At 44.7% G+C, this 71,122-nt stretch overlaps 1 protein-coding gene and 1 long non-coding RNA gene across 7 annotated transcripts; one reads left to right on the forward strand and one right to left on the reverse strand.

The window, feature by feature from the left end:
- Positions 1-16,804: 16,804 nt before the first annotated feature.
- On the reverse strand, positions 16,805-20,402 carry IRX5 (iroquois homeobox 5). Its single transcript, XM_064459371.1, has 3 exons — positions 20,020-20,402; positions 18,472-18,877; positions 16,805-18,231 (listed from the first exon to the last, which is right to left on the reverse strand). The coding sequence occupies exons 1-3, from the start codon at positions 20,269-20,271 to the stop codon at positions 17,468-17,470; spliced, it is 1,422 nt and encodes a 473-aa protein (XP_064315441.1). The 5' UTR covers positions 20,272-20,402; the 3' UTR covers positions 16,805-17,467.
- A 2,780-nt stretch (positions 20,403-23,182) lies between these two features.
- LOC135314767 (uncharacterized) lies at positions 23,183-44,315 on the forward strand. Of its 6 annotated transcripts, none has more exons than XR_010374241.1 (6): positions 23,183-25,518; positions 27,406-27,511; positions 28,216-28,414; positions 28,633-28,761; positions 36,043-43,204; positions 44,218-44,315. It is a non-coding gene; the product is annotated as an uncharacterized LOC135314767 (long non-coding RNA). The 6 variants fall into 6 exon arrangements; XR_010374243.1 differs by having other exon boundaries at positions 23,184-25,133; positions 25,414-25,518; positions 36,043-44,315; XR_010374239.1 differs by having other exon boundaries at positions 23,187-25,518; positions 36,043-44,315.
- Positions 44,316-71,122: the final 26,807 nt, after the last annotated feature.

Genomic DNA, 71,122 nt, shown 5'->3' on the forward strand with positions numbered 1-71,122 from the left:
CAACAGATCATCTGTCTAGCTGGCCATATGACTTACAGCATCATATAGCTGTTGCTCATCTTCACAGCTTCCTGCAAAGTAGAACATGAGAATGATATTATCAGTAGTTGGCATATGGGTAACGGATGCACAGAAGACTCTGGGATTTGTTTCAAGGTCATGCTGTCTGTGGCTCAGAGCTGAACCCCTTAAATGCAAGACCTTTCTACCTCATCCTTGTATCTATTGTCTATGAATATATTTTTCCCTTATGGTTTAAGCTGTTCAGTTGGTTCCCAACTTTGAAGCAGTTTCCTGCTCTTCCATGGCATGAATTTTTAACTCATCCATTGAAAGCATATGGGCTTTTGCTAGCAGGCAAGTGAATCAACAGGCTTGGAAATGCATGTGAAGCAGAGTCTGAGTCTCAGCCAAACAATTTGTTCTGGCTTTAATCAAGATGTCTTCTTTTAACTTCAAATATCATTTTTTAAAATCCCCTATCAAAACTTCTAGTGTCACACTATGAAATCAATAAATGCTACCAGTCATTCAACTCAGAAATACTTCAAAGCAGCCTGAGTGATAGCCTTTATTTTATTTTAAAAAATATTCATCAAAGCGATGCAGTTAATACAAAGGCAACAAAATTAACAACAACAAAGAAATGTGTCAGTTATATTTTGAACTTGCAAAATCCTATGAATCCTGCTACTAGTTTTGCATTCAAAGTTTCTCTTTTTGCATTCCTATATTGACACCTGTCATGGTTTAACCCCAGCCAGCAAGTAAGCCCCACACAGCTGCTCACTCCCCACCCCAGTGGGACGGGGGAGAGAATCAGAAGAGTAAAAGTAAGAAGGCTCATGGTTTAAAATAAAGACAGTTTAATAGGTAAAGTAAAAGCCATGCCACAAACAAAACAAAGCAAGGAATTAATTTGCTCCTTCCCATGGGCAGGCAGGTGTTCAGCCATCTCCAGAAGAGCAGGGCTCTAGCACGCATAACGGTGACTTGGAAAGACAAACGCCATCACTCTGAACATCCCCCCCTTCCTTCTTCCCCCAGCTTTATATGCTGAGCATGATGTCATATGGTGTGGGATATCCCTTGGGTCAGTTTTTAATATTTCCCTTTTTTTTTGTTCTCATCATAACTAGTATCTTAGTTATGCAAATACTAGTTTTAATATAGTCATTTGATTCATCAAATATTTGATATTATTTCACACCTTAAGGAAACAGTTACATTTTTGGCGCAGATTCTCCTACATACAGTTCTGTGTGAGGAACCTGTCCTGACCCAACAACGCACTTCAGTTGTGTGTTGAAGTCTCATCAACTTCAGTTGCTCTACATTTAAAGCTACGTATGTAGTTACAGACATTCCTGAGCAAGGGTCATGGAGTTTTATCTTATTCCATAAATATTTCAATGGAAAACCAATGGAAGTGTTCATGAGTAAAGTTCCAATGCAAATAAGAGTTTTGAGGTCTTGTCCATTTATTATAGCAACTTCTATCCAATTTTATTGTGTAAATAATAGTACTTAAATTTAAGTAGTAGAGATACTTGGACTGTAAAGATTTTCACAAGTGATTATTTTTTAATACTTATTAACACGATTTCTAGAATCAGTAAAAAGACTTCATGCTATATCTATCTATTCTATTTGTTAGATTCAGATCACTGAAGTTAGTTTTATAATTCCGAACACAGGCAACTAGTGGGGAGGGGCCCATCTGTATGTAGCTTTGGGTGAAGTCATCTCACCTAGCTCTAGATGCCTCCAACACAGACACCTGATTTAATGCCCCTGGGTACTCCTCACAGTTAGTAGAGCAAGATCAGCAATTTCAGTGTGTCAATCCTCTGATTAGTTTTAGACATTGATTTTAGGAGGAAATGAATCATGTTCTAAAGTGCCTTTTCTTTCTATTGACTATAAAAGTGTTTAGGACTGAGATTCACTCACACCTTTTTCTTTTATTTGTGGTGCCCTATGGTACCTCCCTGGCCACCAGCTGCTGCCCCAGTGGAGATCTCAAAGACCCTGTGTCCCATGGGCATAGCTTAGCTGCCCCACGGTGTCTAAGATGCCATTGAGGCTTCTTTTTAGGTGACTGAATCTGTGCCAGATGACAACTCAGATACAGGTGCTACCTCCAGGTCAGGTGGAGCCTATGTAGTGGGCCATGAGAAAATGGAGCATATTCAGAGCCTGGAAGGTTTATTCTGAACAAAATTTGGGAACATGTTCTCCGGGAAAAAGATTCAAAGAAAACTATGGTAGCAGCTATTATCTTTTGAATTGAAAAGCTCGACATCCTCAGCATATGGAGAGTTTAAGCAACGAATATACAATGGCTTGATTCCCAGTCCCAGTTCAGGACTTCCACCACACAGTAAGTTAAAAAAAAAAATGTTTTTTTAAAATTGGAGAAAACTGTTACTGAGGTGGCTGAGGCCCTGATGTTCAGTTTTGCCTATACAGGAGAAAGGAAAAAAGGCGAAGTGAGACTAATTAGTCTTTTTTCTCCTCCTGTGTCCCCACGCAATGCAATACCTCAATATGGACATATCTTGCTGTCCTCTGCACTGCTGAGTCTTCCCAGCTTCTCCACTGGCAGGGATTCAGTGGCAGAGAGTGAGGCCTTCCTTGGTGAACCACCAAAGACTGCACTTTTTCTGTTTCTTGTGTGCACTAATATGCCAGCAGCCAGCCAGCAGGTTGGTACAATTTGTGCAATTATTCACGATTCATCTATTATACAATGGTGGTGTAGGCTGCTTTGTGGGTTGTGGTTCCTCCTGCAACCCATGGCCTGTCCAGTGCTGGCCTTGTACTGGTGGCTGAAGTCCCTCCGTAAGTTTCCTTGGCCACTGCTTTTCATACCCAGTTACCAGTTCCCAGAGTGCTGGGTTCTGCCCTAGCTTTGGCACCACCCTTGGGCCTTCTGCAGCCCCAGTGCCAATCTACAGCTTAATTTCAAATTTTACTTGTCCAAGATGAACTTCTATCCCTCTCCACCTTCTTCTCCTCATAGATTTATATTGGTGCATTGGAGACATGTAGGGGTGCTTACTGACACAGTTCCTATGTCTTGGTCTGCAGATAGCAGCTTTCATCTCTTGTGTTGGTTCCTTGACGTGTCTCTCATGTGATGATGGATATCTCAGCCTCTGCACATTCTTAGAATAAGAATGATAACACACAATTCAAATGCAGAGTAAATCCAGTTCTCTGATGTAAAAAAAAAAAATAAATAAAAAGGAGATAGCCAAAGAAGAATTAGTTTAAATGAGAAGTAATGAAAACATATCTATCTGAATACATTGTTCTGGGAAAATTTTCAAAATGGAGCATAAACAGCTTTCTTGGCACCGAAGTACCCTGCCTGGGACTTTGTCTTCTCATGTTTAACAGTAGTGCAGCCACCAGTTCCCCATCTTGTCTTGATGCAACCAACAGTGATAAGCATCAGCTCTAGTTCAACTGAAGTCATCCAGAAATGGGACCCAAATGCTTGTACACTAGTTGCATGCGAACCTGCTGAGAATGGATTACTGCCAAGGGAATGATACCAGCAATAAGAAAATGGCAACTTGGGTGTGGAATTATTTCTCTACTATTTATCCGTGTCTCTGTTTTGTTTTTTTTTTAGTTGCAGTGATGAGTCACTATAGTTAGTATACTGTGTAGTGTTATAACTTCGTTCTGTAAGGTTTCTCAGGATTGAAACATCTGGTGAACCTTAGCAATCATTAAGCCCCTGGAAGAAAACTAAAAGCGATGTTCAAAATCCAGATACAAGCTGATTATGATATAGAGCTGGACATTTCAGTCGTGGTGCTCAGGCATAGGATTGGGATAGGGTTAGAGGTGGGGAAGCGAGGCCTTTCAGAGCTGAGTTTCCAGAGTTGTCCTGTTCATCACAGAAAGTCTGTCTATAATTGTTGTCCCAGCATCATCTCTGGCTAGGAAAAAAGATAAAAGCTCCCCCAAGGGATGCTTCAGCAGTGGCTGGTGAGCTCCAGGACCAGCTGTCCTCTCAGGTCTGGCAAGCAGATTTACCTTCAGTTTCTCAACAAGTGTCAGCCCTTTGTTTGACTGAACTTTTTTCTAACCGTGAATTCTAACTGCTTTGTAGTTTTAATTTATTGTCCAATACTGCTGTTTTGGGGAATTTATGAACTCTTTGATGCTCTCTTCTTCTTACAAAAAGAATTTAAGAGTGGGACATTGTGTAATGGTATGTGCACTTGGCACAGCAATGAGTAAATAGGATGGGTTTTGGTAGCTACATGATTTGTGGTATGTTTCATCTTCTGTCTTCCATATTGTAATTATTTCAGCATCTCTGTCCTTTTTGTCCATTATGCTACCTTCACCAGCAGCATGGAAGCAAGCACCTTGTACTCAGGGACCATGTCTGTCCCACTGCTTTCCCCACCTGAGTCCGGGGTGTGGGGCACTGGGAGCGCAGAAGCTGGGGAGAAGAAGGGGGAGGCTGAGCACAACGTGGGAGGTTGGGGGATGCCTCAGGTTTGGGTAAGGAGGAAAAGTACAGACTGATCCACACATGCAAGCTTAACTCTGCACTAGCCACTGGAGTGTTTTGGCTGCAGTGAGGACAGTGTGTCTTTGCCAGTGGGTGGAGTAGGGCGGACTCTCAGGGAGAGCGTGAGAGTCTACAGGCAGGGTTTTGCTGATGCTGGAGTATTACTGCAGGAGGAGTGGCTTACTTTGTGAAGGCTTATCTACAAGATGTAGCACAGAGAGTAAGACAGCAGTTTAATGTGAATCTGGGTAGCTTTTAGGTAGGTTTTGAACAGTTCGTAGGTACTTGTTAGCGGCAGCATGGGGAAAAGTTGAATTTGTCTGTGCATTTTAGTTGGATTGCTGTGGAAAGCTAATCAGAAGTGGGCCAGTGACCTTGAGGCTCCAGATCCAGCTGGCTGCTTTTGTCCGGGGCGAACCAGGGTGGGAGAGGGGCCTCTGCAGCCCCTGGTGTGTGCCAGGTGCTGTGGGCTGGGGCAGGAAGCACAAGATCGGCTTTGAAGGACAGGGGCCCCGGACTAGCTGTTGGGCAGGCAGGGCTCGGGGGATGGCGGTGGGGCTGAGGGTGCCGCCGGGGCAGAGGAGCGAATGGGGTCTGAGGGCACAGTGCCGGCTACGGTGGGGAGCACCGAGGGGCCGCGGAGCGAGGGCAGCGATGTCATCCGGGCACAGGAGCGGCAGGTGCCCTACCTGAGGGCAGGGGCTAGCACTGGGGGCTTCGGCGGGAAATGCTGAGGTGACTCAGGGCAGGGGGAGTTCCAGGGGAAACACCGAGGTGCTGCAGAGATAGGACGGCACCAGGGAGGTTTCAAAGGGAAACATTGAGGTACCTCAGGGAGGGGATGGTGGGTAGGAACCTTGAAGCACATCAGATGGGCCAACAGTGTGTTTTGGGCGGAAAATTCATGCTGGTGAAGTGGGGGAGGAGAGTGGCCTTCCAGCATGTCCGCAGGCTTGAGTTAACTGTGCTTGGGGACAGGGACACTGAGGTTGTTAATCCTGTCCTAAATATTTCTCTCTCTTTCCTGCAGCACCTGACTGGGCAAGGGAGGAAATGAACAAGAAAATCCTACACCACAACACAGGTACTACTTAATGCTTTTGGTGTCAAAGATCTGAAAAACGGTTTCTACCTTGTCCTTAACCAGCTTCTGCTTGTACAGTTCTCCCAAGAAGAGCACACATTCCCCAATAAAATGCCATATTAAAAGCCATAGGGTATGCACTTTGCAACTTCCAAACTCATCTCTGAATTAGCTCACACCTACAGTATCGTACTGCACATGGGATTTTAACTTTCAATCCGTTGTTACTGTGTTTGGCTTTGGTGAGGATAGTGTATATTTGTCAGCTGTTACTGTAGGGTGGACTTTTATGGAGAACAGGAAATTTTTGATGCAGGGCCTGGTTGATGTTGGAATATTATTGTGGAAGCCTTCCTGCGGGTGTTTGTTGATGATGGAGTATTACGGCAGGAAGGGGGGCTAACTTTCTGAAGGCTTGTCACTGAGATGCAGTAGAGAGTGAACAGTTCAATGTGAAAGGATGAAATCTGGGGAAGTTTGTACATAAGTTGCAGTTCAGTTTGGAAAGATGAACTCTGAATAGTTTGAAGGTACATTTTGGATAGTTGTTAGTTGGCCAACTGAACGGTTGACTGCCTGAGTGGTGCAACTGTATTGGTGATCAAAACTAGTCAAAAGAGGACTTTTGCAGGTGACCCCAAGACTCAAGACCCAGCTGGCTAAATTAGGCCTTTTCACTTTACCTAGCTGGGCTGAGGAGGGCCATGCATGGCTGCGCTGCTGCAAGCTTAAAGCCCAGAAAATTCAAAACCAAAAGGTAAGGACAGTGGAAATTTCTGGTATTGAATAGGACATCCATAACACTAAATTAGGTCAAGCACACATATATACTTGGTGGAGGGCATGCCAGGAAGCACTGCTGTAGTGTGAAAACATGCTGGTGAAGTGGCTGGTGAAGGTAGAGGGGGGTCTGTATGGGTCTTCCCAACCCCTTCTGGGATAACAGAATCCCTTAGGTAATACAGATCTTCAGTGTGGTAGCTCTGCCCTGTACATGTGGTTTGCTGGGGTCAGGGAGAATCACCGTTCCCCTGGGCAGCACAGAAAAGCCCCTGGAGCAGGGCACATCTCAGTGCATTGGTACCTATTAATTTTGATCTAATTTGTTACTGTGTATGTTTGGGATGGCAACTGTAGTGTGGAGGAGGTGCCTCAGCCATAGCTAAGTTACTGTTCATTGGCTAAGATGTTTTCATAAACACTTTGTTGTTTTTCTTCTCCTACCTGCTAATGTGATGTAGTGAAGGCTATTCGGCACTGTGCATGCGAAGCAAAATTAACTCTGGCAGGCAGCCCAGGAAGCTCTGCCACGTGTCCCAGCTGCTCAGAGCACTCTGTGAGTGCTCCGTTTCCCCAACTTTACTGCTGCACATTTTTTTCCAGCCACATGCAAACAACAGAGGTCTTGTGGTCGAGATCTTCCTGATGATTTGCATGGAGGTGTAAACAGATAAAGTTCATGAAGAGGGTTTCTTGTAGAGATGGAGTGAATTTGCAATTCAGGTTTTTTTCCCTCTGTTAATTTCAAAGACAAATGTGCCAGATGACTCCTTCTACAGGTGAAGTCAGAAAATTGGCAGGGACATTACAGAGACTTACTTTCAGGAAAAGGGGGAGAAATGATTTTTTTTTCCCTAATTCTGAGCACCATTACCCCTCACCTCTGAACCAAGAAAGACTTTACGTGGTGTCATAATTTAGCAAATTACTTCCTCAAAGGAAGGTCAAACATTTTACCATTCGATCAATAGGAAGCAACTTACAAATCATGTGTATTGATCATTGTAATCATTCAGAGGAATGTAGGGCAGACACTAAAATCACATGCACTTAGTCTTAATTGCCCACATTAAAGCAATTATGCACCAAAACTGTCATTGTCTAATGCTATGCACACTACCCAGCGTGGTAACTTTTAGCCATACATATTTAATCATAAATCAGCCATTTAGGTCTGTTGCACTAAAGACCTACAATATTGCTGTAATTATGCAAATATAACTATGTCTTTTTTCATCAACATGTAAGATCATGTCACTTTTGGGAGACAAGTGGAGGAAAATAAGCCACTATATTAATGCAGCTGGTATTTAATACATGTATTTTAAAGCTATGCTACGTGATCATGACACAAGTGCTTAAAGTGACCTGAAATTGCTAATGAACAGAGAGCCTTTGTAAAAGCAGTCACAGGTCAAGGGCTTGCAGATAAAACTTGTTGAGCGGTACGTTGATGGTAGGCTTGTGTCAGGAGAGTGCTATTTGTTCGAGGATGTTTATAAACATTTTTTTTCCAGAGGTTCGTTTCAGCTAGAAGTGTCTCAGACAAATACCAGTTTGGTAGCATTAAAATAAATGTTTTCTGATCTTGTAAACATAAGGTGGGTGCCTTTTTCCTTTTGTCAAGGAAGCTGATGGGTACTCTCAGGAAAGTTTCGTTTTGATTTGTTCCCACAGCCTCCACTGTGAGAACTGAAAGGTTTGTCAGGAGTTTCTTCCTTCTACTATTCCAGAAACCATTTCTAAACAGATCTGGAAAATGAACCAATCTTGGTATGTTATATACCTTGTACTTTGCAAAGAAGAATGTTTGAAATTACAATTATTACTTAGCATGGGACAGCCACATTTGCCCTTCACAGAGCATATGAGCTTAAGTCCCTTAGAGTTAATGAGAGCTTTTCTCCTGCCTTCTGGGGCTGAGATCTAGAACATAAAATAGGTGCAGTGGCCCGTTGGTGTGGTGGGCTCAGTTCTGGCCTGCCTCAGACAGTTCCCGCACAGCTCACGGCGGTCTTCGGAAACAGAGATCTTCTAATGCAGCCTAGAATAGAACAGGTCATGGAAAGGGAGAAATACACGAGACTGAATTGTAACACAAAGAGGCAGCAAAACGAAGGAGTGTCCCACTGCTTCACCTAGATCCTGCCCTTAATTCTTGAATCCCCTCTGAAGGAAGATGAAGCGGGCCACCCTCCGTGGTGGCTTTGCATGCAGAGGCACAAAGGGAAGGTGCAGAGAGGGAAGACAGGCTGCTGCGATTGTCAGGCACCTCTGTGCTACCATTTCCTGCTCCTCTGAGCTTTATTGGAGTCTGAAATATCACATCATTTCAGCGAGTGTTGATCGCTACATCAGTAGTTCTGCAAAATGTTCTTGTTGCACCTTCTCAGTCTTCGGCACAGTGGGCTGCTGACATGCAGGCCTGAGGGTACTTCTGCAAAGCCCCAAAAGGTAATGAGAGAAGCTGCCTTTTTGGCAGCGGGTTCCAGCTAAGGCATGTGTACCTTTGCTGGGAGATGTGCAAGTTGCAGATCCCTCAACAAGCTTCAGAACTGCAGAAACAGGGACCGGAGCGTGGAAGCTAAATTGATTCAATTCTGGGAAGATCTCTGACTTCAAATCTCAGGCAAAGTTATTTTAACAAGTTTTTGAGAATACCAACAATGTTTCTGATTTTCCAGGGGTCTTAACCTGTTCAAAGTGGCAATGTGTAGAGCATAAGATACCTTGTCAGTCACATGTGTATGCAGGTGGGCAGTGAATCACAAGTAATAAAGTATGGGCTTTTACAAGGGGGAAAGTATGTCGTTTCTCTCAGAAGCCCTTAGCCCCAAAATAGTGATTCAAGCATTAAACACTGACCAGAGGAGAAAGCCCCAAGCTATTTCAGTGAAGGAAAAAGAACATAAAATTTATGGGCTCAAAATGATTGCCTCAGATCTGATCAGTGCACAGATTAGTTACAGGCTAGCCCTGGATACAGCCAGTTTGGGGGCATGGTGCCTGTCTCTCCCTGCGCAGCCAGGTGGTGAGGGGCTGCAGCGTGCCTGATCGCTCGGGAATCCCGGCGCTTCCCGCACTTGTTCATTCTTTCAAGTAGCAATGAAGTTGTTTGGCTGGAACCTTTATGAAAGGTAAAATTGGTTTGTCATTTTCTTTTCGCTTCTCACACCTTATCTAGTTTCTACATTCTTCCCACTTCAGTAGTCAAAGTGATTGAAAGCCAAAAACGGAGCAGATCTGTCCCTGCAGCAACTTTCCTTGTGTTTCTCATTTACCATTTTATCAAACAGGCTCTTTGTCTTGGAAGTCCCCTGATGTTGCCTCTGTTACATGGAGATATTCTTCAGGTCATGGGGGTTAAAAGGGGGCTAAAAAGGAGATCATATTGGACTTGCTTTACACAGACATGTAGCATTAGACCCAACGCCCAATAGAGGAAAGATATACTACTCCTATTTGATGAGCAGCAGGCCAATAAATTCATTAATCATCATTTTATGCCTCATCAAACACTTCCCAAGTTCCTCCATGGGAGTTATACAAATTAGCCACTGAAAAGGCAGTAATTTTAGTTTAGCTAGGTAAGTGCTTTTTGATTGCCTTCCTGAACAATGCTTCCCTTGACAAGCTAATAAATCAGCCCTTTCTGAATCAGAAGTGCAGCAAGTGCGAACAATAACTCCACATAGTTTCTCCACTGATTTCAGCTGGAAGGCCTGAGAGGATGATCTGGGATCAAAGTCTCTTACTTTATTGCAGAGCAAAAGCTTTCTTTATGAAGAAGAGCTAAGGAGAAATGAGGGAAGGGAGGATTTTTTTAATGAGAGAAAAAGTTGTGAAACAAAAAGTAGGCCTAAGTCTCTGCTGGCAGGGGTGCCTGGAGGCCGGCAGGGTGACAGGGCAGCCTGGGCAGGAGCGGGTGCTGCCGCAGGTGAGGCTGAAGGCATAAATCGAGGGGCTGCTCCTGTGGAGGTCTGGGGATTACCGGGGCAAGTCGGAAGAGAGACTGTATTTAATCTGCAACCAATTTATTCTTTGGCTGTTTCAGGTATTTGTAGCGTAGGTTTAGATTTGTTGGGTGGCTCTACAGTGGGAAGCCTTGAGGCTGTGCTGTCTTATCTTTTTTTCAAATTGCTGCTTTTGACAGTATCATTTTTTTTAACTTGGCCGTAAATCATTTCACTAATCAGCTGTCACCAGCCAACACGCATACATTGGCATTCAGCCGGAGAATTTGTTTCAGAAGGCCTTTAGCAACAAAAACTATGTTTGTATCAATAACGGTCTGTGAATGTCTCATGCATACGGATGTAGAACACGGGGAGGAACAAGGGGAGACATCGGTAACGGAGAACAATTTGGCGGAGGGAAGGGGGGAAGAGCATTAATTGCCTCGCTCGAAGCAGCCCCCCGCCCGCCGCGGCTCAGGTGAGGCGGTGACTGGCGGTGACCTGCGGCTCCGCCGACCCGGGCTGCGCGGGGCTGCCCGCGGGGCTGCGGGCCCCCCTGGGGCCGGGGCGCGGAGTCCAGCGCCGCCCGCCGCGGCGGAGTCCGAGGCTTCCCCCGCACCGAGTCCAGACCCGAGGTATTTTAAGTGCACCGTGTCTCTTCATTAACTTTCCCTCCACACATCACTGCATGCCTCTGAAAATAACTTGGCAAACCGGGAGCCGTTTATCTCTTTTATCTTGGGACCTGATCCAATTAAATAAGTGCACATTTACATTTGCATCCATCAGGCGTGAGCGCGGATAGGTCTGTGGTTTGCTTTAAGCAAATAAAAGCCGATTTCGCTGGAAAAAAGAGGTGTCTGGACCAAGTCCGCCCGTCCGGGCCGGGCAGGATGCGGCCCCGAGCCGGGCCCCCGAGCCGGGCCGGGCCGGACGCGCAGCACCGCCGCGGCGGAGAGAGGTGGTTGTTGGACGAGTGCCGGCATCAGCCCGAGCCGGGCTCCCGGCACGCTGCGAGTTCGCACATGCTCTAATTATAACAGATGAGTAACGCCGTGCGGAGGATATTTATTTTCTGGTAGTTGGGGGTGAAGAGATTTCTGGCGGGCGAGGCTGGCAGCGCCCAGCGGCGGAGCACCGGCCAGGCAGCAGCCGCTCCGGCCCGGCCCGGCGGGGCGGGACCCCGGGGAGAGGCTAGGCGCCCCCTCCCTTCGGCCTCCCGCCGCGTTTGGCCCCGCCGGGCTCAGCCGGCAAAGATTTTCCTGCCCGCAAACGTGCGAGGGTAGGCGAGAGGGGCCCGGGCACCCCCCGCCGCCTCCCCGCCGCGGGCGCCCCCGCGAATCAGCCGTGAAAATAACGCGGGCCGCTCCCGTTTTGTTAAGCAAACACAGCCGCCCCCGAGAGAGAGGGGCCGGGCGGGGAGGTGGCCGGGCCGGGCCGTGAAGCCGCACCTCCTGCGCGGCCCTCCGCGCCCTTCCGACAGCCGCTGCCTCCAGCGCCTTGAGGGAAGCAGCCCCGGAGACCGCCGCAGCCCTCCCGGGGCAACCCGCGCCTCCGCCTTTGAGGACTAAGCAGAAGCGCCCACTGTGAGGGGACCCGTGTCCCTTCGAGTCAGCGTTAGGTGCTCCTGTGGCGGTAGCGGCGGGTGATCCGAGTGGGAATGAGGCCCGGGGGCTCCGGCCGCAGCCTGGGAGCGGGGCCGGGCGCTGGAACCCGCGCCTTGGGGCTGCCGGCGGGGAAGGAGGCGCCCCGCGGAGCGCCGTCGAGCAAGGGAACGCACCACCCGCGCAGGAACCGGCTCCCGCGACCGCCCCGTCGGGCACGGCCGGCACCTCGGCCCAGCCGGGCCCCCGCTGGCCCCGGGCGAGCCCTTTCCCTGGCAGAGAAAGGTCTTTGGGCCGGGCCGGCGGGCGGCCGCTTCCGCGCCTGCGGAGCCGCGGTGGAGGAATGCAGGGACAATGCGCCATCTGTCACCGCCGGGCCGCGCCGCGGCCGGGAGCGCCGCCGAGGGCGCTGATTTATGCTGAATGCGCCTTAGAAGATCTCGATGTAGACTTTGTCTGTCTCTGTCAGAGCCAAGTAAAAAGAAACAGCTGGCCTGAATTTTTAGCACCCATAATTAATTAAGAGCTTCATTCCTGGGATTTGATGATTCAATAAAGCAAGACCCTTATTCCCCTATGTGATTCCAGTGAATATCTACTCCACTCCAATCCTTTTGGGTCCCAAGATAGGGCAGATTAACACTCTTTTTCTGTGGGAGAGAGGGAAAAAAATGCCTCAAGATTGCATCTGAGGCACACACAAAAGGTAAATTCAAAACTGCCACTTGTTCTCTGCAAAGGCCCCTTATTCTCCGCTATTGATGTATTTGTGCCAGGTTTTAAAGAAACCAGAGGGGGGATGAGGAATTAACATACTGTTCATTTGGAAAAACAGCCGGTTCTGGTTTTGGTAACACTTGTTCCCTTGCCAGCCACAGATGTCCTTACCAATAATCTAGGCAGGTCACAGAAAGAGGGGAGCGGGAGGGGTGGGCGGGCAAGCGGGGGGGCTCCCCTGGCGCTGCCGGGCCGCTCCCGGGCTGCCCTGAGCCCCGGGCACCGCGGCGGCTGGGGCGGGCGGTGGCCGCGGAGCCGGGCGCGCCCCTCCGCCGGCTGCGGAACATCCGCGGCTGAGGACCGGCGCTGCGCGCGGGGCCAAGTTGTCCTTTTTTCCCCTTTCCTTTTCCTTTTTTTTTTTTTTTTTTTTAATACAGATACGTGTCCCCCTGTGGAGTTTGGCAAAAGAAGGGGTTTGGGTTGAAGTTCCCGTACTTTTTCCAAATGCAAAACCCCTGTGATATTTTTCGGTAGCCTCCTTTAAACTTGCTGACCATGAGATTTCCCGTGTTCTCTCGGCGGAGGGGCTCTCAAGTAGTTCCCCGCACGGCAGACGAAGATGATGTTCAGCTCCTCTTACCGGGGTGGGGGGAAGAAGCCCGACAAGCCAATTAGGCGCGACCGCGGAGGCTCCGCGCCGTGCGGGAGCCCCGTAGGTTAATCGGGACAACTGGAAAAGCAACACACGCGGGGAGAGCAGCGGGGGGGATGTAAACACGGCCCCGGGTGTTGAGGGTCTAAATTAGGATTTGTTTTGTTTTTAAGCGTGAAAGAGGAAGCAGCAGGGCCGCGCCAGGCTGTCCCCCCCCAACCCCGCCCTCCGTCCCCGCGATTGAGAAGCGGGGTTGGAGGTACAGAGGGGTCCCGCCGCCCCCGCCGGAGCTCGGGGCTGCGCCGACTGCCAGCGGGGCCCACCGCTCTGTCCGTTTTCCTCCAGGACGGAGGGGAATTTACCATGGATGGCAATGGGACCTCTGGCTGCAACCCCGGGCTCCCGGCCCCACCCGGGCTCTCGTCCTCCCAGGAGCTCCGGGGGGGCGATGGGCATCCCCGGACGGGCACATCCGGTCCCGGGGCACTTCTGGGGGCTTTCCCCGAGAAAGCCTTTTCCCTGCCCAGGGCTTAGGGGGGTCGCCGCCCCGGCCCGAGCTGCGCTCTGCCCAATGAGCTGCAGCTTTGGGCCGGTAGCCTCCGCATGCCCCCACCGGGCTCCCGGATCCCCGGTCCACAGGCGGCGCGGCCTGGAGGCTGAGCACTTCCTGCGGCCCCACGCGTGGACGCCGCCGGGACAGCCGGACCAGCACGCTTCTCGGCTGCGGGGGGCGGTTTTGGGGGGATGTTGGACTGTCATCTGCGGGAGGGAGCGGCCCATCCGCCGCACCCCGCTGCTACATGCGCCGTTCAACCCGTGCGTCGGGGCGGGGGGCGGAGTGGGTCGCGGCCCCCCCCGCCCCATCAAGGGGGGAAGGTGGGGGGAGGGGCGAGGAGCGGCGGCCCGCGGAGGTCGGGCCGTTCCCACCTGCGCCCGTGGGCGAGCACCTGCTCCCAGGCACGCTGGTGGGAGCCCAGCCAGAAGAGCCCCGCTCTTGCCCCTCGCCGGACCCAAAACCGCTCTGCAGTGGCACGAAACCCTCCTGCCCCGAAACCTCGGCGGCAGCGGCGGCCCCGCGGGGTGGCTCCCGGCCCTGCCCGGCGACCCGGCGGGGGTCCGCGCCCGGCCTGAAGCGTCGCTCCCGGCTTCTCCGGAGGCTGCTCCCTGTAACCTACGGCAGCTGTAATTGGTAGCAGACGTTATTTTTATTTTAAGATAGCCTCAAAAAAATTTTTTTTACAAAACAAGTTAACATGCCAGAGGCAAAAAAGGCAGACGCTGCCCCCTCCCCCTGCTTTGTTATAAAAAAGAAACTGGGAAAATCGTGCTTATGTTAAAGACGGGCTCTACAGTAGACCCCCCGTGGCAGGGAAAAAGGGCGAAGAATAAAATTGTTGTATGAAATCGATGGGGCTACAATAATAGTTATGGTTTAAAATAAGCGACAGGCTGCAACCTGAAGGAAACGGTTAATTCCCTTAGGAATTTATACATCAAACGAAAACCATATTGAGATCGCTGATAGACCTATTCAAAGTAGCCCCGATTATAAGGAATAGGGCTTTTGAACGAGCGAAGCTCCTAAGCTGCTTTGCAAAATAGCTTTTTCAGAGATAGGACGATCAGCTGGGGAAAGGTAGAGCGACAATTAAAAAAAGAAAATGTCCATAGCTAGATGAATAATTAAAACCTATTTATTGTGACATAGCCGTTCCACTGCTGGACCTGTTGTCTCGGACGGCGGTCCGGGGGGCTCTGCCAGCTCCCTCTAGCCCAGGGCTCCCGAGAGTTCCCCCCGAGTTCAGCCAGAGGCGATGTCCGCCGGGAGCAGAGGGGCCGGGGCGGGCCCGGCCTGGCGGCGCTTTGCCTGCAGACCCGCGCACCGGAGCTGCTCCGGCTCGGCTCCTGCCCCTCGCCACGCCAACTTTCTCCCGTTTTAAACAAGGCAGGTGAGTCCAACCAAGCTCACCGCTGCGCGAAAAATACGCCTTCCTGCTGGTGTCCCCGACTGGAAAGAAAAGATCCAGCCGAGGAATTCGAGCGTTTTGGAAAAAATAATTTATAATTTATAAAGTGACAAAATAACATGCTGTTATCCCAGGAATATTTGATTCTGTACACATCCAGCTTGAAACAATTTTGATTTTAAACCAGCTTATCTACAAAGGTTTTGTAAGCAAGTGAACACGGACTGCGTCTTTAAAACATAAAATACAAACCGCTGTTTAAAATCCCGTAAAATGTAAATATGCATGAATAAACCTGTTACAGCCAATAAATGGCTCTGACAAAGTTGAAGAGATTACAAAATAATTATCTGGCTCGTAAGGGAAAAAAACCCAAACAAACCGGAGGGGTGTCTCGGCACCAGCTCCAGCAGCCCCAGCGCTACTCCCCTCACGTCAGCGGCGGCGGTGTGCTCGCCTCCAGCTGGCACCCACAAAATCCGATGTGAGCAGGGAAAAAACCCCGTCCCCCGAACGGGGTGCTGGAGCAGTTCCTCGGCGTTATCTGTTGGGGGGGGGGGGGCACCCGGGATGCTGGGCACACCGCACCGATGGCGACTGACTTTCGGAAGGTGGCTTGAAGTTCCGCGCCGGGTGCTGCTGGGGAGCACCCAGCTCGCTCGGGGACCTGCTCTTCCCCCGGCTTGGGCTGCGGAGCGACAGGAGGGCGCTGGGGGGGGGGGGGCTCGGGGCCCTCGCTACCCCGTGCGCAGGGGACGTTTGGGGCTGCGAGCGGCCATCCCAAGCCCCGGCCTCAGCCCGCCGCGGGCGCGGAGCAGAGCGCAGCGGCCCCGCGGGGCTCCCGCACCGCCGAGCGGGCGGCGGGAGCCAAACTCGGGCCGAGTGTGACACCTACCTGCCGGCGCCGGGAAGCACCGCGCCCGCGGCCGGGCCTGCGCGGGGTTCCGCGCCCGCGGCCGGGCTGCGCCGGCCCGCGGGCCAAGAGCAGCGGGGCAAAACGCCGGGGGATGGTGGGGGGGGGAAGGGGCTGGGGCCGGGGCGTCCCCCCGCCGTACCGAGCGCCTTTGCCTGTGCAATCCCCATCCCCGGCCGCCGCCGCGGCACCTCTGCAGCGGCGACGCGGGCTAAATCTGGCAGAAAATCGAACTCATTAGCAAAGTTCACCAGCTGATTGCTTTGCATAAAACACGACACTGATTGGAAGTAATTAGGTTAAAAGATGGGACTGCGCTTCGATTCGGTGTTTCTAACAAGTGCTTTTGTGCATGGCCTGATTTAAGCCTTTGCCCCGGGGAACAGCCTTCCTCCCGCGCCTGGCCCCGTCCCGTTGCCGCCCGCCTCTCCCCGGCCCCGCGGGCAGCTCTCGCCGCCAGAGCCCGACCTCTCAGAAACCGTCGGTCACTTTGGAAAAGGCTCCAGGTACTGCTGTAAGGTCCTAAACGGAGCCCCGCATCTCTTTTAAAACGTGTATTTTCCCCCTCCAGCTATGCACGTTATCTGCCCGTTGCAAAAAAAGAGTGGTTTTGATTCTGTTAAAAATCTCTTTTAATTAAATATTTGCGTTTTACAAAGGCGGCTGCAGTTTTTTGTATCTAATAAGTATAACCTATTTCCTTTTTTTTGCGTTATAGTTTAGCTCACACCCAAGGAAAAAAAAAACAATAGGCATAAAAAATTAAATTAAACTTGTATATATATATTTTAAAACTATGAAACAATTCGGGAAAAGACACAGAAATGTATATATTTATATTACGAAAACAACATTAATGCCTGTACAGGTGTCTTGATTTCATAATTTACTTCAAAGATACTGTATTATCAATTTAAATACAAAAAGCTACATTAAATATACAGAATAAGATTTAATACAAATCTTTCTTCTTTGTGTGTGTGAGAGAGAGCATGTCACTCGTTCGCTTTTCACTTGGTTAAGACATTCCTGGGCGGTTTCCACCCAGCCATTTCCAATGACTATAAACTTTTGAAGGGGGTACTGGGGGGGGAGGGGGGAGCTGGTCTTTTTCTGTTTGATTAGTTTTTCTTTTGGTACTGGAAAAATAACTGCCAAAGCAATTTATTATTTCTCTCAATAAATAAAAAAAAAAAAAAAAGAAAAAAGAACAAAACCACAGTCCCGGGTGGGGGTAAGTAGGAGAAGCCGATATTAAATGTTGGACATACCTTTCTTCAGTTCGTAAGGTGAGTCTTTGCAAAGGTCTACTTGGGACTGGCTCCTGATCATTTTAGTGTCTTTAGCCAGGCTCTCGGCTCTGCTGAGGACAGTCTGGTTTAATCCATTGAAGTGGGCGCCGGGGGCGGCGGCGGGGCCGCCGGCGGGGTGCCCGTGCAGGGCCCCGAAGGAGCCGTAGTTCGTGTAACCGGGGTAGAAGGGCGCCGTGTAGTAGAGCGGCCGCGGCAGGACCGCCCCGTTGGGGAAAGGACACTGCGCCGCCGGCGAGCGCGGCCGCGGCGGCGAGCGGGACGGGCCGCCGCCGCCCAGCACGGCGGGGCCGGGGGGCGCCGCCTCGCCGCCGGCCTCCTTCGCCTTGTCCGCCGAGGTGGCGATCTCGGCCAGCGACCACAGCTTGGGCTTGGCGAGGGCCGCCTGCTGCGGCGAGTGGATGACGGAGGCGCCGGTGGCGGCGGGAAGCAACGGGTGCAGGTCGGCGGCGTGCGGCGGCCCGGCGGCGGTGGAAGGCGGGCGGTACGGCGGGGGCTCCTCGCCGCCCGCCGGCGGCAGCCCCCGGCCCGCCGGGCAGGGCCCCAGCGGGGACGAGCCGGGCGCTTTGGCGGGGGCGGGCGGCCCGTCGAGCCGCTCCTCCGCCGGCTCTTTGCAATCCGAGTCGCTGAGGCCGCCCTCGGCCTCCCGGGGGCCGGGGGACTCCTGGAGGCGCTCGCAGCCCGGCGCGGCCTTGGCGTCCGCCGCTCCTGGGGAGGGGGGAAAGGAGAGGGGTGGGGGGCCGCTCTCGGGCTCGCACTGCGCCCCCAAACCCGCCCACCCACTTCACCGCCCCCCCTCTACCCGCCGGCAGGCCCGCAGCGCTGCCCTCCAGCTCCCCCCGCCCTGGCCGCCCGCTCAGGAGGGGACAGGCCGCCCCGCCGCCGCACCGGGCCGGGGGCAGCCCCGAGGGCGCGGCCGCGGTGGCCCGGCCGAGCCCGCTGCCCTACCTGCGTCCGGCGTCCCGGGGTCCCCCTTCTCCTCCAGTTTCTGGGGCTCGTCCTCGTCGTTTTTCTCCAGGTCGATGTTCTCCTCTTCCTCCTCGTCCTCGCTGCGGTTCCGCGGGGTCCAGGTCATTTTGTTCTCCTTTTTGAGCCGCCGCCGCGCGTTGGCGAACCAGGTGGAGACCTGGGTGAGGGTCATTTTGGTGATGATGGCCAGCATGATCTTCTCGCCCTTGGTGGGGTAGGGGTTTTTCCGGTGCTCGTTGAGCCAGGCCTTGAGGGTGGCCGTGGCATCCCGCGTCGCGTTCTTGCGGTACGCGGGGTCCCCGTAGGGGTAGGAGCCAAGCGGCGCCGCGTAGGGGTGGTACCCCAGGGAGCCGGCCATGCCCGGCGTGTGGTCGTAGGGCGAGCCCTGGGGAGAGAGGGGAGAGCGGCCCGGCGGGGCGAGGTCAGGCGGCCGCGGGGCGACAATGACACGGCAAGGGCAGCCCCCGGGCCTGCCCGTGGCCCCTACTCGCGCCCCGGCGCCGGGCCCTGCCCGCCTTCTCCCCCGGCTCCCTCCCGGGAGAGCGGGCGGAAGGGCCTGGGGGCTCGCCAGGCCGGCAGGCTCCGGCCCCAGGCCACCGGCCGCCTGCAGCGATCCAGCGCCTCTCCCCCAAATGCGGGCGCGGAGAAGCAAGTGGGCAGCGCAGCGAGGGGGCTGTCAGCGGCGAGGGGACCCTTAGCTTCCCTCCCGGGCTGCCATCGCGGCGGGCAACCTGCCGGGCCCAAGCGGCCGGGTCGGGCCGCTCCTCCGCCAGGCCAGGGGCGGGAGGAGGGAAAAAATAAACGGGAGAGGGGAGAGGAGAGAAGAGAGGAGAGAAGAGAGGAGAGGAGAGAGGAGACAAGAGAGGAGACTGAAACTCTGCCTAGAGCCTAAACACAGGGGAGAGGCTGAGCAAAGCTCCCCAGGTTTCGGGGGGAGCGGCGGGGCCCTGGCACCTCCGCGGTGGGAGCCCCGCGCCCCGGGCCGGCCGCGCAGTGCCCTGCCTTCCCCGCGCAGCGGCTGGCGGCTGTGGGATTAGAGCTCTGCAATATTTAAGCAGCCTAATTATCGCCGTGCGGGGGAAAGTTGCCTGGGTTTATCGCCCGGATTTCTCCCACCGCCGGCCGCTGCTGGGTTAATTCCCTTTTCAATCACAACAAGCTAATTGTTGCGGAATTACGACTGCTGTTTTATAAGAAAAAAATTCATAGTTTTAATTTGTTGCGTGTTTTTTTTGGGGGGGATGAAACCGGTCCCCGTGTGCCCCAGCCCCGTCTCACCCGGGCCGGGCCGCTGCTCCCCCCGCGCCCGGCCCAGCCCCCCGCCGCCGCCAGCAACAGTGTGCGGCAGCGCACGGCGGCGGTGCGGGGAAAAGTTGGGCGGCGAGGCGGGGAGCCGCGCTCCCTTTTGTCCCCGATATCTCAAAAATAAAATCGGAACAAAAAGCAGGCCCCGTAGGGAGTGAGGGGGGGCGTCCGCGGGATGCCGCCGTGCCCGGCGCGGTGCCGGCTGCCCGGGGCTGCTCTTACCACGTAGGAAGTGAAGGCGGCGGCGGCGGCGGCGGCGGCCGGGTCGGTGCCGTACTGGAGGTGGGAGTTGTAACCCGGGGAAGGGGCGGTAAAGGCGGTAGATCCGGCATAAGGGGAAAAAGCGGAGCCCGAAGAAGATCTCCCAAGTTCATCGGTCCTGGGTCCGGAGATCACGCTGGTGCTGTACGCCGGGCAGGAGTAGAGAGCCAAGGACGCTGACGGCTGGTACAAGTAACCCTGAGGATACGACATGGCCAGGCGCACACATATACCCGGGAGCCCAAGGCGCCGGGAGGGAGCCGCCGCGCTGCCGGGCTGGGGCCGCTGCGGCCGGGGCTTCGCGGGCGCCTCTCCGCCTTCGCCAGCTGGGCAGCGGCGGCACCTTGCTCTGCGCCGGGGCTGCTGCTCCGCGCTCGCCTGCAGCCTGGCACCGCTTCCTCCTTTTTCTCCCCCCCCCCGCTTCCCCCCTCTCTTTTTTTTTTCTTTTTCCCCTCCGCTCTCTTTCTCTCCCCGCCTTGCACTGGGGGGCTTCCCCCCCCTTCCTCCTCGCTCTCGCTTTCCGAAGGGTCCTGCCAAGATGCTAAGTTGGAAATTGCAGCTCCTGACGCCTTCTGCGCGGCCCGGCGAGGCTCCTCCTTCGCGGGGTGTTGTCAGTGGAAGGACTGGCAGGACCCCGCTGGGCTGCCGCGGCCGGGCCCAACCAGCGGGAGGGCTCCGCGCTTCCCTCGGCCCTCCCCAGCGCTCAGAGGCTCAAGTGCGCCGGCTCCTGGATTGCAGTCACCTCCGAGCCATTTAAGATCAGCTCCAACTTTCTGCATGTGCTAAATACCGTGCGGAGCCGCGCTGCGCCGGAATGCAAGCCAATCAGTATATGAAAAAAAAAAAAGATATTTAATAAGATTTATTATCCGCCCGGCTCCCCTTCTGCGCAGCCACCCCTCCTCTTGCTCTCTGCCCCCTGCCCCTCCCTCCACTAAATCACCCGAGGTGGAATACACGGGGGAGGGGGTGGGGAGGTGCGCGGTGGTGTTACTTTTTCTTTTCTAAACAACAAAAAAGGCGATCTTCGGCGGGGGAGCGCCGCTCCGCAGCCCGCCCCGGTCCCGCCGCGCTAGGGTGCGCGGCCGGTCGCGCCGTCGGGGCGGGGGCCGCCCCGCAGCCGGACCTGTTACAGGGGGGTAGGTCCCGGGAGAGCAGCGTCGGGGCCCGGCGAGGAGTGGGGTTCGGCTTCGCGGGGGGGCTCGGGGGGCCGGGAGCCGGACGTGAGGGGGGGCTTGGTCTTTCCCAGCGCCGGTCCCGGGAGAAGGGGGGGGCGGGGGTGGGCCCGCAGAGCCCGCTCCGAGGGAGGGTTCGCCCGCGGGTCTGGGGAATACACCGGGTATCCTCCCCCTCCTCGGCGCATAAAAGGATCGAGGCGAAAGCAGATTAAAACCATATGAAGCGGGATAAATCCCCGCCGATCAGGAGATGTAATCTCCTTTGATTCCACCAGATATGTTTCCCAACAGGAACATATCCCGATTTATTCCCTCCTCGCTTTTTTCCCCTCGCTGCTCCCGCCGACACTGCCCTCCGCCGCGGCTCCGCGCCGCCGGGACCCGCGGGGCGGGACCCGCCTCGCACCCGCGGGCCCCTTCCCGGGGAGGGTGGTAGATTTGATTAGATTTATGCTATTTTTTTTTTTTTTTTATCCGGTAACGTTTGCATCTTCCGGCCCTAATTCCTCTCGCCGCTGGCCTCAGCGGGCAGGACGTTGAGACGCCAGGAGGTCGGGGGTGTTTTAAAACGGGCGAGCCGGGGCAGGAGCTCCCCAGGACGGCGGGGGGGCGACACCGCTCCGCTCCGTCTCCCGGCGGCAGCGGCCAAACGGCGGGGCAGGAGCTGAGCCTTCCCGCGCAGCCCCGCTACGGGGCCGGGGGCGGGGGGCCTCTCCCAGGTGTCCCGGGACGATCGAGGCAGCGCCAGGGGCGGGCGCGGCCCGCACTACACTACCCGGTAGGCCGTGGCCCCGCCAGTCCCGCCCCCGCCCCTCCCGGCGCATGATTAGCTGTCCTCCCTCCGGCCGTGGGTCCTCCCCTTCTTTCATTGGCCTACGGAGCTGTCCCTTAGCGTAGGGAGGCGGGGGTGTGGAGGGGCGGCGGCGTGGTTGCTGGGGAGTCCGGAAGCGGTGCTGACAGGACGGCGCGCGGAGGCGCTGCGGGCCGAGGCGGCCAGCTCAGCGCAGCTCAGCTCAGCGCGGCGCATGGCGGCGGCGGCGGGTCGGGCCGGGCCGGGCCGGCCCCGCCCCGCCCCGGCCGACGAGGTGAGAAGCGGAGCGGCAGCGTCTCCCGCCGCGCGGCGGGACGTTGGGACCGCGGGGCCCTGTGGGGGCGCTGCCCCGCCGCGCTGGGGCGCCCCCTGCCGGCCGGGCATCGCCGCTACCCTGCGCGCGCGCGCACGGCTCCATGCCGGCTGCCCGGGCCCCGTGGCCGGGGCGGGGGGAGCTCCCGGCGGCGGCAGCGGAGCCGGGCCGGGCCGCGGTCCCGGGGCCGGTGTCCCCCCGCGCCCAGGCGGAGGGCGCTGCCGCGCCGGGCCTGGCGCTGCGATGGCCATCACGGGAGCGGCGTGCGGGAGCCCCGCGAGGCGAGGGGGTTCTCGCTCGCCACCTTCCTCGGCGCCGCTGTCGAGCAGCGCTTTGCCCGGCGTTTCCCCGTTTTCTTCCCCCCCCCCCCATTTTTAATTTTTTTATTTTTTTTTTTTGTAACGTGGAAGCGTGCGGTGTTTCCTCTCTTTAAAATCCACGTGGGCTGTGGCTGCGGTAACCGTGAAGGGTCTAACACTGGATCGCACGCTCTTTTACATGCTCAATCCACACAGGTGTGCACTTTCATCAGTTTTCAGCTGTACGGTGTCACTGATACTTGTCCCTGGGTTAATTGTAGCTGTTGCTCTAAAGCGCCGCATTTCTTTTCCCGCTCAAAAGCGCTTCTGTCATAGCTCGCTGACAATACTCCTTGTTCGAGGAGTGAGATATCATCCGGTAAACTTTATACATTTAACATTGATTTTATATGTGAGTTGAATGAGTAACCACTTTCCCTTCCCTATTTCTCTGTAGGGAGAAGCAGAGGTTTTAGCCGTCTTCCCATGGCATCTGACTTTTTTGAGGAGGAGGTAAGGTTAATGTCATGTAAAGTTGCCCTCTTTATTTCTGATGTTCTATTGATCTTGCTTCTGTAGGCATACGTTTTGGTAACTGTGCTGCGTTCACGCGTACTTTCATGAATTGCAACATAATACTGGAGCTGATTAATAAATGGTAGCAATAGGACTCCTGTGGCATCAGGATTTTAAGTGTCTATCAAACCGACGTTCTCACTACATTATGCCACTATTATATTCTCTGCAGCTTTAAAAGAACTGTAGATAATTCTTCAAGATATCAAAACATTTAGCTTATAGTTCTATTGCTGTGGTTGTCACCTTCACTTTATATCAAATTTGAGACTCATTTCTTAAGGATGTCTCTATTTTCTGCTTTATTTGCACGTTGATAGCTCTACTGAATGACTAGTCACAGCAACTTTTTCCTCCTATTGAAGCATACTAAAATGCGAAAGCCTAAGACTAATCTGCTTCACAGGACTTTTCAGCTCTTTGGTTAAAGGGAAATAAGAAGTTTGCTTCAAGACTCTTGTTTATGTAGTTTCCTCAGTTTGGTTAACAAATGTGGGGCTTGAGGATACATTTACTGCTTCTCTGCATTTTTACTGAAGGTGTGTGCATTGGAAGGTATGCATAAGTTCTTGATATCAGGTGTTTGTCTGCTTTGCAGCTGCCGGTGAAAAGATATGAGTGCATGTTGATATTAAAATTCTGTACTTTATTGTTTTCACAATTTCTAGGAAGCTAAACCATTAATTTAATGGAAGAAACATTTACTATTCAGTTCTTATTTAATGATGGGTAGGACTTACAGGCTGGCTCTGCGCTCATCGCTTTATTTAAATTAAGGCTTGTGAATTTAAATTCAGCTTGTAGAAATAAATAATTAAAGTAACTGTTTTTATAGCCTTCAGTCTGATGGGCTGGTCCTGCAAAGCTATTTATAATGGTCTTTGCTTACTTAAGTAGTCAGACTCCAGCAGGGTTTTTGACATGAGGGGAACTTGGATTTGAGATGACTGCACAAAATGTGGTGACCCAAAATGTAGCAATATTTGTACTTGCATATTTATTTTTCTACACTGGTTTCATTTGCATAATTTCATTTAGGGTGTGCAAACATATGTGGTACAGCATAAAAATAACTTAATAAATTAGTGCATGAACTAATATAATGGGGTTCAGCTGTGAATATTTTATTTCCAGGAGGGGCAAGAAGAGGCAGGGTGATCTTGAAAGTAATAGCAAGCTGTATTGTAAAAGTGCAGCTGTTGGTAAGCTCTAACTATAAGTGGTTTGGCTGCAGGTAGCTTGTAGTGGATAGAGTTAAACTTGGGTGTCTTGTATATGATACACATTAATTTAATTACTTTAATAGCTACTTTCTGTTGAAACTTTAAAATCTAACGATCCTGCTTTTATTGCAGTCTTTAAAGATCTAATCGTTCTTGTGTGTGTCTGAGATGTAAAACTTAGTGCAAGAAGAGGCAACAGATTGGTTCCGTCATACGATTTTGTTGGGTTTTTTTTGAGGGTACTTAAAAGATTATGATGGATAATGCTGTCTTGTCAAAGAATGCCGACACAGGTGTTCATCATTATCTTAATTAAGATCCTGAGAAAATGTCATCTTTCTACATGAATTATGAAGGGAGATGCATTAGGAGATCATTTCAACTTTTTTTTTTTCTTTTTACAGGGGTAGATGAGAAGGAGGCTGTTTTCTCAAAACCTTTTTGATATTTCCTTATCAAAATGCCCAACCGTAGACACTCGCTGAATAATTTGTTTCTCTACTTCAATTTGCGAATATATTACCAAGAGATCTGTATGTGATGTTAAAGGGAATCCTTCAACAACAAAAAAAATCCCCCTTCCAGATACTCTCTTCTGCTTAAAGCTGACCCTATAAACAAAATACTAGGACTCGGATGGTAGTGGACATTGCTGCTGGACACATCTGCTAAGAGGTGTTTTATACAGTGTTTATTTAAAAGTATTTTGCTCTGTTATTAGCATGAGTTGCTAATACATGTATGTGAATATTTATAATTTTAAGCATGAAGATAAAAAAATTTCTCACCTTTGCACTACCATGGAAGTGAAACTAACCAGTGTACAAAGAGGAAGGAGGGGCTTGTGTTTTTCTGTGTTAAATCAATACATTATTAGCTGAACAAGAGCTAAAACAGTGCATCTAAAAGATTGGCTGAAGCATCAGCAGTAAAACTTAGGGGCTCCTTCGTGCAGATCCTTGTGTCTGTGTTGCTGCTGGCTTCCCTCGGATGAAGTGCTGGGAGTTACAAGGTCAGTTCGTGCAGTGGAAGTGCTGGTGTTTGGTGGCTCTTAGCCTAGGTGAGTGATCTCGGGAAGAGCTCTGCAAGACATCCTTCCCTTTTCTGTTGTTTATTCTGCCTGCACTTACTTTTCCCGAGACTCTACTCATTAGCACTCTCTGTGTTTGCAGCCTGAGACTGAGGTGTAAAATCCTGAACACCTAGAAAAACTTTTCTGTGTTTAGCAATTGGGTGTTAGGTAGCTTAGATAGACTTTCGTTATTCTCAGCAACCCTTTCTGTGTAAAATCACTTTTTGTCTGCTGAACGAAACTCGATTATCAGTCTCAGTCCTTTTTTAAAAGTGCATCAGCAAACCTGTTTGTTATGTGGAATAAAACCATACACAGAAGTGCAGCTGGCAAGCCTTTTAAGCATGTAGTTACTGTATTGAACATGTAACTCCAAAGATCTTGACAGTATCATGGGAGAACCTGAAACCGTATTTCATTTTCCTTGAAGTTTCTTGTAATTAACTTAAATAGCACGATTTGCTTGAATTTGTTGGCATAATATGGACTAAGCTAAGAATGTCTTTAGGGTTTATTTTGCTTACAGTTCCATAGGCACATGCAGAAAATAGACTCTCCTAAAGGTTGACTTTAGTGGAAAAAACGACGAAGTGCTCTCTTTCATGTCTAAACTGGTTTTTCACTTAAAGCAAGCCACATCTACTGTTAGTCAGCTCCTTATTGTGAAAAAGGAGCACCTCAGTGAGGAGGATGGCTGTGGCTCCCCGTGCCGTTTTATGGGATGTGCATGTGCCCGTAGCTTTCCATATGCTGGCAAATTCCCTTTCGACCGCAGGTGCTGCGGCACGGTGGGAGCTCCCATAGCAGGAATCTGGCCTCTAGTGTAGGTGTTAGAGGTGGGTGACTTTTAATAGCAGTGTCGTGTTCAAAAGGGTTTGTGTTTTATCTACTTTACTTACATGTATTTGCATTCCTTATAACCAGTGTTTGCATAGCTTGGCATTACCTCTCTGAGGAGAAAACATAAAGCCAAGTAGCCTTTCTAGTCTTACACCCAAAGAACTCTTTTTCATAATTTCATAATTTCTGATTTTTATTAATATTGGAGCTTTTTAGTTTCTGTTCCTTGATATGGATAATGCAGGTGCAAATGATTCTTGAAGACGTTTTCTGCAGATCAAAGTGAATGTATTTGTAGAACCAGAATATTTTTTTAATAAGTCATTGTTTGAGGGAGAAAAAGCAAGCCAGTCAGACCTTCCAAGGTGAATGTGGATCATCATAACAGAGACTTTACTATACTAATAAACTTGCGTCTGATCACTTTCCTATTTTCCCTGAAGGAGGTGCATCTTCCTGAGCTCTTTTTTCTTTACCCCCAACAGAGCAAAACCCAGCTTTTTCTTTTCATAAGCACATCTTTTTTACAGTATTTCTCAGCATTTCTATCACAGATCAAGAACCTAGCATTTACCTCTGAAATAGTCTCTGCTGACATTTACAGAACTTTTCATGCCCTTCAGATTTAATTTTATATAGAATAATACATGATATAATATGTAGGTCCTCTGTTTTCAATTAAGCTGTATTAAGTAACTATGCTCTTCTTTCATGTCCCATGGCAAAGTATCAAAATCCAGATGGCAGTGTGCTGGGATAAAATAGCTACAGGCTTGGCTGCTACTGTAAAGCCAAGAACTAACATTTTAGCCTGTGTGATAAATAAAACTGAGGTTGTGACTCTTGGCGTATTGGAGTTGCACTAAATAATGCTACAGTGCTGTTTATTACTGGTTTCATTGGATAATATGCAGCTGTAAAACCTTCTTGAAGCTTTTATTAAGAATACTCTGTCATTATAAAAAGATGCCTATAACTTCTATGGTATTGACGGCACAAGAACTACTTTGTGCTGACTTCCTGGTTGTTGTCTAGGGAGGACCTTACCTCTCCCGGCTTCTGTAGGCATGAGGTTCCATAAAAATGCCTCTTGGGAAGAGGACAGCTCTGTCAAGCCTAGGTTTCAAAAGGTATTTTTAAGGTATTTTTTGCTCTTTGCTTTCTCTTAATTTTTTTTTTTTTAGTGTTTAATTTTCTGCCTCAGTTAAATTCTGCTGATATTCTCTGTGGTATACACTGTGCTACTGTGTCCCTAAGCAAAATTTAAACTGAGGTTGCCCAGATTGTTGTCTGAGAGGAGGCTGCAGAATGGCTGAGAGACTTTTATACTAGCTGAGAAGGTGATGGGAAGACTTGGTAGTAGGGAGGGGACTAGAAATCTTGAAACCTGGGCCTGTTTTCTCATTCAGTTTCTGGCACGTCCTATGACCTAGACTTGTTCATGTAACCTCTGTGCCTCTATTTACCTAACTGGAACCCTCTGCTTTTCTCAGAAATGTTCAGACTTAAATTGGTGTCCATGCTCACATATTTTGACTGTTGTGCTTTTGAGCAAAAGCAAGTTATTAATGCTATTACTGATTCATTAGCTAAATGCCATTAAATTTCCATATTCCACAGACCTTTGGTTTCTGTAGGCACCTGTTTATAGCACGCCTCTTAGAAAACACAGGATTGAACACCATCCGGTGGGATGCAGTACTAATAGTGTCTGTGGGATTTAACAAACTTGCTAGATTGATGGGTGAAGAAACCCTTGCATTGCTCAGTCTGTAATCCTTGTTTGTAAGAGAAACCTGCTGTCTAAATTAGTGACAAATACAATCCTTTTGTTCCATTTCCCAGTTCTCCATTTGTCTGTTTTTTGCCTTTATATAATGCACCCAAGAGCAGAAGCAGTGAGGTCCATGATGGGGAAAATTAATCCAGTAGTCCCATCTTATCCTGTACTCACCTAAACACAGGAAGAGAGCTCACACAAAGCCAGAATGTGTCTGGGCTTGCAGCTCTTTTTAACCATATTAAGTTCTATTCGGAGCTGATGGTAAGTAATTTGTTTTGTGTATGTTATGATTCATTAAGTAAGGCATTACAGTAGTGGCACTTTCCTTTGTGGTACTGGGTTCTGTCTCTAACAAAATGCAAATTAATGTTTTCAGATACATCAGCTTTAGCCCTGTTTCTGTTATGAAAATCATGTGGTGCAGATGACACACACCGTAATAAATATGCTCTCTTTTCTTTCTTTTTCGTCCTCTCCAGAGGAGCTCAGTGAGACTGGTCCAAGCAATGCTGAAGAAAGGAAGAACAGAGTTGGAAGGCAGGAGCTATTTCAGAGTGGGATTCTTCTTTCTGTACACCCAAATATGAAGACTTTATAAGCATCATTAGGTAGAATATTGATAATAGTGTAATATCAGTAATACTGTACTGCTTTATTGTTCAGTGGTCATGTGGAGCTGCATTAGATAAATGAACATATATTAGTGGCTTAAATGAGCACTATGAGTAAGAGTAGTAAATCGAGGAGGTGGGTACTAGAGGAAATACTACTAGTTTTTTTTTTTTTTAGGCCAGTGTCTTTCCTTTTTTTAAAGCTCTTCCCATAACTTGTAGTTCTTTTGTTTCTTGAGAAGGATGGAATGAAGAAAAATACATTTTCATTCAAGAAATTGAAGCTAGTTCAACTTCTTAACTAGAAAGCCTTTGCAGTCCTCTTAGCTGTTACAGCATCTTAATGCTTTGTCCAGCAAAAAATAGCACTCATAGTGCTGACCCATGAACTCTCCATAAACATCTGCAGTGCTGCAGCATGTGCTGCTCTTTGTTCTTAGGGCTTCCCTCGTCGGGGAGCAGTTGCAAAATGTCTGTGGTGGTGCAGCCCTCTGTGACCTCTTGCATCCAAGGATGGAATTTGCGAGTCTTTTTTTTTCTGTCTGGAACTTGTGGGAGCTTCCTCCTGAGCCCAATAGTTCTCAAATATTGCAAGAAAATATCTGACAGTGTTGTCTGGGAGATGTGACTGGCTTTCTTGTTAATGTTTATTAAGTGCCTTAAAATGGAGGGGGAGAGTCATTGCCTTCATTTTTACAAATAGGAGAACTGGCATGTAGGAAGAACGGATCTCTTCTATCTTCTGTGATTCTTGACCCACCTAATTAGGTGGTTGTCACGAGAAATAACAACCTGGCTCAGGGGAATGGCACTGGGGAGAGATGCTGACGTGTTCAGTATGGCACATTGCTTCTCCCTCGCAGAATGGCTTAACATAGTAAACAGGGTCTTCCCTCTGTGAATGTCGGTTGGCCAGTGAGGAGATTTAAAAGGGCTGATGAGCCTGAGGCTGTCTCTCTGTCGGATAGCTTCATTATAGATCTCATCCAGGGAAAAAGTGAAGTAGTGCAGCTCATTTCTAGGAGCTACTCTTGTTTTTAGTGATTACTCACCCTCTGCCTCCTCCTGCTTCCTTTCACAATAGAGTCTCCTTTCCCCAGGTTAAGCTGATTTACTTCACGCCTGGTATTTGCAGTTTTCCTGCGCTTAGTTAGCCTCTAAGGCAGTAGTTGTTTCTTCTGGACTTTAGTTTCTTTTTTTTTTTTAATAGTTTATTTTGCTAAGAAAGAGGATCTGTGCAGCTGCTACAAACAGTAGTGGTGCTGATGTGTATCAATAAAGAGTTAGAGATGTGTGTTTTCCATGTAGGAGATAGACTTAAAGCCTGCTTTAAAGGAAGGCGAACCTTGGAGAGGTCTAACAGTTGTGAGATAAATATTCAGAAATATGAGTTGGTAAGGTTAATGTGATTAAAATGAATATGTGATAACGGGCTCTGCACATTAAAGATTAAGAGCTCAAATTATAGACTTCAGAGCGAAACACTCCATGAGCGTATGTGAGTTTTGTTTGCACAAGGAGCGCAAGCTTAGGTCCACAGTTAGAGTTGCACAACAATCCCATCCTGTCTGCTGCTTTTTTGTCTTGACTGATCTGCATGGAAATCTCTCGCGCACTGTAGTGTCAGGGTGAAAACATAGTCTGGTGTGAGGTGGGGGGTCAAATGAGGAAATAATTTCAGTCCAAGCATTAGTGTTACTCTATAAAAATAGATTCATTTTACACAAATTATTCACATTTACAAAGATCCGTTTATAGCGTTTTGACTGCACAGTAGTTAATTCTTTATGTATAAATTGATCCTTTGTAAAAAAAAATGTAATTCCATATACAATAGTTAATCTTTTTGAGTGGAAGTTGAAGATATATTATCAATTAATTTATGCAGGTTATGACTTTCTTTCCACTGTACTCTGCAGTGGTTACCTACACTAAAGTTGAGTCGGTGTGTGCCTAATGAAAATTAGATGTGAAATGTAATATGTAGAGGACAAAGAAGCATTGAAATCCTTGTGCTCTTAAAAAGACAAAGGTACCTCAGACAATTCTCCTTTCTTAATCTCTTCAGTATTTGATGCGTAACTCTGTTAGGAGCAATTTGGAGTAAATGAAATTGAAATATTTTTAGAAATAGTATTAATACCAGATATTACTGCTTACCTTTTGTGAAGCCTAGTTTTGTTTTAAAACGCTTTGCGTTTTGGGAGGCTAATTTGTAGACAATCTTCCCTTGAGAAAGAAAAGCGTCATGGACTTCCGTGGAGAGACAAGCCTAGATGTTGTATCTGTGAAATTTGATAATGTTGCAACCATTTAAATAGTGTTTGTTTACATAACAGCAATGGCATCTCTCCTCCTCTTCCTTGCGGTTTTGTCCAACTAGATGTTATGAGTGGCAGTTGCAGTGACTGCTAAGTTTTTAAATGATGACACCATTATGTGCAGTGATTTTTGAAATGAGAAATTCCAGCCAAGAATTACATCTGCTCTCATCTCCTTCAAATCATACTCTCTGGCTGTGCAGATTATGATTGATTTGTTTGTGACAGATTGCAGGAAACAGTCATTGATTTTTCAATATTTTACCTTAAAATTATTTACAGTTGTAACCAAGGGGAGGAATTTCCATGGGCTGTCAGCCCCTGAAAGACTGGGATAATATTCCCTGCTCCCTGACAAGACAAATTACCCGTAATGAGTGCAGTAGCTGAAGGGTATACTTTTATTTTAAAATATGTCAATAACCCCAGTGACTAAACGAATATTGATTCAGCATAATGAAGCCTGAGTAATGTGAAAATGAGCTCTTCAAGGAGCATGGTAAAGACTTTCTTTTTAGCTTGTAGCAAGAAGCTTTTCATTCTTTACTGTTAGGTAGTTGAAATGTGCAGTCTTAAACAAGTCAGCCTTAAACAGTAGTAATATGCGGAATAATGTAACAAAAGAACTTGAGGTTTTTTTCTGACTGTTTTTTTTCTTTTTTTTTTTCCCCAAGTCCTTTTTCTTCAGTGCATTTCAGCAGATCAGACATTTACAGAGAAAAATGCAAGTTATCCAGGGCAGAGATAGAACTACTATTGGTGTTAATATCTTTTGCAATAATATTCTTCAGCCAGCCTAATGACATTTTTGAAGTGGATTCTGCATATATGGGCATGGAAATGTATCTAAATAAACTGTAGATTTAATTTCATATTATTGACTTCTTGGACATATTGATGTGTGTTCTATGTGATCGGTCTAATATTCTTGTCCTTTAACAATTTAGAATAGCTGGTTTATGAGAACCGAGATATACTGTTACAAAACTTAGTTACCGTAATGCACATTTTTCTTTCCGGTGCCTTGTAACACTGCATGTTTCTTACCAAATGAGAATTTTCAAGCAGTAATTTATTTAAATTACAGTAATTTATGCAGTGCCATAGGTGTGGTGTGGAAAAGCATCTAATAGATTAATACGGATGTACTTCAATTGTCCAGGGTAAGGATTAGATTAAAGACAACGTTGAGGTACAATTTTTTTTAACATTTAAAATATTGGATGCTAAAAAAAAGTATAATTTGAAAGGATCAATTGGTCATTTGTATTAGAGATTATCATGCAACATTAGGAAGGTTCTGCAAAAGCACTGGGTATAAATAGCTATGTAATCCAGACATGCAAAAAGATAGTTTTTGAGGTGTTTGTATATAATGTGTCAATTATGAAATAATGTCATAGCCAGAAGCATTTAGTGAGCATGTTTGGGCACAAAGAGAGTTTCCCTTATTTTCTGAGGGCTGACTTCAATTGCATCCAACTAACTTGTGAAAATCTTCAGAAGGATGTTTTCCTATCAGCACACAGGTGATTTTTCCAAATGTCATTCCTTTAGCATAGCTAGAAAGTATTTCAGGAGGCACTTAAGAACCTGTGGCGTTGAGTTAAATGGCAACCCTGGAATGTGAGATATGTTCCTGTTTTAATTTGTTAATTTTCAGAAAAATGTGATGTACATTTGAGCAGGTTACAACTGTAAATAATTGCAATTTTGAGAGGGTTTGTGCACAACACCTGGGATTAGCAAAATATTGGAGAATCATTAATGGCGAGGGAGTAATAACCTCAAATATATAGCAGTGACAACAGGAGAATTTGAGGCTCTTGGAAATTAAGGTTCAACTGGTAACATTTAACTGCTCAGCGGTATTTTACACATCCCAGGTTCTCCACCTGTTCTTTTTGTTTCTGTACCTTTTGTTTCTTTGGCCAACAGCAGGAGATGGGAAGGGAAGGACCTCCTTCAGTAGCTTTCCCACAGTAGCAAGGAAGAGGGAGACTGTTCAGGGCTGGGTGCCAGGTCTGATGCAGACTGAAGGGCAAATAAACGTTTGTTTTAACTACATCTCCTTTTCCTGAATAACACTGAGCTCAGCGGTACCAAACTGAACAAAAGCAGATACTGCTAGGGGTGCTGCTGACAGCTTAACCGAAGTATGCTCTGCTTGCAAGCCATTGGCTTGTTTCGCTTGCAAGACAGGTAACATCTCTTGCTTTACCGCCTTTCCCAAAGATGAGTTTGCATATTAAATACTTGCCTGCCTGGTGTTCTGGTTCAGGCCTGAACTGTGCGCTTGGAGCTAATGGCAAATGGTGCACTCTCAGCTGCATGAAGCTAACAAATGGCTTGCAAGCTTTGTGGGTGAGATATTGGAGATTTCTGGTAATGGTACCTTGGAAGCTCTTAAGTTTATTCACACATCTCCTTTCAGTGGTAGAACTGCCACAATTGCTAGTCAGCTTTCAGGTGACTAGGGAGGAGAAAAAAAAACAAACACCAAAACAAATAACATCCCAAAATCACTAAACAGTTAAAAGTTCTTGTGACATTTGGGATCTCCTGGGAGCAGAATATAAACCCAGTTGCTGCTCAGTTAGGTAAAAGTAAAAGCAGAAAACATTGAAATGAAGGTCATGGGTAAGAACAGAATAATCTCCTTTGTGGTGGAGGTTGTTGGTAAATTCTGAAGAGCTAATATTTAGGGGGTCATATGTCCCTTGACACTTGAGGGCTTGCAAATTTTGACCCAGTTCAGTTCAGTTCAGGCTTGACATGAAGACCCTGTCTCAGTATGTTCTTGTAGTGCGAAAGTGGTGCAGTGTTAATGGTGTGGGTGTTTCTGTGCAACAGTTCAGCAATTCAGATCTCTATACCTATTTAATTGTCAGATTCCACTATGAATAGGGTGGCAACTAAAACCAATGATTGATTTTTAAATTTTTTTTTCCTATTTATTCTGCCTACGTGTTCTCTGCTCTACAGATAAACTATGAACTTGTTTTAGTTGATAGGAGGGGTGTGGGAGGAGGGAGGGCATATTAATGTAGGCAGTGGAAATTGTGCTTACTGGCTAAGCTTTCCCCCTCCTCCCCAGTTTGTTTGTTTGAAATCTAAGAACTAATATTGGATGGAACCTGAATCAGGGCAGTCTGTAAGCGGGCAGACAGCACTACGTAGAATTTGCTAATTTAAATGTCATGTTTAGTTGAAACCAATTATTTGTGCCCTAAACTACAGATGTTAAAGTTGATGTTTCTTTTTGTTTTAATTTATGAACAAATAATTGCTTTTATCAAAAGCAATTCTATATATGCAGGTTATTCATGTTTTCTTGGAATGACCGTATTATGTACTAGATGATTTAACTAACTTGAGTGCCGATAGTATCGCAGAGTCTTTGGTATGGGGGCATATGGTTTATGGTGAACTGTTAGAGAGAGATAACCCTAAAAAAAATATGAGGAGAATCCAGGATGCTTTGGGAGCCTTGCCTAACTGCAATGGTTGAAAAGGCATGGCTGATTTAATGCATGAGTGTTGAAATATGTGTCTGGAATTACAGAAACAAGTTGAGAAACATGAACTGAATTGACTGTTGATTATTTTCCTTTGTAAATGCTGGGAAAAGATGTATTATGCTTTGCTGTGGCCTTTAAGGAGGGTCCACAGTGTCCTCCTTGTTTTGTTTTGGTTTTTTATTAACTTACCTTTTAATATGAAGTGTCATTTCCAAAATGAAGTAATGTCCTTGGGCTGGTGGCAACAGCTGGAGTTGCAGAATTCATAAATAATTCAGAGAGGGATAAAGGGTAGGGGACTTTTTTTTTGTCATTTGAATCTTTATTATGTGCACACAATTTATTTTAGATATAGTATCATTTAAATTCATTCAGTATGATGATTGCACTGACCTGTCATATTTATTTTGATGTCCCTTTGAAGGACCATATGCTCTGTCCTGGGCATGAAAAAGGATGCAAGTTGCTAACCAAAAAGGCAGCTACATTTCTGCAGGGATGAAGACCCCTGCTTCCCATTGTCACGTCAGTAGATGTGCAGCTGTAGTTCAGTAGAAGAAAGTGTAGTTGTTAACACTGGTGCGGTGACTAAATGGTAGCATAGTCTAGCGAAAGGTGGAAGAAAGGGCAAAACCCATTTGCATCAAGCCATTGTATGGCATTAAAAACTCAGCTGTCACTGAGGGCCAGCTGGTGTGAGGAACCTGGCATGTGGAAGATGGAGAAGATTAAAGCCAGCTAGGAATCTGCCAAAGTGGAGGTGTGCCACGGTAGCTTTAATGTGGGAATACAATTAATTACTTTGTATGTTGGAAGTAGGGTTGCCATGCACACTGCCTTCTGGGGGATGCACGGGAGTTAGTCTGTTTATGCAAGGCTCGGGTCTTTTTCTTTGGCCAGTACATGCCCTCCTTTCCTCTTAAACAAGCTGCTTGCTTAGCCAGAAAAAAATCTTGGATAATGGTTTTGGGGAAAACATGCTGTTGTAGCATCTTCACTAATTCTATTGTAACTGTTGCATCTGGACCTTCACTTATTTTGGTGGCATGTTTCTGCAGACAAGTGGTATATTTTCCAGAAGTTAGAGAAATCCACCAGTTTCAAGTTCGACCATGTCCCATGAGTAATGAACTGCCGGATAATGAGTGATGCCTGATCCCTGCTGGCTGATGCACTGGCTGGTATTCATAGTTGGTGGATAACAGGACCTTGTCAATGCTACCTTAGCATGCACTATTAACATGATAGGATACAACCACTACAATATTTTCATGGTATAAGGTGGCAGCAGAGTGTGGAGCTTTGTATCAAGTAGATGGTCCATTGTGCTCATGCCAGTGGCAGAAGGAAGCCAATTAAGTGCAGGTTAGTGAAATACAATAACTAGAAGCTGTGAATGCAAATGTTAACTGTGTGCAAAATTGTTTCTTTTCTAGGTCCTGCCATCAATGACTGAGCATCCCTGAAATCTTCTTATCAGTTACTGTCGAGATGAGAAGGATAACAGGAAGGAGGAGTGCTTAAGTGGTTTTAATGACAGTTAATTTCATCTATTTATCAAATGACAGGTTTTTTCTTTCTCAAAACTCTAGTGTCATGACAAGATGCTTTTGGAAGTCATCTTTGTAAAATAAAACTGACAATTCTTAGGCTACAAAGAGCTATTGTATCTTTCTATACAATGTTGTCATTCTGGTAAACCGCTGGAAAGTCTTTATTTTTGAAATAACTTAACTTGCATGCTTCATTCATTTATTTGAATGTCTGTTGAATGCCATGTGAAAAGTTTCTTGCCAGAGTTCTCTTATTCAATGGAATAGTTATTCTTACAATGCTCAGTTTATTATTGTCTGAATTGCTGTTGCCTTAGCCTCCTGCAAAGATGTTTCTTTTTACTAATTCTTAAACAAATAAGGAATGAATGAGGTTTTGTTCCTTTCGTGTTTTGATCGGCATATCGTTCCTTTTGGAACTGAAAGCACCTTCAGTTTTCAGAATGACACTATTACAAAGAAAGGTGCTTTGCTTTTTTCTTTTTTTTTTTCCCTCCCAACAGAAAATGTCTTTTGTGCAATGATTTTTTTAATATGTACACTGTCAAGACACAATTACTGGAAGGAGAGACAGAAGCTGTTGGGAATGTCATGTTATGCCAAATTAAGAATTATTAGCTCTTACTTTCTCTGCAATCTCTTCAATTAGAACTTGACCTATTGCGTCTGGCTTATACTTTGACTTTAGTGGAACTAATGTGTCCTTGGAGTAGAATTTTAGAGTAACTTAAGATTCATGGTTTTTTTTTGTGTGTGCCCCCCCATCTCTGCTTTAAACTGCTGGCATTAACTTCAGAGAAGGCAAGAGATACAGCCTCCTTTGTCAGCAGCTGTGCTAGTTAAAGAAGGCAGCTTCATGTACGCTTGCTTGCACACTCACTCGTGGAGGTTATTGTCCTGATAGGGAAGCAAACTGAGCAGTTTCCCTGAGCACAGCCAGACTTATTTCAGCTAAAGTTAGTTGTGTTATCAAATATTAGTTAACTAGCATCCTGGGTCATTTTGATGAAAGGGCAGGGAATGCACAGACGGTGTATCGGGGAAGGTGGTGCATTGACAGGAGGGTTGTTGAGGAGCTGCTGGTGGGGTAGTGTTTTCAGCAGGTGCAGTTACATCTCTAAGATGTGGTAAAAATTAGATGTGTTAGAAAGCTGTGCAGTTCTGTCATGTATAATATTCACATTTTGGGGACATACTGAATAATATAAAATAAAACTGGGCTCTTTGATTTATTCCTTTTGTGTGTCAGTGTGAGTGGAGAGACATGATGTGAGTTTGTGTAGGTGATAGGACACCTGTTTCAGAAAAATGTATCTGGTCAAGGTGTGTGAATGGTACAAATGAGTTGTGCTTTACTCATCAAAGACAGTGCCTCAACCACCACATGCCTCTGGAGAACTGTTTTTGATACATGGTGCCCTAAGCTGCCTTTAGCGAAGAGGGCAGAACACCTCCAGCAGAAGAGGCTGCCCCATCCATTGCTGCTTCTCTGGCCAATGTTGCCTCAGTCGATGCTGGAGTCCAATGAGGCATCCAAGCTCTTGATGTTCCCCGTGCCAAAATCAGAATGGTGTGGATGATGTCTAGCACTGGAAGGCATAATGAGTAAAACCAGTGCACTAAACAGCTCCTTCAACGCTGACCCTTCTTGAGAGAAGGCTGTGGAGTGTAGGTGCTGTCCCACAGATGGCTTGGGCGCACAAAGAACAAGAGGCTTTCTGATCTGTCAGACACCTGAGAGCAGCAACTCGGTTTGTGTCCCCTCTTGGGGCACTGCTAGATGAAAGGAACTTGGTTCAGTCACAGAAAGGACTGAACCTCCAGCTCAGCTGGTGTTGCATCCAATATCTCTTAACTGTTCCTAACCTAAAGAAAGAGGAAGTATGCACTGGCCTCTTATGTCGCATGTGTAAGGGAGGAAATTAATGTACTACGTCTGGAAAGGAACTGGTGTGTAAGGGGAAGGAGCTGCTTTGCAGGCAAAGAACCGCCGGCCCTGGCTGTTTTATCCTCAGAAGCACTACTGTATCACAGTGCATTCAGACTGGAGCCTGCATCTGCTGTTCCCTGAACTGTGGATCTGAAAAATAGTGATGTGAAGAGATGAGGCATGGCATGTCTTAGGGTGGAGGCCTATAAAGAGATTTGGGAATGTGCACCAACTTAGAAGTGGCTAATATTTTAAAATTATATATAAAAAAGAAGTAGATGTGATATGACAGAGGGTGAAGCCTATTGCTTTTCTGCCAAGTTATGAGTTAACTTGGCCATGTACTGCTGTATGTTGAGAAAATTTTGGACTCTTCAGTTAAGCTCTTTCTTAGCCGTTAGTCTGTGCTTGCAGTGTAGTGGTTGGTGCGTGCATAGTTCAAGGAGGCAAAGCGCCAGCCTCATAGTTTCCAAAATCCTCAACTTGCCCCTGATCCGATCTCTGCAGCTCTGTGGTGAAGGTGGGTGCGTCTCTAGCTGTGAGAACTGTGCCATCAGCCCGGGGTCAAGCCGCAGCTGAGCTCTTGGCATCTGTGCTGAGTTCAGAAGTGATGTACCTCCTCCAAAGGAGGTCTTACAGATGTCTCCCCTGACCACGAACTAAGGGGAAATGAGCCTCCACAGCTCTTTGAGACAGCCCATAATTCATATAATTCTTTTCTCTTAATATGGACTATTGTAGTACCAAAGTTAAAATATTTAATGAAATGCTTGTGATTGCCTAATAGTCTTTCCCCCTACTTAAGTGGTAATACGTAGTTAAACCAGTATTGCAAAATAACATCTTATGTAGAGCACTGCCGTGGATGTATTATGCCGATGAGTAAAATTTTACGTCCAAACACTTAAAATGATCAAATACTATAGTTAAGACTGTCATACTATTTATGCAGCGCTAAAAAGAAAACAAAATACAATACAGATTTTTTTTTCCTATAAATACTCTAAATAATAGGTTGGTTTCAACTAGACTTCCTGGCTCTTTGGTGATTGCTGCACTCGGTATGAATCTACCAGGATCCTGCACATAATCATGTGTTTATTACTATATACACATAATTTCTATGTTCTCCACAAATATGTTGGACAAAACATAGTTTACCTTTTTATATGGTACTATATGGTTACTTTCTAACTCCTTTAACTTCAGTTCAAACTTGGTTGAATAAAATGTGCATTCCTGAAAATAATCATTGCATCTGTAATGGGATAGTTGATTTCATATGGCTGTTTTCATACTCCAGACATAACAAAACATTTTCAAGGCAATACGTGTTGACAATAGACAGCGATAAAAATCAGTTAATGACAAATTCTAAGGTGCAAACTTTTAATAAGAGCAATGAATCATTAGGAATGATTAGAAAGGGAATAGTAGATCTTCTATCTTTTGAATGAAGATGAAATGTTTTTATAGAGGTATATGCTTGAACAACTGGCTGGGTGGGGTAGAGAAATTCTTCACAGGCTTCTGTGGCTTTTGCTACATCTGGGGTCAGACTGGGTCATCTTTTGCCTTGGAAAGGAGGAAGGCATCTCGGTGTAACAAATATCTTCACAGCATAGCAGCTTCCACTGAAAAGTTACTCAAAGTTGCTTACGGTTCTTTTTAAAAAAGGATCGGGGAGGAGGGGCATTGGTTAACAACTAGTTTGGCAAGGTTCCTGGCTTGTAATGCTGTGCCTTTTTCAAAGAAACTCCTTCACCTGACTGCTTGGTTCCGCAGAGTGTTATGTTTCATTGGCTTTAGGTGAGGTGGGTTTCTTTCATTCATCCATCCTCCCCTCCTTCCCACCCCCCCGCCCCAAATAATCAAACACCACATCAACTTTTTTATTTCAGAGCAAATGTCTTCTACAAAGTGTAATTTTGCCTTGCTGCTAGAAATAATTTTTAGGTTTAAAATAATCTGACAGCATCCTGCTCTGTATAAATTAGGTTTGTTCTCTACTAAGGTTAGTTAGCTGGCACCCATTTGCTAGCATGTTACAAAAAAAAAACCACCCAAAACCAGTTGCAAGTTGATCGCATCTGGTTATCTGCCTTTTCTCTTTTTAATGGGCTTTTTGTTGCTGTGCTGTCACCAAAGCTGAAGTACATGTGTGCAAGTTGTACGTCTCCAGGTTCTCTACAGCCCGGGGAGATGACGTTGGCTTTCCTGTACCATGGAAAGACTTGGGGGCATAAGCGTTTGGAGAAGTGGTGAGGTTGTCTGCACCTAGATTTCTGAATCTTATGCACTTTTGGTTTTGGCTAACGGTGATATTTTCTGCTCTATGGCAAGCAATATGTTACCACTGAAGTCCAAAATGCCAGGTATAATTAGCTCATGTGTTTAAATAGGTGTTATTTTGTAACTTGTATGTACTAGCCTGTTTTCATGCCTAAGTATGTATTTTACCTGGGAAGAATGCTGTGTGAATCAGAAAAAAACAGAAAAATGATTTAATGTTTTGTGCTAGTGTTTAAGATTTTAAAAACAACCTTGAGGTCTTTATTTCTTTGTTTACAATTGATTAGGGTTAGAATTTTGAAAGCTTAATGCCGACTAGAAGTGCTTTACAGTCAGTCACTGAGAATTACGGGCTTGGCACGACTCACGTTTTTGTCCTTCAGTATATCCGTTATTGTTAGAGGCTAAGTAGTCTGCACATAGATGACTGATTTTTTTGGGAGTATTTTACGTTTTTACATGTTCAGAAAAATACTTCGTTAAAGCAGCTGCTGGCTGAATGGGGTGATTAAATAACTGTACTGCTTTTATTGAAGTTGACACATGCTGCCCATTCCTTAAAAATCAGTATGTGAGCAGAATATTTCCAGGATTTATTGAAGCCAGACACCTAGAGATAGCGGGGAGCTTTCCATAGCAGTAAAGATAACTTCAAGTTTTACACTGTTATAACAAATCTGTCTTTAAGAAGAGATCTATTATTGTAATACATTGCTTGTGTTCTTCATATTTTGTACATACGTATGTTCTATGTGTGCACACACACACCTACGCACAAATGCTTAAGACTTGAGCACTTTTATTTGACAGTGATTGTATATTCTATTTAGTCTTTATTTGGAAAAAAATAGTGTTGTAATACTGATCAAGAATCCCAATTTGCTTAGTGCCAAAAGAAATCTGGGGTTTAATTGATTTTTTATTTTTTTTTTTAACTGAGATGCAGTCCTGCTTAGTTTGAATTGCAGCTCTTAATCTGTGAGTGTCTTGGAGTAGCAAGTAAGGAATCTTACTAAATGTAAACTGAGGCTTGCTTTCCTTTTAACTAGTATGATGAGTGCAATGTTCCGCATGTGTAATGCTTTGCAAGTTGTGAAAAAGTCAACTTGTAATTACAACACGTGGCGACCAAACATGTTATAAACAAATGTCCTCAGAAAGTCTATTGAACAGATATAATTACCAATATTGTAAATTTTAGTGATATGATCTTTTTCTATTCCTTTCCTTTCTTTTTCAAGTGCATTGGAACAATTTTTTGTCCGTTTGAGCATGTTCAGTTAGTCTGCCTTTCCTGTTAACTGTTCACATCTTTAAAGCATCTTTGATATGTCTCTTTTAAAGTTATAATTATTCATTTCAGGCAGAGTTTACAAACATGCAAGTTTCAAGATCAGAACATTTTGTAACTTCACCTTACTGTATTTTGTTTACATGGTCTATGATGTGGAGAACTCTGCCAAGTACACTCCGCTTCCATGAGTTTTGATGGGAACCTAGTGCTCCAAGATGCACACAGCGGTATCGGTGGCCGTGCTTGGTATAGATACAGGCACAAAGTGCTTTCCTGAAAGAGGGGGTCAGTCTTAGAAAATATCGGAGGGACAGGTTCTTCTTTTGAGTGACCCCAGAGCCTGACTGACACTGTCAGAAACAGCCCCACCTCATTCAAACCCAAGTGGTGCCAAGTGCACAGAGGTTGAGCAGGTTCATGGCCCTGCAGTGAGCAATGGTGGCAGTGGTGCCCAGAGGCAGGCAGAGGATGAGCGGGGTGCTGCAGGAACCAGGCAAGGTACCAGAAATCTGCTGTTTCTTCTTTTGTGAATGCTTCCAGATTACAGTGCTGCCATTTCCATTACCCTGCTAAAAGAGAAAGCCTCATTGCAGTAGCACAGTGGGTGGAGATGCCTTTTCTGGAATCTTTTTAAATAGCAATAATTAAGTCACAAGCAACTGTGACTTGGAAAGCCTGTGGTACCAGTGTACGGTAGTAAGAGGTTTTTGCTTCCTGAAATCCTCTGACAGTGTTAAAGTCTTAGTAGTGCGCTCTGGACTGGCTGCTTATCTATCATGGATATTTTGTATGATTTCAGAGTAGAACGTTGCCCTTACTGTTGAATTATTTGGCTAAAGCCATCAAACTTTCACCGGCATATTTTGGGATGTTTAAACCTCAAACACTTTTCATGCAACGTCTGACTTACTATTATTGCACACTATAAAATAAAATGCACTATCAAAATACATGCTGAAAACTTTATTCATCAGCTACTAATAAAAATGTGGAAAAAGTATTTTCAAGATTTGGGGTTTTTTTTCCAATTCATCCCCATTGATTTTGCATTATTTTTAATGTGGGACATGGAAAAAAAGAGGTTAGTTCCCCTTGCCAGAATACATAAGGTGCTGTTGTGTATCGGTGTTCTAAACTTCTAGGACTGTATAAACAGAAAATTTACTTTTTAATTTTATTGTCATGCTGGGTATGCAGCAGAAGTTAGTTTTTTGCCTGGACGTCTGTGTGAGCAGGCTAGGTATTTTTAACTGTCCATGTATTCCAACAAACTCATTTTAGGGGCAGATCTTTTCATGCTGCGTTCTGCAAGTTGAAGACAAAAAATTGGTTTCTAAACTACTTGCATGTTTTAATATTGTGAGTCAATTCCCATGTGTTAAAGTGTAAACTACTAACTAATCCATAGGAGTTTATGCAGGAGAAAGTCATTTAATTAACACTTTTAATTTCAGCTGGGAAAGAAGGTGAAACTGAGGTCTGAAGAATGGAGGAGGCTTTGTTTTTCATCGCCGAAGACTCACCCCACTGTAAGTCTGCTGATGTACAGGGACCATCTCCTGCTAATTAGGCCTCTCCGATGCGCTCTCTAGAAACGCGCTGGAGAAGTTTTTTCAAAAAACCACCACGCCGTCATAAATAAGGAAACGGTATCGTATGTAACTATTACATGTCGCTCGTTTGGCAGACTATAATTTAATAGAACAACAACGATCAGACTAGTATATCAGTTAATTTTCAAAACATTTTATTCCACACAAATTATCTCAGGTCCTGGAGGGCAAAATGACAAGAGGTTACTCGTACACTATGTATTTAATTAATTGAAAAATGCTCAAATTGCTTTTACAGTTGTTATTAAAAAGTAGAATCAGTGTTGCCAGTGCTCAACCATAATTAGAACCCCAGGGAATTAAATATTTAGCATTAGTAATGTAACAGCACTTAGGACACAAATTTCTATTTTTGTAATGAAAGCAATACAGTGTAAGTGCAAATGGCTGAAACGACAGCTGTGACAAGCGAACCAGCCTGGGATATTTCAATAAGACACCTCGTCGGACAGCAAGCTTACCACATTACTCGTTTGTAAGAGATCTGCAAGTTTAAATCCCAATAGCCGGGCATTACACCCGGTATTTAGATTTCTAATTGCTCACAGGTTGAATGGTCGGGCAAATGTCACGCTGTCAAGTGGGGGAAGCGTGCGGTGTTTTCCCAAATAACGCCGCAGAGGTGCGTGCCTTTGTCCGCATGGGCAGGGGCTGGGGGGCAGGTCCCAGGGTTGCAGAGGGAGGAAAAGAGATCTTGTTTGTTTTAAGTTTAATTACATTTTAAGCATAAGTGCTTTCAGTGATACAACATGAAAAGTTGGATATTGGGCTCTAATGAGCTGTAGTGGTAGATGGCTGGAGACCCTGAGGGATTCATTCACTAAATTAACGGGATAAAAGTACTTGGTTTGGGCATGGTAGGATGGCTGAGCTCTGCTCAAAAACTCCCTTTCAGAACTGTCTCTCATTCCTGTTTTCGTTCTAAACAGGCCGTGTAGTGACTTCCACAGCCGTCTGCTACAACTGTTCAGCTTGTCAGAAGGTATTACATTACCACCTAATAAGTAATAAAGCGTATTTGACTTCATTTCTCTTCTGGGTTTGTTTTTTTTTTTCTTCTCCTTTCCTGGGATGGCAGGGGAAGGAGGAGAGCTTGAAGCTAGTCATGTATCTTTTGAATAAAAAAAGCTGGATTTGGGCAAGACATGCTTTTGCTGTTTTAAAGCATTGATTTATTTTCTTAAAATAGGGCAGTAAGGCAGGAGAGATGGAATACTTGTTTTTGAAGATGCTTGCTTTCCAGCTGGCACCTGCTCACAGGGTAGATTTTCTGTTTGAGCTGAATGTGTAGCAAGCACATACTGTAGACAGCACTGGACCAGGACAGCCTGTTTCTTGACAGAAGCAGGTAAGGACCAGCATCGTGCCTGTGCAGTGCCACATCCAGCACAGGTGGATATACCCCAGCTGCTGCTCTCATGCTTTACAATCACTTGTTTCTGCTGCAGGTCACTCTGCAGAGAAAGTTTATTTTAACTCTGAGAAAAAAAAAAAAAGACAACTTTGCTATGCACCAAAACGTGGCAAACAGTGTCAAAGCCTGTAAGAGTATCTCTGGTTCTGAAATTTAAAAGGGTTTTTGTCCTGAGATGTTTCAGAGGATAATTACAGAACAAATCCTGGGCAACAGAGCGGCCCCTGGGCTGAGCTGGTGCAGGGGTGAAGCTGCCCCAGCCCAGGTGCTGGAGCTTCTGCCATCAGCACTGCCCAGCCTCTGAGCCTCCCAGCTGCACACACTTAGCACCAATTGCACATGCCCCACACCATGGGGGTATAAAATGGCACCTGCTGTGGGGGAAGCTTGTAAAGAAAGGGCTTCCATTGGTTGTTTTAAAATGCCATGCTTTTTATTCAGCCTGGCTTTCAGAAATAATTTTGACTTGTTAGTTGAAGGTTGTCCTCAGTGTCTGGTTTTAGTTGAAGTTGCTGGACTTCAGTGAAGAGATAAGCAGCTGCAGATGGAGCTCTGCAACAGGGAGCAGTGGTGGCCTGGTGGGTACCTGGCTGCAGTCACCAAAACCTGTGGGAGTTGTTCATGTAAGTGTAAAATGATTATGGACAAGGTCAGGGTTACACATAAACACCTCTCTCTCGTTGGTGACCTGCTGGGACACAGCAATGGTCCCAAGGGATCAGGAGCTTCAGTGTTGTGTGTTGCCTGAGGAGGCAGAGCTTCTGATAAAATTAGGGTTTTCTTAACAGGTTTATTAATTTGAGCTTAAAGCATATGAAGGAGCACCCTTGTGCACACCAAAGCCTCACGGGGTGTCTTTCAGGTTCCCTGGGTGCATGCATCCTGGTGCCCAGTTCACTTTCAGCTCTCTAAGCTTTTTTCTGCTTACCAGAGACTTGCAATTAGAAACCCCTCATCATCTGTAATTTGCAGGTGATGCACAGAAATGGGGTACCCAAGGGTTTGCTGTAACTGTGAATTACTGCTGGGTGTAAATAATTCTCATCAGCTCTTACTATCATAAATAAAATTGTGGCATTTCCCCACATCGTCTTTCCTTTGATGCAAGTAGATGGCAGGGGAGTACTGCTGGCATCTTGCTGGTGGCTGTGACTTGCAGCAGGATGGGCTGCACCTGGACTGGGATTTTTGTCCTCACTTCTAAAAGCTGCTCTGAGCCTCTTGTGTGGATGAGCAAGCAGCTGCCCTGACACGATAGTAGTGCCATTGCTGACTATCGTGTCAGTGATCTGGGATCCAAGAAGTCTGTATTCTGGCCTGGGACAAGTTATTTATTTTGTTAAGTCCATTTCTACAAGGCTGTTCTTTCCTAAGGTTTTTGAGGCTTGGATCTTGTCTGTCATTGTCAGGATCAATTCCTGTAAGTCCTGCAGCAGTCAGTCTCTCTCTGAGGACGGGGGAAGGAGGGGAGCTGTGGGCTTCAGTTGCCTGGAGATTGGCAGACATAAAGATGTTTTCCCCTTCTGCTTTGTGTTTGTTCTTTTGGCACCTTTTCTTCCAATTTCAGTACCCACTGTGCCCAGTGCTGAAAAACACACAAAGGCAGTCTCTGACCCTTGCTGGTTTATCACCCTTTAAGTTGATGTAAAAATTCCCTTTTCTGCTCCAAAATCCACCAGCATCATCTCTTCAGAAGCTCTACCACCATCATCAATCTCTGCCTTAAAATGTACACTAAAAATGCGAAACATTAGAGAAGGTTAGTTCTAGCCAAAGGACATTCAGAGTTACTTCTGAGACTCTCCGTAACTTCAGCTGCTGCCTGGTGAGTACAGCAGAGTGCTACAAGCTCTCTGGCTGGAAGAAGGTGGGCAGGCAGAGAAAAACAAAAGTTTTCCCCTGGTCTGACAGCCTCTGGTGCCTAAGACAGGATTTGGTTTTAGCACACTTCATTATATTTCACCAATTAAGGTCATTTTATTTCAGAAAATAAAACCCGATAAAAATATTCTAAGTGTGTTTTTCAGTATGAACTTGGACTAATGCTGCTTTCCGTTTTTTAAAGTAGGTGTGCATCCCAGAGGTCTGGTACCAGTCATAGCTAAGTTTTTTGAGGTTCCTAACTGACCAAACTTAACTTCACAGCATTGTACTGATGGACGTTTCTGTTATTTAAACAAGTTTGAACCTAGTGTGAACAATTAGACTTAAACTGCAAAAATATCTGAGCACTGCTGGAAGTTTTCCTGCAGCCTTGATTGAATGATTCTCCAAATCGCACGTTGGATTTGCCAAGGTATTGTACTGAGTAGCGTTCCAGTGATGCAGTTCCCTTCAGCTCCATAGGTAATGGAGCCATTCTCTTTTGATGCTATGCTAAGAGAAAGCAAATGAGCTGAAAGCAAAGTATGGTTGTGTACAGGAGTCTCTTCGTTGTTGTTTCTCCTTAAATTGTCATTTCTGCTGGTACTGACTCAATTATTATCCAGCATGAAAGGGAAGCAGCTTGACGAGAGGTTTTCTGTTCTGTTTTCAACTGCCTGTTGAGGTAGGCCACCTTTCCTCTCTCCCTTTTAGATATTGCCTATTATTTTCTTAATGGCTTAAACTCCTAAAACTATGCCGTGAAAAACAGCTTTGCTCTTGGACTTCCTGCCTGTCTGCTTGTATCCCCTGTTGTATTTATATTATTGAATTGTATTTTATACACACCATACCACATCCCCTCCGGTATTTTAGATTCCCTCTGAATATCTCCTGGGGTTTTTGTTGTGTTGTTTTTTTTTAACACCACCATCCTCAGGTAGCTGCTAGTGTTATTAAAGCCACCCTTCCATTGAAGGGTAATGTGAAGTTTCAAGTCATCCTCAAGCTATTTCCAGTCTTTAGGGCCTGCTTCTGCAGGTGCTGCCAGGTATCCTGCTTGCAGAAATCCCTGCCAGTGTAATAGGGATGCCAGCTCATCTAACTGTGCTTTCAGGGCTGGACCCATGGAGAGAGGGCTTTCCTACTGCTTTACAAAAATACATTCAAAAACTTGCGTCCAACTGCTTAGAAAACTCTGAAATTGGTTTCTTGCTGTGTTCTGTGATCTGTTGTTTCCAGACAGTTGGAAAAATTAAACTTGCATTACCAGCCTGGGCCATATCGAACAAGCGAGGGGCAGGTTTTCAGTCTCAGCTCTCCATTGTGGGGGTGGAAGCAGGGTTGTGAGGCTCTTAATGTTACACTCGCATCATATGTGTGACGATGAAATGAATTGGTTAATGAGTGCCTAAGCATCTGTTCAGCCTCTGGTAGATACTTTGCCAAGGTTCAAGTTCCCTGTGGAGGATTAGCCACCTGGTGCAGTTTTCATGATATACTGACAAAGGGGACACCCACCTTTTGTTTTACTGCAGAGGATGGGTGAATGCTGGAATATTGTTAATCAAATGTACAGGGTCCCTGGGAGGTCTGAGAGTTTGATATATTTTTGTAATATAACAATTAATTTTGTAATTGTTACAAGTTAGATTACAGCAGAGCCCATGACTGCTGTGTATTTTTGTAGGAGGAGTGACATCTACTCATCTCCTCTGTTTTGCCAAATAGACTTATTTTCTTTTTCTTAAATGACACACAGCTCTTTACACACAATTATCTTTCTTGCTGTATAATGTATAAAATCAATATACACCATAGGGCAATGAGAAATGGTGATAAAAAGAGGTTTTTAAGAAAAAATGAGTATTTCATAGCCTGAACTTACAATTAGGCTTTCCAAAGTGTCTAGACTTTGCTGCATGTACAGCATTATGAGTTGATGAAAGGCCTGTGCTAAAAGGCTTAAATTTATGTGATGGTAGTATCGCTTTACGATGAGCATGATTTAGTAGGGGTTTGACCTATCAGACATATTATAGCAAAGGAACTTAGTATGATTGAAAGACAGAAATGTTTCACATTTGTTGCTGAACTTTGAAGTAGCTGAAATCATGCAACCAACCTGAATTAAGAAAATTAAATGGATGAAGTCTCAGTGAACTGAAAGGAGGGCTAGGCTGGGCTTTTGCCCCTGGGTTAACTGCTGAAGCCATGCAGAATCACTTTCTGATGTTGTTTTGGTTTTGCCATTGTGGGGAAAGGAAGGATGTGTGTTTCTTTTTAACCTGTGGATGGGTGTTTGTGGTAAAAACCCTCCGGTGATGTCTGTGGCAGAGTGAGGCTGGCTTATCCTGCAGCTGGGTCCAGGTGTGCTGAGCTCTCTGAAAGAGAAAAGGCTGAAGTAGGAGGCCAGGATGAAATACCTCCAGCTGGGCCATGTTTGTGACCCTGCTACTGCAGGACCCCATGCCTCAGGTGCAGCCCATGGGCAGCTGGATCTGCCTCGTGCTGGGGATGCTGAGGGTGCCACCATAGAGAAGGGCGATGGCTGAGGCAGGGCAGTGCTACAGGAGGAGCTGTACCTCCTTGCCCTGGCCTTTGTGCAACTGCTATGAATGTAGCCTGTCAGCAGAGAGACTTGTGATTATGTGGAGGAATTTCAGAGCCTCGTCTGCTGGATTTGGCAGTGGTTTAGGTGCCTGCAGGGGAGAGGAGACAATAAGACCGTTTGTTGGGCTGATCATCCAGCTAAGTGTTCAGCTCTGAGCAGCCCACAGCTACTCCAGCTGGGTACCCTGACTTCAGTATGGCTGCAGTTCAAGGCCCCTCTGAGGCAGAGAGGTGGGAGGATGTGGTCAGGGTCTTTTTATCTGAGGTATTTAAATATACCTGCGTGCACAGTGCCCTAGGTCTGTGTTTCAGCAAGGTGCTGGAAATGCATAGAAAGAAGCCACCCTTCCCACTTCATAGTTCAATAGCTTGTGAATAAAGGATGTAAAAATTATGGATTTGTCTCCCATTTTTGGCTTTTGCCAAATTTGGTTTACAGCCTCAATTTTGCCTCTGCAATCAGATGACCTCCTTCAACAGCACTGCCTGCTCTGTTTTCATTTATTTGCTGCACTTAGGTGTCTCTAATGCCACTAAGCATGCGGGTGCAACCTGCTGTTCTAGACAGCCTGCATGCAAAGGACCTATTTACAACCTGTGTTGCCAAATCAGAGGGTTGCCTTTCTGATGGTTATTTGTAGTCCTGGGTTTTGGCCCTGTGTTTTCTTTGGCCTTACGTAGTCAGTGTGTTTACACAGAAGAAAAGGTGATGTTTTCTGGCAGCACACTGGGGGATATTCCAGTTGGCTTGGACACCAACAGCGCAGGGTTCTCTGCAGTTCTTAGATTTTGTTTCTGAACACTTTTGCCATCTAACAGTGGAAGTTGTTTTTTTAAGGTAAAATAATGATTGAACAGATAATCTGTGGAATGTGACCAGCAGAATGTGCAAGAATGACATGGTAGAAAATTCCCATTATTGTAAGTCACAGAGTTGATGTTATTGCAGTTTCCTCTCCTTACAGTCCCCAAACAAGAATTACCTTTGCAGGAACATGCATGTGGGAGCACAGGCAATGCACGTTTCTCCAGCAAAGATTTGCTTTGGGGCAAGTGTCCTTGTGGTTTGAGAACAATTGATGTGACAAAATGTTATGATGAAAAAGCCATGGTAAATAATGCACAGTGACCACTTTTAAGTTTAAAAAAATAAAACCAAACCCGAAACCCAACCAACCAAACAAATAGCATCACATAAATTGCTTTCCCTTCTTTTCCTTTCTAGCTAAAGCCTTTGTTTGAAAAAGGGTCTGAAACTCTTTCAGGTTTCTAAAATCTTTTGCAAGACCAAACATCTGAAGCCACAATCTTTTAGCTGAGTGTAACAGGACCCACACCTCTCAGTGGGTTTAGTGCTGCAGCTGGGACCCTGAGATTCTTGGGATCAGTTTACTATGGCTGGTTTTGTCTGGCAGATCGTAGCAGTCTCCCAATATGTCTTTTACATACTGCAGAACCATTCATAGTTCATTTGATATTCACCAGCACCAGCTCAAGTCCACTTTGTAAATAGTTCTGAATTTCTGCATGTGTGTTAAATGTATTGGGCTTGCCAGGAGTAGGAATAAGCAGTGGTGTTTTGGGTTTTTTATTTCTGATTTTTTTTGTCACTTTCTTCTGGTTTGCTTGCTCTAGTATATCACAAGTCGATTTCTTATGTGCTTTCAAATTGAAATGTAAGTCTAAACTGGCCTTTCCTAGGTAACGGATAGTTTAATGAAACTGGATGAATGAAAATGTTTTCCATTAAATATGGCAAGATAGTAAATAAAAATTGTTTAAAAGAATCTCACTTGACTGCATGCACATAATCACGGAGGCACTTAAAGAATGAACTTTTTCACTTAAGGTTATGTGGATTTCCTTTGCTCTTCTAATCAATTTTATTATCGACATGTGTCCCACCTCCCAGTGTGCAAAGCTATTTGCTCATGTTAAGTGCTGGAGCGGGTGTGCTGGGGAAGCTACTAGGATCCTTGTTGTTAGTCCAAACTCCTTCTACTGGCTGTGCGTGCCTTGTCATGTTTGTAAGTGCACAAAGGGGAAAAAAATCCTATCTTGTTAAAGACTGAGCTTGTCTGCTGGAAGAATGCCCACTTGCAGGTGAGAAATTGTCTGTCTCAGTTAGGACAAGGGAACTAATTGTTTGGTCCTGTCTGGTTTTAAGTGCTCTGAGCAATCAGGGCTCTACCGCTTCCTCTGGGAGATTATGTTGCTTAATACGCTGGAGTATCAGGAAGTTGGTTTCTTGCCCTGGGCATTCAATTCAAAATTTTCTTTAATTTAATCTCATTTCTGGAGCTGGTGAGAAAACCAAAATATTTTTTCAGAATTGGAGTTTGCTGCTTTCTCAGGATCTGCTAAACAGTCTGCAAACATGCACATCTGCAAGGGGAATGCCTGCAGGTGACAACCTGGTTATAAAGGTTCTGATGGAGCTTTCTCTGTTTTCCTACATTGTCCTCATCAGGTTGGCCTTCGAGAGTCCTGACTGGTTTCTGTAGGGTGTTATAACGTGTATGACACATTTACATATAATTACTTTGACCTTTCTGCAAATTCTAAGGGTAGTAAAACTTTGTCGTGGATGGAAGTATGTAAAACTGAATATTTCTAGACTCTGAGTAATTAGGAGGAGATGGGGATTGTGTGTGTGTGAGGTTCTGTTCTCAAACACCTGGTGACTCAAGCACCAGCCCTTGAGCGACCGTGGTGGAGCTGAGGAATGGCCTTACACCAAAGCTTGTGACTTGGAGACAGAATACATGAATTTTGCTCTACCTTACACAGATTTATTCTGTGACCCTGTACAAATCACTTAACCTCTTTCTGCCCAGAGTTCCAGTCCATAAAAAAAGGCTAGTGTTTCCCTATCTCACAGAAGCGCTGGATGCTTAATTCATTAGTGCTTATAAAGTATTCTGAGGTCTTTTAGAGGAAACTGCTGCATGTCTGTGAACTCTTAATGTTGATTCATGTACAACTACTGAGGCCTGGGACTTGGCTCCCCAGAGCTGAGGTAAAGACCCTGGCTGACAGGTTCATTTTTATCATGGATCTAAATCTCCTCTGTGCTATCGCAGGACTTGCAGAAATGTATTTCCTGAAGAATATTGAAAATAAATATTGAAATGTTTCTATGTTATGATAAATTATGTGTGTATATTTACTTTAAAAAGATACAAAAAAGCTTCTTATATGCCTTCTGAAAGTGTCTTGACCGTACCTGCTGAGCCCTGTGCTGATTTTGAAGGCAGTTGAGGAAGATGCTGAGAAAAGAGGTGTTTTTTTTCAATCTATGTTTTTTCTTCCTATGTTTTCTGGCTAAATATAGAATTGCTACGAAATATTAGTTATTCAGATAAATGTTATCGTATTCAGCATGGTGGGGCATGTCATTTTCCATTGGCATCATGTCATAGGCCACTGTAATATGTCAGAAGTATTTTATTGCAATGGCTTCATCATGTAAATGAGACGTGACGGGCTGCAAATCAAATTTACCATACCTACCTTTAACATATACTAAATAAGCTAACAGCATAGATCAGGCACTGGCTAATACAGAGTGCTACTGCAGTGGCAGAGATCCGGGTGCAAATGTTGAGACGGGTTATGAAGGACAAGCACTTTGAGAGTTATCTCTTTTCTTGTACATTGTAATATCCTTTATTAACTTCATTTAGAATTCAGTTTCAACTCAAGATAGATAAATACTGGAGCAGGCAGTCTGCTGCAGATTTGGACAAGAAAGAGTGGAAGTAGAAGTACATTTGTGAACTGTCTCTTGTTGCCTTTTGCTTTATTAGGACTGTAACTTCTCATCCTTAGCAACATGAAGTATGACAGACTTGCCCTCTTCCAACCTCTCCGCTTCAGTCCGTGCTTCTAGGAGGATCTCATGTCTACCAGTAATGTGTTGGAAGAGAATAAGTTTCAACCATTATCAGGCTAATTTTAAACTTTGGAAGTAAAAATTAAGAACCTTTGGCTTCCCATGGAAATCAATAGCTACTCACTAGATATCAAGGTACACAGGGAAAATGTGCCCTCTGCTTGAAATACTAAATTGCTTTTGTTTGTTGCATGATGAGCTTGGGTAACTTTATGTAAAGACATTGTTCAGTCATGCTTATTTGGAAGACTTGCTGTTGAGGAATAGCAGTGATGCCAAGAAAATTCATCCTACAATTAAATATATTAGCATTTATTTCAGCAACCCAGTTTAATCTTAATTTCCAGTAAAGCTTCATATATAATTATGATAATTAAGTTATTTGGTAATTGTAGGCTGAAATAAGTTTGTAACAGAAATGTTACAAACTTCTTTGGGTGGCTGAGATTGCTATTATATCTTTTTTTTTTGGGTGGAAGGGGAGAGGCACATCATTTGTGCAAGAATGAAAAATGCATAGATTAGCAGGTTATTCTCTACAGAAATCCTGCGTTCAAGCCAAGGAAAGCTGAAATGCTATCTACAAACTAAAATACTAATTTCTAAACATTGTGATATGTTTCTCTAAAATTACAAAAAAAAATTAAATCTGTGTCCTGAAAAATATGATAATGTGAGGCTGTTGTGTTCGTAGCATTCAGAGGAGGAAAAAATTACACAGAACAATACTGAGAAAGCTTAGATTAGGGAAGAAAAGGAGGAGGTCAAAAGGGGGATGATTACATGGCCACTAGGAAAATAGGTTCTCAGAGTGCAAAATTCTTTCTACGGGTAGAACTGCTGAAGCTGAGAAGGATGTTTTTACAGGAGATCACTGCACAGCCTTCCTTAAACTTGGCCTTGCACTTCCTTTGTGATGTCATCCCATGGATATGGAAATGTCATAGTAGTATTGCCCTGTTGAAGTAAAAGCTAAGAAAATGATGCTTTGAAGAACCAGATTAAAAAGTGACACACTTTGCTTCTTGCTTCGAGAGAAAAGATCATTTCAGCCACCAGGTACTGGCACAAGGACAGCTGGTTGTTGGCTGCAGTGTGTTTTCCCTCTGTCTCCTACAGAGTGAATACTGGTGGCTGGTGACCTTAGCAGTTTTTCACCGCAAAAGGCTTTCAAACATACTTTTTTTCTTTCTTAATACCACAGATATTAACAGACTTCTCTTGTACATTCTATGCTACATTTGTTAGATCTTCACAAGCATGTGCATATGGTATTGTCCATGCAAATTTTACGTTGGCAAAGTTGTTTCAGCATTTTAGTAGGTTGCTGTGTCTTTATAAAATAGTAGATGGAATAGTTCATCTTCTCCTCTTTCATGCTCATTGGTAAAAAGAAAATCCCAACTACATATTTCTAAATCTTTTTAAAACTCATTTTAGAAGAAAAGCAGGTCTTCTGATCATTCACTCAGTTTCTTGTACCACAACTTGAGTCATTATGCAATATCCCCCCCCAATACCTTTTTACTAATTTTGTGTTGAAACTCTAATCCAAATAGAAAGGGTGTTTTAAACTGGGGTATCATTCAGAAGATACTAGCTACAAAAGGAGAGTGGACCTTTTTCAGGGGCCTCTGATCAAAAAAACCTGTAACCTGCAGCTCACCAGTGGGTTGCCATATTTGCTTGCAATGTGGTAGAGAGAAAAAGGCCTACTTGTTTTGTCAAGAAACATGAGCATTGAGCAGAGCATTTCCAGAAAGCCCAAGGCATTAGAGGGACATTGGACTGTTGATCTGAACCTGATTGATCTGATCTGGGTCCTGACCAGGCTGTTAGATATCTGGGGACCCTAGAGAAAGCTACAAAGCCCAGAAACTCTGCCTGGATAAAAATTTCTGGTGGAGGAAAAGAAAGAGCAGCTAAGGAAACCCAAGTGTCAGTAAGTTGCTCATTGGGCTGCAAACAGTGTTTTCAGTCATAACACTAGAGGTATTTGATGGGTGCAGAGGGATTTTGAGACATGTCAGTGGTCTGTTCTCCAGAGCACTTTGGATATTGGGTTATGCTACTATTAGTTGTGCATTATTTGTCATTCTCCTGAGTAATTCCACTGCAGTGTAGATGTAGGATCTCAAGCATGGGGAAGAGAACAATGGATGAGTCTGTCTGCTATCCCTGCCTTAAGAAGGTTTAAGTGGTTGGCAAGGTTGGCAAACACACACCAGAGGAAGATTTTTAGGCCTGCTTAAGTTAGGGGAAAAAGGTGAGGGTGTACATACCTGGGGATGGGCTGTCAGCTGTGGGACAGTGCAGGGAGGAGTAGGCAGAGGACTGCAGATCTCACAGATGGGAAGAAGGAGGCGTGCATGAGAAAGGGGAAGGAGAGGTCCCTATGGCAAGGATTTGAAGTTGAGCATAGGGCTGCAGTGAAATGGGAAGCAGGGTGTGTTTGATTCCCTTGAGAAAATGCTGGGGTTTTTTAATGTTTCTTTTGTTTGACAAGTCAGGTCCTGTATGCTTATACTCAGGTGTAAAAAGCTTGTGTGTTTGTGTTGATCTTGGAAGTCTCAGGGCTGCAAGAGTGGAGGCAAAATACAGCCTGGCTCAAAAAATGGACCTCTCAATTTTTATGCTGTCTATTTCTCTTTTTTTTTTCTTCCCTGAGTAGACATCATCTCCTTATTCCTGTCTTGCTCCACTCTGCACAGTCAGACATCAGTTTTCAGAATATCTATTTAAAAGCAAAACAGGTTTTACTTTATTTATGTTTGGTAAGCATGATGTGTTGGGAAACAGAAAGCTGCAGCAGCCTATCAAAATGGCCAGACCTACACCACTTCTTCTTTATCCCTGTGTCACCAACGATAGGGAAATAACCATTTTGGGGGGCATAAGAGAATGAAAAATCCCTGCAGCTTCTCCCCAGGCCAGAGTTTCATCCACATGCTGTCAGCAGCATCCCATTCATACAGGTTTTCTTAGGCAGGCATTGGAAGTTATTCTGAACCTTGACAGGAAGTGGAGATGAGCTTTGTCTTCTGTAGTTAGCCAGTGGGGTCCCCTCTGTTAACAGTTTGTGCTTGACCACTTTTCATTCAACATTCATGCAGTGCTTAATGTAATGTAGTTAGTTTTCTGTGAAGTAATCACGTGGTACCAGTGGAACTTGGACACCACCCTCCTGTCCAGTGGCAAAAGTCAGGATTTGACCCTGCAGCTGCCTTGCCGGAGAAGCATCTGTAGGCAAGGATCTGACAGCAGTGCAGCAGACAGTGGGTAAGACAAAATGCTTAGTTTTAAAGCCAGATGCTGTAGCACTGTTGGCTTTCACCAGGCTGCAAGATGGTTAGTGAAAATGGAGAATGAACTCCTAACACACAACCTCTTGAAGACAGTAATGTGGAAAGATTGTCTCTGGCTGCAATCTGTTATGAATGAGGCCCCAGGAATTTTATGTCTTGCAGTTAGAACACTTGATGCAAACTTTAATCAGCATGGATGGATTTGTTACTGGAGATAACAGGAAAAGATAGGTCCTTGCAAGGGTGTATTTGTTCTTGGGGGTAGGTGAGTGTTAAACTTTCAAGACCCTCTTTTTTGTTTGACTTCAGCTTGAATGGATGTTTAGCTCAATTTGTTTTTGAGTATCTAGAGTGTTTGGAAGCTTAGGGTGGAGAGAGGGAGATATACTACAGCTGGTAATAATAGTAGGGCCTCTTATGCTGTCAGTTTAACAGTTGAAAAACCATTAGGGAGAATGATATTAATAGCAAGTTTTGTTCACACTTTCTCTGCCCAGTTTTCCTTTTTTTTTTTTGTTTTTGGTGACATGCCTTTCCTACCATGCTCTGAGAGCAAGTAAACAGTGGAGCTCTGTGTGTTTGTATTGTGTATGGTCAGTGTTATCCATGAAACCATGGCTGGATGTAGATCTAAAATTTTCACAAATCAATTTTCCAGTGCTTTGGCTATTGCATTTTAATGTAGCTCCTTCTAAACAAACAAAATCATGTTTTCAGGAAGCTAAGACAGGATAAGAAGTGATTTGTATGGGAAATGGTGGCTGATTTGCTCGGACTGCTGCAGCTGTTTCCTTCTGTGATACGAACAAAACCCCTTCAAATCAATCGGATCCATGTTGGCTGAGCCCTGCTACCCACGCAGAGGGGCAGCTGAGCTTTTTCCCCCTCCGGTGGGAAAGCAGTTGTGCCAAGGCCTTCTGACCCATGCTGAGATGTTGCTTTGTCTGTTTCTCAGCTCCTCCCAGTTCTAGACTATGGTAAGGATCCATTAGTACTGAGTCTAATCTGGGTGGATGTCTCTCTTACAGATAGTGAAGTCCATGTTAAGGGCATCTCTTGCTGCTCTCCAATACCACGTAGAGTGGTTTTCCTTCATCTTTCCTCCTTCCCGCACACACGGCTCTTCCAGCCAGAGCCCTCAGCACCTTGTTGCCCAGTTAGACAGCCTCACCCATCCTCGAGACTCTTTCTGCTATTGATTCCATGTGAAGGTCTTAGCGCTGCACGGGAACAATGAACTAAAATGAAGGAACTAAATACTCTTCCATCTTTTCCTATTGAAAATGCAGAATCGTTACATTGAAATTAAGAGCACCATAGCTTTTTACCCTCAGCCCCGAGGGAGGGAATCATTCTGAAAACCTGCATGCTAAATTCTTCCTTCCCCCCCTCAAAATAACATGTATGAATAGCGATCCTTTAAGAAAGAAGGATTCCAAAACTCCATTTACCTTGACAGCTGTCACTCAGCACTTGCAGTTGTCACAGCAGTGTGTAGTTTTTCATGAATTACGAGCACCCGTGTTAGTTTTTTTTTTTTTCCTTTATCAGTCATCAGCCCATCAGCTGGGCCATTCACAACATCTTCTGGCAGCTCATTGGGGAGATCAGTGCCATTGAATCATGCCCTATCAACTCCCCCCACCTCAGTATATGACACTGTTTACTGCTGTGCCTTTTCCTGTAAATATTACAAGCAGTGCACTAACAGGAGGGATGTGTGGGAATGAAATGGCTTTAACCTTGTAACAGTTAGCTGGGATGGCGGGCCTGCACTGACTGATAATTCACGTGTCCTCAGGTTTCACTTACTTTGCTAAATAACATGTAGACGTCCCACTTTGAAGTCTTGTATATGATCGTTAATTAGACAACATTTAATTTGGCTTAACATTCATGTCAGTTTCGTGGAAGTGAGCCTCCATAATTAGAGAACAGAGATCAGGATTCTGTCAGGCTTATAACCTCTCACTCTAGTTTAATGCTCACTCCTCCAGTGCCGTGTCACACTGGATGCGCAGGAGTTTCCCCTCCCCCCCGTCTTTTCCGCTTGAATAGTAAGAAAGTTGCCCGTATTACACAACTGACAGCAAATGGGATCATTCATGGAGATGTAAGGGCATATGATTTGCTAGTATTTAACAATGAACTTGCCCATCGAAACAGATTACATGATTGGAATCTCTGTAAATAATATGTTTACGCAAGCCTGGAATTTAGTTAAAATTGCTTCATATGTTGAAGGTGCCCAATGCAGGCTCCTGTGATGCTTTTCAGTAGAAATTCATGTGCAAAACAGACTATGGAACTAGTATCTTGAAATCAGGCAGGCGTTTTCTAGTCCATTTGAATAGGTCTTTAAGAGAAGGGTGCTTTCTGTTTTGAAAATACTTCTCTGGGATGATTAAAAATAAGATGCTGTTTGTTGCAGGTTGTTAGATGTGACATCAAGTCCATATGCAGAAGCACATTGCACTTAGTATTTTTGGCATCTAGAACAAGGAAAGATGGTCTAAGGTTTTGCATTTGAAGAATGAATATATTACCCACTAAAGTCTCCCCAGTGATGCTTTTGCCAGTTTGTTCTAAAGTTACATCCAAATGTAAAGATGTAGCTGTTACCTGATTGTCTCTGAGGCCAAGGCATTTCTTTAAAGATAAAAGATCCAAATGTAGCACAGTTTTAATCAATATTTCCTTTTTCCCCCTGTGCAAAGGGAGATTTTTGGCTGATGCCCATTGTTACTGTACGCAAGGAGTGTCTGTCAGGCATCACACTCCTTTGAACTTGATGTACGTAGTTTATCTCTAGAGAGGAAACCACTAGTTTTTCTCTGGCTTGCACTGGTTATCACCTATGACTGAGTAGCTGGTGATACTTTGTGGTGAAGTGCTGTGCACCAGGGTGCTCTGAGGCCACCTGGACTGACATGTCCAAGCCAAGGACTCCACTCAGGCAGCTATTTGCTGCTAATGAGGCCATGGGGAGTGTTCAGCAGAGAGAGCTTTTAACTAACTGGCATAAGGTTTCTTCCCCCCTCTCTTTCTCTGCTGTGAAATTTTCTTAAACATTCCTGCCTCTTTTTTTTTTTTTTTTTTTTTCTTGAGAGTAAAGAAAGATGGAATCCTTTTCATAGCAATCCAGCACTAGTTTGTCCTCAATTCCTCATGAAGCTTTTCATCCAGAGCAGTTGTTCCTCACTGTCCTCAGCTTGATGTTTTGGAGCCAGATCTGAAGGAGGACTTCTGTGACCAGGAGCTTGCCAGTTCAGAGCTTGCTATACCAGTTAATTAGTAAAAGGCTATACTTCTTTCTACAAGCTTGTATTTACTCATAGCCTTACTGTGTCACAGCTACAACATTACTATTGCACATCACAGCCCAGTGAGATCTTGCTTTCTAGTATCTGTGGTGGCAGGCTGCAGAAATGGTTTCTCTGGGCCTGCTTTGAGAAGTTGAGCTCATCCTGCAATTTGTGTGTTGCTTTTCTGAACGTGAGAGAAGTGTTTGGGCATCTGCAGCATCTTGAGGAAACACTGGATGGATCTAATCTGAGTTTATCTTGATTTTGTAGGTCAAGATACAATGTAATTGCAAGTTCTGCCATGACTATGTAGCAGAGAAACAGTACCCAAGTGTTCAGATTTTAATCAATGCGGTTGCTTTCTGACCAGTAACTGTGATGCTAGGCAGCGCGTCTAAAAGAGTGAACATGTTGCCGATCTGCCATCTTGAAAGAACTCACTTATATTGTGGTGACACTGCCTTAGGATGAGTTTTGTGCCTATTTGAGGTTGTTCTGCTGTTCCCAAAGATCTGAACGTTTACCAAACGCAGATGTCAATTTTGGTGTCTGTTAGTGATCATTATGGCTTTAGTGGGGCACATACCTGACCAGTGTATATTTGCTACACAGATTTATTAAGTAAAACTCTAGACTTATATGTGGTCATTATTCTCTCTTCTGTAAATCCTTGGGACCATGCTTTGCATGGAAATCAACATTATGTCATTTTAGTCACAGAACATTTCCCTTTTCTAGTAAATTATGTCCTGTGTCATTTGGAAAGGCATACTCTGCCAATTTAAAAAAAAAAAGTAATTTTTTTTCAAAGGCCAGAGTAGGAACAATTACAGTAATAATTGTAATGAAATAATTTCTCTTTATAATCAAATGCTGGATAACAGGGTTGCATAACATACATCTCTGGATTGCATTTAATAAAAAGGGTTGTATTTTCTTACACGCCCAGCAATAAATGTTTGCAGGCTGAAGAGGAGATGTGTGACGTGTGCTCTAGATGAGAATCCTCCCAATGCCAAAACTTGGAATTTAGTGGGAGATGAAATGTCAAATAGGTGGGAAAGGAAGGAGTTTAATAACACTGCCTTAAGCATGAATTACTTGGATGTGTAATGTGTTGTGTATTGTATACAAACACAATGCTAATAAGATGCGTGTAACTGTAGTGGCAATACCACTCTGACATCCCTCCTAGACAGCCAAACTCATTTCCCTGACGGATTACAGAGCTGTATAGCACAGCTTGCCACTGTGAGCGGCAGCTTGCACCGGGTGTTTTGGAGGTGGGGAGAAAACCCTGCAATACTCCGCCTGGAAGTGTAGCCTGAGTCTTTTGGTAGTAGGTGAGCACGTTCATAAAATTCTTCCTCTTGCTGAGACTTGCTTGTTTATTTGATACAGAATGTGTGCAGGGGTGTTCTTGGTGGCATTTGGGGTTATTTTTTAGGGTGGGTGTGGTGGGTGTGTAAAGGATTTCACTGTGGAAATAGATGAAGGTTGCTGCAGTAATTTTGTTTTGCAGAATCCTTTCCCTGAGAATGATATTGTACAAGCTTTGAAATGTTATAGTCTCCAGCATTATACATGCTTAGGATCCCTTCTGTATCAAATGTAGTTCATGGCAAAGCTGAAGAAGTCAATGTCCTATTGAAAGTCCCTTTATGTCTTGTCTTTGTTCAACAGGGAGCAAAGTTTGTCATCCTGAGACGCCAGACCTTTGACAAAGCTCAGGTAACCTCTGACAGCTCACGCAGTGCTAACAAAGAGTCCCTGTCAGCCTTTGTAGATGATGTTGAGGACTCAGTCAGTGTTGACTTTCCAGAAGATGAGCATGTTGAAGTGCTAGGCTGTGGTCTTTGGATCTATCAGTTCATGGAGGAACAGTTCAGCATGAAGATGAAAAGATGGCAGCAACAGCAGCACCCCAGAAGTTGTGATCACACAGGCAGATGAGGTAGGTGATAGACAATACTTGATATAGAATTCCTTTTTATCTTATCTCATTTGTATTCTTGGCTGTGATCAGAAATACAACTTGTTGTTTCTAATTAATTCTTTAATTTTCTTTTATTTATAATTTGAATTTAGCAAAATTCTATTTTATGTTGGAAACGTTCTCCATCTAACCCAAAATGCATTAAAAAGGCTATTTGCTTTAATCAGCGGGATTTTTAATCTTATTATATGCTCCTCAAAAATGAATATTTCTTTGTATTGTACAGTGCATATTTACATAAATTAGTGTTATCCTTGGTTATTTTGCGGACCATAATTTATACGCTTTTTACTTTTATCATAAAATAAAATCTTGCCTCTGATATTCTGGGACCATTTTTACCATCATAGCAAATTACCTTGGGAGGAACTATTACATAGTAAGTGAACTACCCTACTTGAGTTTAAAAGAAGGAGAAACAACAAAAGAAACAAAACAACCAACCAAACAAAAAGACCCCAACAAACAAAAAAAGGGCCTAACCCTAAAATGCTCAGCTTCCACTGATGAATCCAGGTTTTCTTTTTACTGTATCCTGTAAGTCAACCTTTGCAGGTTTTTGAAAATGGCAAATTTGTGAAAATTGCATGTAAAATTCACCTGAAAATTAGAATAATTTTAGTGTTTAGTTCTTTGACCAAATCATTGCCTTATTTAATTATTTTTAAAGTGTTAAGACTAGTTTTTGACCCTAGCAGTGTTTGTTTATATACTGCTTCTATACAGGGTTCATTTGGAGTATTGTGTTCAGAGATGTTGACAAAACATTTGTCAAAAATTCCTTTGAAGTAATATTGCAAGTACCTAATTTTACAAGGTACTGCTAATTGGAGCTCTTGTCTCTGGGACAGATGGAGGCCCTATGTCCAAATGAGTTGCATAAGCTCTCCGTTTCACCCCTGTAAACTTGAAATATAAAAATATAATAAAATTTGCTACACCTTCCTCCCTTTGGATAACTTCCCTTTCCTTTCTCTTTAATTTTATGGGTGTTATTGACCAGTCCTCTGTACCTTGTGGTATTGCCTTGCCTATAGATGGGAGGAGGGAGTGACTTGACTTGCGTTCCCAAGATGCTTTTCTCTGAGGTAAGCATCACGTGGAAATCTGCTGGTCCTTATCTGAAGAGCCATTTAAGTTTATGGGGCTCCTGAGAGAATTGGTGACAATACCTCCAAAGATAAAGTTATTGGGTTCTGGACAATTACCTTGCTTGATGAAGTCAGTGAAAGTTTGTTGCTTTCCCTGGTACTTGATGGCAGATGAGTCATGAATGAAAGATTGGTTTGAATGGGCTCCAGTCGGTGATGGCTGATTAAGGAAAGCAACTTGTCATAGTGGTCAGTGTAAGACTTATTGTTTATTGGTGCACTGATCAAAATAGAAACTGAATTCTAGGGTTATCCCTAATGATGTAGCAGGTCATATTGTGTCATGCTGGTCACCTGAAGTCCTTCAAGGCTTTTGGTGACTGTTGGATGCATGGATAGTAAGAACAAGAAAGAAAGTTTGTACTGTAAGACAATGACAGCCCAGGGAAAATGATGCTGGACTGTTGCCAAAAGTCATCTACTGTCTCACGGTTGCATTGCTTTCCCTTGCTTTTATTAAAAGCTTGCAGTTCTTGTTCCCCAGAGATTTTTCATGGGGAAGCCAAGGACTGTGTATCCTATAGCATCTGTGCTCAGCTGAGAAGCTTAATGTGTGGGTGCATCATGTAGTCAGGGGTTGTTAAAGTCCTTGTCTAGAAGTACTTTTTCCTCTTCAGGCATACTGATAGGCAAGATGTTGTGGTCCAAATCATCAGTAGTTTTTATTCAAGACCTGTTGGTGAAAGACGCAAGCATTTCATATCATTAAAAGAAAATATAAATTTGTGCATAGGTTACCAGAATTCTTATGTAGACACAAACAATATCCATTCCTATTAACTATGAATGTTATCTACTGTAACGTGCTTTGTCAGTCAGGGGAATGTATCCGCTTTCAAAGTGTCAGTCTCTCTAATTTTGGACACAAAGCGTAGAGTGGGTGGTCATTACACAATGTATGGGCACCAGAAATAGTGGCTGAGCCAGGAAATTATGTTACCTGTAACACAGGGATATAACCTTTGTGGGGGTCATTTGGGTAAATTGTCTATACAGTTTTGTCAATTCTAGGCATGATGTATCTGAGAAAGTCACCATATTTTGGGGTCTCATGAACTTCTATTAGAATGAATTCAAATGCTGATGGTGACAATTGCTTTCTTCCTAAACTGGCCTGCAAAATAAACAAGACTGGCATTGGTGTTGGACTTTGAAGGAGGCTGGAAATCATTCTCTTATGTGGAAAAAAACCCATCTTCCCTACTTGTGTAGCAGTAGAAATTCTTTGCTTGAACAGGACTGTAGAAGTAGATGAATTTCTGCTTCTGAAAGCATTCTCTTTACTCTTTGAATGAGTTTACACCTTATGTCCATCGTGCAAGTTTTTTGTCTTCTATCTTAGGGCATCTTCTCTTCCCCACCTGTTCATGTGGCTCTGCAGCTCAGTGTGGGACAGAAAAGTAATTCCCAAGAAGTGGCTGCAGAAACAAAACCTGTAAGGGTAAATGAAAAGGGGGGTCCGTAACTGCTGGCCTAACACATGGTATGGATATAGCCATGCTGGCTTCTGCTAATGCTGTATTTGAGCAGGCTATAAAACCTGGGGGGTTAGCATGTGGTGAGCCCCGTACTACTGCGGTTGCATACCCTGTGGCACCTCATCTAGGTGGTTTAAATTGACTTGAGATATGTCTGTTGAAGGCATGCTGCTGGTGGTGTAGATAGAGGTGGTAAGAAAAGGGGGTACAACCTGCAACATATTTCTCTTTATTGTTAGTGTTCTTTTATATAGATAGATATTGGTAGATATAGATATTGCAGTTAATCATCTAGGAGCATTAGTTATGGGTTAGGGACATGGCATGTGGCGCAGTGTGCATCTAAGACACATGATTCTGCCCCTGAGAAAACATGCAGTCTAAATAGGAGTCAAAGTATTGATACAGCCAATCGAAAATAATTTTTTTTTTTTAATGTGGCCTCTAGCAGTATTTAAAGACTGCGAAGATCCTTGGTAACTTATCATTTTGACTCCTATTATTCTGGAACTCTGGTTATACATATTTCAGCATCTTTTTATGCCTCTCTACATCTTTATAATTGTTGGACAAGTTAGTACGTGAGATGCCTCCTTTTATGTGTGCTAGATGTTGTAGATTTTTCAAAGGAGGGAGTAACTAAATTACTGTTCCAAAGGAGTTCTCCACCACACTAATAACTTATCTGTAAGCCTGTTAAAGTAGTTGGTTGTATTCTAAAATGACTAAACTGTTGTATAATCTTAAAATTACAATAAATCATAATCCCTCCTGGATGGGGGCAACTATGATTTCTGGATGTGTCTAACTGCTGATATCTGACAGCTTTAAATGCCATACGTGCATGTGCCTGGAGGAGGGCACAGGAAAATAATTACAATTCCTGCTATTGTGCATTCTGCATGCTCATACTGTGGCTATGTTCCTGTTGTACCGTCAGCTGGTGCTCAAGCAGCAACTTCAGTTAAAGGGTGTTGGATGGAGACAAACAGCAGCAATAGCTACCTAGAAGATTTTATTAGCTTTTTGAAGTCAAAGGTAAAGCCCCTTGTTTCACCTGTACTACAGAGGAGACTTTGCAGCACTTAGGACTTCTGCAAGGAAGAAGTCTCTCCCATCTCCCATTTACACATGAAGGAGGGAGGACGATTGGCCTGTGGTCAAGTTCTGCCAGTGGCAGAGCTGGCATTAAACACTGCTGCCTCTGTGTAGTCTGCTGTTCATTAGGTCCCTCCACATAAGTCCTTAGAGGCATAATTGCTACGATAAAGGCAGGCAAGTATTTATGATACTGTGGTGCAGTGTATACATTTGAACAGGAGACTCTCAGCTTTTCTGAGACCTCTGTCTGCTTCCAGTGACGAGACCCATGTAGTGAGGGGGAAGAGGGGGGAATACAACAGGTTTCAGTCCTGCAGCTCAAATACTTGTGCGCCTGCTAAAATTTTTCCTTCTAATGGAGTTCAGCCTTTCTCTTTCATACTGTTGGATCAATGAAATGCTCCTAAAATAAGCTCCAATGGCTGGTTTTTATTACAGCCTTAAGGAACAATTTAATTTTGCCTTGGAAATGTATCTGATACAACCATTTGCTCCTGGGATCTCCAAGTTTTTTACCTTCCCTTCTACAAACGACTACTCCTGATCCTTGGTGAACAGCAACTGTGTGTATACTGTGTGCATATCCTAGAGGAATTGGAAACAGGGTAGCTGGCCTAGGCAGAACGAAATATTTCTAGCAAAATTACAGGCTTTACAGTAGATTTAATTACACAATCTGTTAATAAGTCTACATTTTGATGGTTGGGAAGAAGGCTCTCCAGGTTAAAAATATTTTGCAAACAACTTCTTAGGGTGACATATTCCTTAGCCTTTGTAAAAAACCCCTGTTTCTGGATGAAACAGGGAAAATTTTGAATGACAACAATGAATATCCTATCCAGACTGAATCAAAGGCCTAGGAAATGAAGCAAAATGTATTTTCACTGCTCTCTCCTGCCACTGGATATGCATGCACTGAGGGATGCTGACACCTGAAGGAATGTGACTGAAAATAACTGGATGATTTTGTGTCCCTATAGCAGAGCGTATGGTGTGCCTTTTCCCCATTGCTCACTATGTTGTTATTACTTCTTCAAGGCTATGTCTGAACTCAGAGTGCTTCATGGACCAGATGTGCTAACGCTCTCTTCTCTAACAACAGCTACTTAAATCCGGTTTGCACTTCTTGTGCTGGCTATTTTCTATCCCCAAGCAGTAAGGTGTCTGGGGGAAGCCAACAGTGTTAGTTTTGGAAGAGGGCTGAGGGGACAGAGTGCAGCATAATAATGAGTTCTAACTGAGAATCAGGGCAGCCCCCTACTCCCAGATCCTTCTTCATTTGTTGTTTTACTTATCCTTATAGAAAATAGACCCACAACATTTCTTTTGGGATTGCATTTTTCTAAAGGAACAAAGAAACTTTGGTGCATAGCACCTGTGGGAGTTCACTGGCAGGTCTGTGCTTAACTCCCCTAAACTGCCTTGCAGATACTGACATTACACATGGTCTTGCTCCTCAAAGTGAGAAAGACCAAGAGGTGTGAAATCATCTGGGACACTCTGTGTGCAGGCAAATAGTGTAAAATTTCCGTGTTGGGGAATACCTTTTCATGATTCAAGGTATTGCTCCCAGGCTGCATTCCTAGGAGACTAACTTTCTGTGTGTATAAGATTTCACCATCAGCATTGACATTTGGTTTTATTAAAATTAGTCACTTTCCATTGAATAGAAGTGGTATAATGAATTAAAAAATAATAGTTTTATTTGAAGAAAATTCCTATATTTCAGTGACTTGAAACTGAGCTGCATAAAACTGATTTCTGGTTCTCTGATTCTATTTCAGTCAAATGTATTTATCCTCCTGATGTATGTGGTATGGATTACCATACCATATTTTAACATGCCCTAACAACACATCAGCAGATATGTAAAAAAGTGAGTTAATAACATAAATGTCTGCTATCATGCTGTTTTGTAAAACCATTCTTAATTTAATCCATACACCAAGTGTGCTTTCCAGTTACAAAAATTTATGATAAGTATCAGGCAGAAGTGAAATTGTGATACAGAATTGTGACTGATGTAAAACAGACACACAAAATGAGTAGCATTAGGACACTTACTTTGAAGTTTGTTAAAAGCAGTAAAGTGATATCCACTTTAAGTGAAACCTGCTGTTACGGATACCTACTGGATTTTGGGAACATTTTGCTTTTGAACTTACTCCTTACACTCTGCTTTAGCATTTAAAATATTGTGAGTTTTTGGGGGTTTGTGGGTGGTTTTTTTTTTTTTAATCTAGCAGGGAAAAGTAAAATAGCTGACCTAATCAGCTACCTTATTATCTTTGCTCACAGACTGTTGAGTATATTCAGTATCTGGGGAAAAAATATTTCTTCAAATACCTTAGAGAAATTAGCTTGCTATAACAGTATAAAGTTGAAACAAATAGCAGTTTACTCCCATTCAGTATAGTAGCATTGCCAAACGTGAATAATGGAAGAAATATTGAGTCATTTAATAATGGATTTGAGAATGACAAGGCAAATGAAAGCAGCTAGGTTGGTCACTCTGAGCGAACTTCTTAACATCTTGTTGGTGTTGCTGGCAATAATTTGAACCATAGGGATTGATTGCAGGCTTTGTGAACCTTTCCAGTTAAATGGGCAGGTGGAAGGAGACAGGTGTCTCCTCCAATTCATGCCCATTTATTTACAGGGAATGGACAAAGGCCCAGCTTCTGAAGCACACCTGAGATCCCATCAAGAAACAGTTCGGCATTCCAAGATCTAATATTTATCAAGGTAATAAATGTATGGGTATTTATGTTGCATGAAGACTGAATTGTAACAGTGATGCAAGAAACCGGGCTGTGAATTACAGGACTGTCATTAAACAGCATACTCTTTGGATGCTGGTGCTGTGTTTATACGTATATTCTGACTAGGGAATTATGTATGTTTAATAGGACTGAATGTACCAGAATTCTCCCTTACTCATAAAAGCAATAACATGGCCATCTGAAATGGACTAAAAAAGCTTGGTTTTGGAGAGGTCAAAGTTGGCCGTGTTCTCCACGATCTGTTAATCACTCAGACAATATATGCATATTGTCTTCTACCAACAAGACTGACTGTTAGACTCCATATGTCTAGTTAGTTATGTACATTTGCATGTAAAATGATAGACAAAAAACTCAGGCTGATGACTTCGCTCATTAGAAAGACCATTTCAATGATGTGTGTTGTGAGAAATGTGTTAGTGTGTTAATTGTATGCGTTCTGAATCAAGACAAAGAACTTATTATCCCTGTCATAAACTTCCAGATTTGTTCAGGGTTTCTCCTGGAAAGGATTTTTTTTTAAAAAAAACCACATTGATTTAATAAACTAACCCTTTAGGAAACCACATGACTTCTGGGAAGACCATATCTAATGGATGCCAGTGGGTGGAGCATCTTCTGTTTGCCAATAAAGCGGTGCCTGAGCTTTGCAGTTCTGCGCGTGTTTGAATGTTAGGGGAACTGGAACCTCCTGCTTCAGCTAATACACAGAAGCAGCTTGGTGGTTTATGATCTGGGTTGTTATTTTGACAATTTACCATACTAGGCATGATTCCTAGATATTTCTGTGGCATTGATCAGAGCTCTGGTGTCAGGGGTAAAAATGAGAACAAAACAAAAGCAGTGTAGGATGCTGGGATGAGTACTATGAAATTAAAATCAAGTTCCCCTTGGATTTTCTCCTAAAGACAAGACTGCATCTGCTTTGCCTGTGCTTGTAAGCGTGCAAGAGCTCTGTTCCCAAGACTGCAAGCTGGGATTGCATGTACTCCTCTGTACTCCAGTATTTGTACTAGCATTAGCTATACTCTGAAGGGATGCTATGTGACACAGAAGGGTCAGAGTCTGCGAGGATCCTTGCCTCGCTCCCTGAATGGAAGCAATTAAATAAACTAGTAAAAATGTCATACTTCACAACTAGAACTATGTGCACACTCACTGTGTTGTTGTAAACGTAACAGTGAATGAAAATATAAATTCCACTTAATTTTCCAAAGAATGACTCATGAATTGGGCCTGTTCACTCTTGTCCTAAGAGTGGAAGCTTTAGCAGCCCTAAATGTATCTTAGTGTCTTTGTCAGCTCTGGTTCCCTCTTGCTGAGAGTTTTGAGTAGCTCTCATGACTTTTCCCCTTGTTTCTTTCAATCAAGAGGGCTGTTTGTACAAAACCAAGGCCATATAATCTACAGGACCATTCTATGTATGTGTATTTCTGAAACACATCTAATTAGCCATGTATAGACAACTTGGAGAAAAGTAATTTGCAAAATTAATTAATTTAGAAGGCAATTTAGAGGAACAGTGTCCAACTCATTGTGTCAGTGGATAAAAAGAATGAGTTTCTTGAGTTATAAACTTGCCATATACAATTTCGTTCATTCTAATAGGTAGTGTGGATGCAATAATCCGCGTGGCAGCTTGTGTGTGTTCTCTTCTACCATATTATCCATCATCCAGTGATCTAGTCCAGTGAATCTGGGGCAGGTGACTTGGGAATAAGCTAAGTCCGATTTGGTATTGCAGCTTGAATCACTTTTTGTGTAGTGATGTTTATTTTTTGAGGACAGTTGGCTGGAAGGAAAAAGGCAAATCGTAGCTGACAGAGTTGGAAGATAGTTTGCTGTGCTCTGACTGATGTGGGATTTGATCCCTTTCTGACAAGAACAGCACCCTGTTCAGTTTCCTTTAGATCACACATTTCTTTTCAGAACCTGTTGTCAGAAAGCTGCTGAATAACTTTTTCAAGAAGAGTGTATGACAAGGATCACAGTAGCAGGGACAAAGGCAGCTATCCATTTTACTACCACTTTGTTGAGATGCTTGACTTAAAATCACACATCATTTTCCATGTAAAAATGGAGATTCCAGGCCAAACCTGCTTTAGCTGCTTTGCCTAGAGAAAGTCAAAAGCAGGGGTGAATTTAGCCTTATCTCTTGCTCCGAAAGTCTTTGTTGGCAGAATTGGAATCACTGAGGGGCACAGGGTCAGGCTGAGACCCAGAACTGCTTCGGCTGTTCTGGACAGGATCCCCTTGTTGTCTTGATCAGTTACAGGTACCTCATGAGAACATCAGGGTTCAGGACACTTCCTTTCTGTTGCCTAAACTAGTTTAATTAACATTTTCCTTGTGTTGATCGATCCTTATATATTCCTTCTAGTTGACTGATATCACTCATTACAATTTCCTGAAGGCATCTTGGTAAAACTTCTTGTTCTATATTATGAAAAATATTAATGCATAGTGTTATTTCTGGATACCTTCTCACCCTGAGCATTGTTTACTGAACTGACATAACACAACTGATGGTGAAAATGGAAAAAAGGGTGCTTATATCTCATAAAGCCTCCCTTTGCCCTTACACTCTTAGTTTTCTCTCTGGAGACCTCCTTGGACTTTTCCAGCTTACATTTGTGTGTTAAAGATTTCTACAGACAGCTAGGAGATCAGGCTAGGATGTTACTGCCATTGTCTTTAAGCTTTTTAAATTTTTTTTTCATTGTTGTTTGTAGCTCAATAAACATTGAAAGATAGATTAGCTGTAGCTTTAGAGATACATTAGCTAGAGCTTGATTTGATGAACAACTTTGTTTTCAAGTGGTGGTTCAGTGGTAAAGAGAAAATGGACTCTGCATCCTGATAAGACTTTTTTTTCTTAAAGAATAGCAACAATGGTGTCCTCGGAAGTTATGCTTCAGAGCGGTATTTCA

This window comes from Phalacrocorax carbo, chromosome 8 (genome assembly GCF_963921805.1).
Source record: "Phalacrocorax carbo chromosome 8, bPhaCar2.1, whole genome shotgun sequence".
In the NCBI taxonomy this organism is placed as follows: Eukaryota; Metazoa; Chordata; class Aves; order Suliformes; family Phalacrocoracidae; genus Phalacrocorax; species Phalacrocorax carbo.

Bases quoted from the DNA above. Each gene is read 5' to 3' on its own strand.
- IRX5 (XM_064459371.1), bottom strand. From the start codon at position 20,271: ATGTCGTATCCTCAGGGTTACTTGTACCAGCCGTCAGCGTCCTTGGCT. The intron at 18,878-20,019 runs GTAAGAGCAGCC...CTCTCTCCCCAG, and splicing joins CCGCCTTCACTTCCTACGTG to GGCTCGCCCTACGACCACAC. The intron at 18,232-18,471 runs GTAGGGCAGCGG...CCCCCTCCCCAG, and splicing joins CCCCGGGACGCCGGACGCAG to GAGCGGCGGACGCCAAGGCC.